Genomic DNA, 72,089 nt, shown 5'->3' with positions numbered 1-72,089 from the left:
GAATCAAACCACTTTGAGAAGAGGATGACTCTTTCAACAATATGTCGTTGATATGGCAGCTGAGATTGATAGGCTCAATTATATTCGCATGAATCAAGCATCGTTGAGATCAACAAATTACAGAGGCCTCACGGTAGCATTCAACTACAAAGATGATTTGGAAAACATCGGAAAGCGCATCCTCCTCTCGTCAACATTTGTCCGTGGATTGAGATACATGACGGAACTATGCCAGGACGCCATGATGTTCGTTCGGAAGTATGGCATTGCTTCATTCTTCATTACGATGATTTGCAAACTGAATTGGAACGAGATGTGACAGTGCCTCTATCGCAATCAGCAGCCATATGATAGAACAGACTTGATTGCAAGAGTATTCTATCTGAAAAGAAAGCTATTCATTAAGTACCTCACTGGACCACATGGCCTCTTTGGCAACCATAGAGCTTTTGTCTCCACTGTGGAATATCAGAAGAGAGGTCTGCCTCATTTGCACAGTCTGTTGTAACTTGACGAAGTGAGTAAGCCAAGACCAAAACATTTTGACAGATTTGTGCAAGCTGAAATACAAGAACCACAAGTACATCCTGAGCTGCATGAATTGGTACTCAAGCAGATGATTCATAGACCATTCTGCAACCACACCTTTCCATGTTGGAAGGATGGAAGATACAGTAAGAGATTCCCAAGGTCATTTTTCGAGAGCACAAGGTGTGGACATGATTCATATGCGCTGTACAGGAGAAGAACTCCAGACATGGGAGGATTTCAGGGACATCAAGAGGGACCTATTACTTCTGATTGGGTGGTGTCCTATAATGCTCAGCCATTTAAGTTGTTCAAATGTCACATCAACATTCAGATATGCTCCTCCGTAAAGTCGGTCTAATACGTGATAAAGTACATGTTGAATGGAAGTGATCAAGCAGCGTTTGGAGTTAACAGGGATGACAGAATTACACAGTACTTGACTGGCAGAAACATTGGTCCATCAGAAGCAGTAGCATCAATCCTTGGATTTCCGACTCATGAGAGGCACCCCACTGTCTTTCGAATCCAGGTACATCTACCACAAGAACAACTAGTCGTTATCAGAGTCGATGCTACTCAGCGAGTGAGGAATGATGATATGGCGAGAACCATATTAACTGAAGTCACGGTATTGTATTCTCGAGAGCCAATTGCAAGAACACTCTACTCCGCTGATGTTCCCCAATTTTACACATGGAACAATAGGAGATGGCAAAGAAGGAAGGTTGGCAAGAGAGTGGAAGATCATCCAGTTATTTTTGAAGCCAACGTTCTGGGACAAGTGTAAACCGTGTCTCCGAGTGAATGCTCAGCAGAGAGCAGTGTATGACCAGGTGTCCGACTGTTGAAAAGGAAGCCTCCTTCAATGTTTTTCACTGATTCACCAGGAGGAACAGGAAAGACATTTCTTCCATGTGTCTCCTCCATGGCCAGAGCGAGCAACACCAGAAATTGGAGGAACAGCACCCTTGGGGAGTCTGCATCCTGCGGGCATGAACATTGAATTCTCCCAATTTTGTTAGCCCTTGCTGTCTCCTCCCCTTCCTCAGCCCTCGGGCTCCTCCTCCTCCTCCTTTTTCCTTTCTTCTGCCCGCCACCCCCCATCAGTCTGAAGAAGGGTTTCGGCCCGAAACGTTGCCTATTTCCTTCGCTCCATAGATGCTGCTGCACCCGCTGAGTTTCTCCAGCATTTTTGTGTACCTACTGAAACTAAGCATGCAGGTGCAGCAGGCAGTGAAGAAAGTGAATGGCAAGTTGAGTTGAGTATAGGAGCAAAGAGGTTATTCTACAGTTGTACAGGGCCCTAGTGAGCAGCTTTGGTGCTCTAAATTTGAGGAAGGGTATTCTTGCTATTGAGGGATTGCAGCGTAGGTTCATGAGGTTAATTTCCGGGATGGCGGGACTGTCAAATGTTGAAAGAATGGAGTGGCCTGACTTGTATACACTGTAATTTAGAAGGATGAGAGGATATCTTAATGAAACATATTAGATTATTAACGGATTGGATACGCTAGGGGCAGGAAACATGTTCCCGATGTTGGGGGAGTTCAGAACCAGGGGCCACAGTTTAAGAATATGGGTTAGGGCATTTAGAACGGAAATGAGGAAAAACTTTTTTACCCAGAGTATTCAGCATTCAGTATTTACTTTAATGTCATTTTAACTGAGTACTTACATACACTGAAGAAACGAAAAATTGTTTCTCAATCAGTTCCCGTCAGTGCAATTAATAAAACTGAAGAAAGCATCGGGATGTCAGTTGTGAATCTGTGGAATTCTCTGCCTCAGAAGGCAGTGGAGGCCAATTCTCTGGATGCTTTCAAGAGAGAGTTCGATAGAGCTCTGGAAGATAGCGTATTCAAGGGATATGGGGAGGAGGCAGGAACGGGGTACTGATTGTCGATGATCAGCCATGATCACAGTGAATGGCGCTGCTGGCTTGAAGGGCCGAATGGCCTACTCCTGCACCTATTGTCTATTGACACCTTCCCATCACCTGCCATTAACCCACACTGGGGCATTTTACAGCTGCTGATTAACATCTCAGCAAGTTTCAGCGATGTGGGAGAAACTGGAGCAACCGGGGAAACCCACACAGTCACGGGGAGAACATGCAAACTCCACACAGATAGCACTGGATATCAGTATTGTTACACCGAGAGTGGGAGCGTGCGGGAAACTGCGGCCCGGAAGATGAAATGGAGCATGAGAGCCGGGGTCCCAGCAACTGGGAGGGAGGGAGCACTTGGAAAGGAGGTCCAGGCAAAGTGCATGGAGCTCTGGAACGGGGTATCAGTGAGTGGGGGCTCCAGGAACGAGGGTAAAATAAAATAGAATTAGAAAAACAGATACACCAATTGGACAGGGATAATGCACTCTCTCCCTCCCCTGATTTACACAGGAAAATTGCAAATTTGACATATCAATATAATCAATTACTCTGCAAAAATAAGCTAAGCGCCGCCACAGCTCCAAGTCGGGTCCGCTGTCGGAACGTCGGAATGCCGCCACAGCCACAGCTCCAAGTCGGGTCCGCTGTCGGAACGCCGGAATGCCGCCACAGCCACAGCTCCAAGTCGGGCCGCCGCCGGAACGCCAGAAGGCCGCCAAACCCTCAGCTCCAAGTCGGGCCACCGCCGCAATGTCCCCACAGCCCCGAGGCCGCCAGCTCTGCCATTAGACCTCAGCGCAGACGGAGACGGGGAACACGACAAGAAAAGCCGCCTCCCCCGAAGGAAGAGACCAAACCTATGTTTCACCCCCCCGCCCCCCACACATACACAACCTAATAAACTAAATTTAACTCACTTTAACTAAAACAGACAACAGAAAAACAACAACAACAAAAGAAAAAACAGACAGACTACAGGCGAGCCGCAGCTGCCAGGCAGCGTCGCCACTTCTGGATCTTTCCCGGTTTGCAATAAATAAATAAATGCAATCTCCCTAAATTAAGTGAAGAAGAATGCAATGGTCTTAACTTTGATCTGCGTGTGAAAGATATTCAAAAAGCCATCTCGTCTCTTAAAACTAGTAAAGCACCAGGCCCAGATGGACTTCCAAGTGAATTATACAAGAAATTTAATACGCTGACACCATATATATATGAATGTATGGTTGGACAGGCTAGATACAACCATATAACCATATAACAATTACAGCACGGAAACAGGCCATCTCGGCTATACAAGTCCGTGCCGAACAACCTTTTTCCCTTAGTTCCACCTGCCTGCACTCATACCTTAACCCTCCATTTACTTCTCATCCATATGCCTATCCAATTTATTTTTAAATGAAACCAACGAACCTGCCCCCACCACTTCCACTGGAAGCTCATTCCACACCGCTACCACTCTCTGAGTAACGAAGTTCCCCCTCATGTTACCCCTAAACTTCTGTCCCTTAATTCTGGTCATGTCCTCTTGTTTGAATCTTCCCTATTCTCAAAGGGAAAAGCTTGTCCACATCAACTCTGTCTATCCCTCTCATCATTTTAAAGACCTCTATCAAGTCCCCCCTTAACATTCTGCGCTCCAGAGAATAAAGACCTAACTTATTCAACCTATCTCTGTAACTTAGTTGTTGAAACCCAGGCAACAATCTAGTAAATCTTCTCTGTACTCTCTCTATTTTGTTGACATCCTTCCTATAATTGGGCGACCAAAATTGTACACCATACTCCAGATTTGGTCTCACCAATGCCTTGTACAATTTTAACATTACATCCCAGCTTCTATACTCAATGCTCTGATTTATAAAGGCTAGCATACCAAAAGCTTTCTTTACCACCCTATCTATATGAGATTCCACCTTCAAGGAACTATGCACGGTTATTCCCAGATCCCACTGTTCAACTGTATTCTTCAATTCCCTACCATTTACCATGTACGTCCTATTTTGATTTGTCCTGCCAAGGTGTAACACCTCACATTTATCAGCATTAAACTCCATTGGAAGCAGGAAGATTGGAAGTATCCATTGGATGCAGGAAGATTGTTCCCGATGTTGGGGAAGTCCAGAACAAGGGGTCACAGTTTAAGGATAAGGGGGAATCTTTTAGGACCGAGATGAGAAAAGCATTTTTCACACAGAAAGTGGTGAATCTCTGGAATTCTCTGGAATTCTCTGGAATTCTCTGGAATTCTCTGCCACAGAAGGTAGTTGAGGCCAGTTCATTGGCTATATTTAACAGTGAGGTAGATGTGGGCCTTGTGGCTAAAGGTATCAAGGGGTATGGAGAGAAGGCAGGTACAGGATACTGAGTTGGATGATCAGCCATATTGAATGGCGGTGCAGGCTCGAAGGGCCGAATGGCCTACTCCTGCACCTATTTTCTATGTTTCTATGTTAGAGATTTAAAAAATCAAGTTTGCAATTTATCCCATCAGATAAAGCATAAAAATAAGTTTAATTTGACACGCAATTCACTTTCATATCTTCAGTATTATAAACGTCATGGCCATTTTCATACTCGGAAATTAGCATCTTGTTCCCTGTTGCTTTTCCATTGACTTAACACAAGAGCTGTGATCGAGGACAGTCAAAAGCTCATAACTTTCTTAAAAATTAAGAAAACTGAATTAAATTTTACTTCGGAGTCACGTGAGTGATTCCGTGAAGAACCCCGCCAGTCTGCATGCGCGTCAATACGTCTGAAGCATTGCGCAGTGACTCACATACTGAGTCGCTAGCGGTACGACCAGAGACTGCAGACTTGGTGTCTGAGAGCACCGTGGCTGCACCTTTGGGGCGCAAAGCCACTAGAAAGTCTGCACGGCCAGTGGACTCAGACGAGTTGTGCCGGGAGGGTTCCCCTCCGGTAATGGATAACATATTTGGATGGTTATCCAGGATGGAGCTCCTGATGGAGAGGATGCTCCACCAAGATACACTCCAACAGGAGCAGTTGTGTCAGCGCCGGCCTCTTAGAGAGCCTGCGCCAGCGGCACCTGCTACAGGGCTGTTAATGTCTCCCTCTTGGAGGAGGAGAGCATACCGGGTCAGTATGATTCTGACGCTGAGTCTGTGGGTTTAGCGATGGAGGCTACCCCAAGTGATGAAGGGCACGAGTCAGAGGTACCATTCCTGGCAGCAAGATTTGCCATCCCAACAGACTCAGGAGAGCCGCTGGGTGAAGAGTAGCCTACAAGTATTAATTACTTGGCCTCACACCAGCTTCAAGAACTGACCATAGATGAAACGGCCAAAACATACGACACCCTGGCTAATTGTATCCTGCTCAAAGTGCTGGCACTAAACCACGCTATCTGGGATCATATGGGCATAGGCATCAGGGCTCAGGAAATGAGGCTTCAGAGGGTGCTGAAGCTGCTTGCTTCGGGCATTATGGCGTTCGCCAGGTCGGTGGATGGAGAGCACCTGTCTGATGTACAGCAGGATGCCCTGGCTCTCATGTACATTGCCTGAGAAAGAGCACCATCCGCCCTACCATCAACTGAAGTTCGCCGCTCTGTGTAAGCCCAGCAATATCCAGCCACCAAATCTGTTGTTTGGTGAAGACCTCGCAAAAAGAGTTAAAGAGCTGGACGACGAGGCAAGAACGGTCGGGCGCATCAAAGCGCCAATGACCAGCAGAACGCTTCAGCAGCAGTATCCATACAAGCGGTTTGCTGAAACCGGGTCCGGTCAAGGACCAAGCCGGCCATTCAATATGCGCAGCTGGCACACTCCAGCAGGAGCACGGGCAAACATGCCTTTTCCCACCAGAACCAGGGGACAGAGAATTCCACTGGTAACCATGGAGGTAGGTGGGTATGGTTCTTGTCGTAACATATTAAGTGAGAGTCACCTACCAGTTGGGGGGGGAGGTTGCACTTGTTTCTGAAGGAATGGTATGGGATAACATCAGATCTGTTTATACTGCACAGTATACAAGGATTTCGAATTGAATTCCTTCCCAATTTGCGTCCATCCACACAGCGTACACCAAGTCGGGCACTCATTTTCTCACAAAAAGAGAATTTGGAGGTTCAAGCTGAAATTGAAGTTATATAAAAAAAGGGGTAATTGAGAAGGCGGGTTATCAACCTCACCAATTCATGTCAAACATTTTTCCTAGGCCAAAGAAGGATGGTGGGAGTCAAATCATCCTTGACCTGATGAGCCTTAATCCTTTTGTGCAGTATAAACATTTCAAAATGGAAACATTTGTTACTGCCAAGCAATTGGTTTCCAGAGGATGTTATATGGCATGTATAGATCTAAAGGGTGCATATTACATAGGGAAGTTAGTGTAGAAATAGCAGGGGCTATGACAGAAATATTTCAAATGTCATTAGAAACGGGAATAGTGCCGGAGGATTGGCGTACTGCGCATGTTGTTCCATTGTTTAAAAAGGGGTCTAAGAGTAAACCTAGCAATTATAGACCTGTTAGTTTGACGTCAGTGGTGGGCAAATTAATGGAAAGGATACTTAGAGATAATATATATAAGCATCTGGATAAACAGGGTCTGATTATGAACAGTCAACATGGATTTGTGCCTGGAAGGTCATGTTTGACTAATCTTCTTGAATTTTTTGAAGAGGTTACTCGGGAAATTGATGAGGGTAAAGCAGTGGATGTTGTATATATGGACTTCAGTAAGGCCTTTGACAAGTTTCCTCATGGAAGGTTGGTTAAGAAGGTTCAATGGTTGGGTATTAATGGTGGAGTAGCAAGATGGATTCAACAGTGGCTGAATGGGAGATGCCAGAGAGTAATGGTGGATGGTTGTTTGTCAGGTTGGAGGCCAGTGACTAGTGGGGTGCCACAGGGATCTGTGTTGGGTCCACTGTTGTTTGTCATGTACATCAATGATCTGGATGATGGTGTGGTAAATTGGATTAGTAAGTATGCAGATGATACTAAGATAGGTGGAGTTGTGGATAATGAAGTAGATTTTCAAAGTCTACAGAGAGATTTATGCCAGTTGGAAGAGTGGACTGAAAGATGGCAGATGGAGTTTAATGCTGATAAGTGTGAGGTGCTACATCTTGGCAGGACAAATCAAAATAGGACGTACATGGTAAATGGTAGGGAATTGAAGAATGCAGGTGAACAGAGGGATCTGGGAATAACTGTGCACAGTTCCCTGAAAGTGGAATCTCATGTAGATAGGGTGGTAAAGAAAGCTTTTGGTGTGCTGGCCTTTATAAATCAGAGCATTGAGTATAGAAGTTGGGATGTAATGTTAAAATTGTACAAGGCATTGGTGAGGCCAATTCTGGAGTATGGGGTACAATTTTGGTCGCCTAATTATAGGAAGGAGGAGATTTAGGGCAAGTTAGGGCTTTATTCTTTGGAGCGCAGAAGGTTAAGGGGGGACTTGATAGAGGTCTTTAAAATGATGAGAGGGATAGACAGAGTTGACGTGGATAAGCTTTTCCCACTGAGAGTAGGGAAGATTCAAACAAGGGGACATGACTTGAGAATTAAGGGACTGAAGTTTAGGGGTAACATGAGGGGGAACTTCTTTACTCAGAGAGTGGTGGCTGTGTTGAATGAGCTTCCAGTGAAGGTGGTGGAGGCAGGTTCGTTTTTATCATTTAAAAATAAATTGGATAGTTATATGGACGGGAAAGGAATGGAGGGTTATGGTCTGAGCGCAGGTATATGGGACTAGGGGAGAATACGTGTTCGGCAGGGACTAGAAGGGTCGAGATGGCCTGTTTCCGTGCTGTAATTGTTATATGGTTATTACTCAGTGCCTGTTCATAAGGATCCTCGGAGATATTTGAAATTTAGCTGGATGAGGCAGTAATGGCAATGTAAAACACTGCCTAATGGCTTAACCTCGGCCCCTAAATTATTTACTAGCTAAAGCCAGTACTGGGGCTACTCCGGAAACAAGGTCATATTGTAATGGCTTATTTAGATGATATCTTAATTATAGGGAAGACTCGGGAAGCAGCTGAATTATCTGTTTCAGTTGTTAAACTCATGTTTGAGAGATTGGGGTTTCTCATTCATCCAGTTAAATCCAAATTGATACCAGTTAGAGTATTGATTATTTGGGTTCACTATTAATTCAACTCACATGTCAGTGACTCTGCCCAAGGGCAAGAGATTAGATTAAATTGAAGGCTGTAACAAGCTCATGGGGGAGCAACAACCTTCAATTAGACATGTGGCCAGCTTGATTAGCAAATTAGTGGCTGCCTTTCCAGCTGCACAGTATGGACCTTTGCATTACCAAAATTTACAACGTGCAAAGGTACAGGCACTCATGATACATGCAGGTCATTTCGACAGGCCCATGCAATTACCAGCTGAAGCTATTGCTGAAGTGCAATGGTGGATAAGGAACATCTCAAGTTGCTTCAGCAAAATTCTGGTTGAGTAACCTTCAGTTGTTTTACAGACTGATGTTAGTGCCCTAGGCTGGGGTGCTACTGATACCATGTCTAGCTGTGGAGGCAGATGGAATATGCATGGCATTTATTCTTCAATCACATGGGATTAACTATTTAGAGCTATTGGGAGCATTTTATGGGTTTAAGGCTTATTGTACTACTAAGCATCAATTACATGTTCAGCTTCAGATTGACAACACCACAGCAGTGGCGTATGTTAATCACATGGGTGGAATCAAGTCGGAATCTTGTGATAGATTGGTTAATCTTATTTGGCACTGGTGCATTACAAGAAACATTTGGGTTTCAGCTATCTTCCTGCCAGGTAGATTCAACATGGTGGCAGACACCAGGTCATGCAAATTCAATGAAAACACAGAATGGATGTTGAATCATGATGCATTTAATGTTATTGTTGTTCAGTATGTGATGCCAGATATCGATTGGTTTGCATCCAGACTCAATCACCAGTTACCGAAGAATGTTTCTTAGGAACCAGACCCAGGGGGAGTAGCGGTAGATGCATTCTCGCTACACTGGGGCGGAGTGTTTTTTATGCATTTCCCCCATTCTGCCTCATCAGCCGGTGCTTGCTCAAGATCAAGCAGGACTCCGCCTCAGGCGTTTTGGTGGTACCCGACTGGCCTACACAGCCATGGTTCCCTCTTGTTTTGGAGATAATAACACAGCCAATTCTGGTGGTCCCGAAACGTAGCAACCTATTGGGGCACCTTGTCTTTGTCCAAAATTACCCTTAAGGTGGTCATGCTCATGGCGCTGGTTTCAGCGCAACGGGTCCAGAAACTGCGACCGGACAGGATGGTAACATCTGGGAATGACATTACATTTTAGATTTATGATTTAATTAAGCAGAGCAGACCAGGGTTGTCAGGGTTCAAGCTTATATTTCTGCATATCCCACGGATTTATGACTGTATGTAGTGTCCCACTTGCAATATTATATCAAGGTCACCAAGAGTCTCAGACGATCGGAAGTAGCATTATTTATTAGCCACAAAAAGCCGCATATGAAAGTGTCGGTTCAGACTATTTCAAGATGGCTGAAACAAGTTCTGGTTTGTGCAGGAGTAAACACTGACAATTTAAAATCTCACTCCACCAGGGCGGCATCAACGTCAGCAGCGAAGGCAATGGACATCCCTCTAGACCATATCCTCGCGGCCGCAGGATGGTCAAATGAACTGACCTTTCAGAGGTTTTATAACAAACCACTTAACGAACCCGGGGTATTCACCCATTCCATTTTAGGTTCTGTTTCATAGCTTCCCCCTGGGAGAGAGGGGTCGCTATTGTGTTTTTCTTTTTGTGATTTAAACCATCAACATGTTAATCTGTACCATGTTTCAATGCATTGCTCATTATTCACTCATCCTGGGTCAACTGATGCAGTGTGAGATGCCTGGATTCGTATCTACGGCATGAAATCACAGAGCTTTGAAATCTTCACGGAATCACTCACGTGACTCCGAAGTAAAATAGTAAGATTAAACGAGAACTTACCAGTTTGAAGTTTGATCTTGATTTTAAGAGGAGTTACGATGAGCGATTACGTGCCCACCGCTCCCAGCCCTCATATCATAAAGGTCATCTGGTATGTCTAGTTTATAATCTTACTATGTTACTTCAATTACTGCTATCTGTGATTTCACACCGCTGCTTTGAAGATTGACGCGCATGCGGACTGTTGTGGTTCTTTACGTAATCGCTCATCGTAACTCCTCATAAAACAAAGATCAAACTTCAAACTGGTAAGTTCTCGTTTAATCTTACTATTATCAGTTATTATAGATCGAAGCATTCTAAAACAAATATAAAACATCTTACTTGGATGACCTGAAATTAAAGCATATAATAGTAAGATTAAACGAGAACTTACCAGTTTGAAGTTTGATCTTGATTTTATGAGGAGTTACGATGAGCGATTACGTGAAGAAGGGCCGTCTGTCTGCGTGCGCGTCAATCTTCAAAGCAGCGGTGTTAAATCACAGATAAAAAGACCTGAGAATAGTAAGATTGTGAAGAAACTAGAACTTCCATATGACCTTGATAGTATGAGGGTGGGAGCGGTGGGAACGTAATCGCTCATCGTAACTCCTCATAAAATCAAGATCAAACTTCAAACTGATGTGTTTGTTATAAAACCGGTGGACCGTTCGTTCATTCGTCCATCCTGTAGCCACTAGGATGTCGTCAAGGGGCACGTCCATAGCTCTTGCTGCCGACGCAGATGCAGCCCTGGTGGAGTGAGATTTAACGAAATAAATGTTCACTCCTGCTACCGCCATTACCTCCTTAGACCAACTGGAGATGGTTTGAGTTGACACCTTCTGGTGTGTTTTTTTATGGCTGATGAGGACCGATTGTTCTGAGCCTCTGAGGTTCTCCGTAACTCTCAGATAGTGGTGTTAGTATGTTACCACACACACAACCATTGGCCCTCTGGATATGCCAAGAACTGGATCTTCATCCCTGGCTTCCTGGCCTGCTCTGTTTTATCAGGTTCCTGATTATGAATGTTATGTTGTTCATATTGATGGTCATGTAGTCCAACCGTAGCTTTTGCAGTGTCTGGACTGTTTGTGCTGTTAGCAGTGCCATCAGCATACCACCTTCAGGGTTAGTTATAGGCGGTCCCCACTGTCAAAGTAGGGTTAGTACCACGCTCACATCCCATGTGTCCGTGTACCTTGGCCTTGGAGGTATTAAATTGTAAATTCCCTTCATTAATTTTGTTGTAAAGGGGTGCGTTCTTATTGGCCCATGCCCTGCTTCCAGCATCAGATAGGAGGAGAGTGCGCCTCTGGCACTATAGATTGCACTATAACTTTGTTTATAGTTATAGTACAGAGTTGATAGGAACTCCAAGACATCCGTTATCCGAACTGTGTCAAGTCAAGTCAAGTCAAGTCAAGTTTATTTGTCACATACACATACGAGATGTGCAGTGAAATGAAAGTGGCAATGCTCGCGGACTTTTGTGCAAAAGACAAACAACCAAACAACCAAACAAATTATAAACACAATCATAACACACATATTCTTTTACATAATAAATAATGGAAGGAAAAACGTTCAGTAGAGTTTTTTGTATTTGTTCGGACAGTCCTATGCCTTGAAATGGCCTCCTCAGAAACTGCAGATCAACAAGTTAATACGTTCAACAAGTGGATGATTGCTCCCTGTAACTGGGTTCACCAGGAGGTCCCTGCTCTTGGGTACAGCCATAACCGGCTGGACTATAATTCCCAACAGTTTTTGGGAACCAGGCTTGAGTAGGCCAATCTGGCACTACCAATATGCCTGTGGCTTAGTCTTGCTTGATTTTGGTCAAGCATCAGTTTGTGAGACAAATTGGGGGAAAGCATACATAAACATTCCTCCCCAATTGAGGGAGAAAGCATCCACTGCCTTTGCTCCTGGATCCAGCTCGCAGGACACATATCTGGGTAACTGATGGTTTAATCTAGATGCAAACAGATCAATATCTGGTATGCCAAATCGTGTAGTTATTTTGTTAAATACTGCCCGATTCAACATCCATTCTGTGTTAATATTAAACATTCGTGATCCAGCATCTGTCACTGTGTTATATCTGTTATAGCATTGAGTATAGAAGTTGGGATGTAATGTTAAAATTGTACAAGGCATTGGTGAGGCCAATTCTGGAGTATGGTGTACAATTTTGGTCGCCTAATTATAGGAAGGATGTCAACAAAATAGAGAGAGTACAGAGGAGATTTACTAGAATGTTGCCTGGATTTCAGCAACTAAGTTACAGAGAAAGGTTGAACAAGGTAGGGCTTTATTCTTTGGAGCGCAGAAGGTTAAGGGGGGACTTGATAGAGGTTTTTTAAATGATGAGAGGGATAGACAGAGTTGACGTGGAAAAGCTTTTCCCACTGAGAGTAGGGAAGATTCAAACAAGGGGACATGACTTGAGAATTAAGGGACTGAAGTTTAGGGGTAACATGAGGGGGAACTTCTTTACTCAGAGAGTGGTAGCTGTGTGGAATGAGCTTCCATTGAAGGTGGTGGAGGCAGGTTCGTTTTTATCATTTAAAAATAAATTGGATAGTTATATGGATGGGAAAGGAATGGAGGGTTATGGTCTGAGCGCAGGTATATGGGACTAGGGGAGATTATGTGTTCGGCACGGACTAGAAGGGTCGAGATGGCCTGTTTCCGTGCTGTAATTGTTATATGGTTATATATGGTTATATGGTTACCTGGTAGATAGACCGCTGTAACCCAAATATTCCTCTCGATACACCAGTGCCAAATGAGGTTGAACAATCTGTCGCAAGATACAGATTTTACACCACCCTTGTGATTGATATATGCCACCGCTGTGGTGTTATCAATCTGAATTTGAACAAGCACAGGTTGCATGTTGCTACAGAAAACCTTGAGTCCATATTGTGCCCCCAACAATTCTAGGTAATTGATTCCATGTGTTGGGGAATTACAGACTCCTGCTCATTCCATCAGCCCCCACAGCTCTAGACTGTGTTTGTGGCTCCCCATCCTTAGCCGCTTGCATTGGTCTGAGGAACCACCGTTGGCTTTCGAGCAAGATTTCCCTTGAGCTGTCTCACGTTCGTTATCCACCATAGTTATTCAACAATGGCCTCTGCTGTCAATCCATAGGTTTGCCAATTTGGCCTGCATGGAATCTGAGTGTCGTTCTTTGCTCGCTGTAAATTCTGGTAATGCAAAGGCTCGTGACGTACCACTGGAAATTCAGCTACTATTTGCCAATTACACTCGTTGTTTGCCTGATAGATGGCTACTATTTGACTATCAGGTCATAGCAGGCTTACTCAAATCGTGTTGTTTGCCCCTAGGCAAAGTCACCAACATATTTACTGTGTTTGATAGTAAATGAGTTGCTGTTCCAATATTGTCCATTTTAAAATGTTTATATTGCACATATGTTTTTTGAGTTCCGTAAGGTCCAGAATGATGCGGACACTCCATCTTTTCTCTCTTTTGAGAAATATATTGGATATAAATTGGTGAGGTTCTGTGTGACCTCTCAGTGACATTTTTGTCAGATAAAGTTCCAATTTCCTCCTGTATCCATAGTTTCTTGTTGAGAGAACGCCGATGTGCGAAATTTTGTGGGTGGTGATGAATTCAAAATGAACTCAATTTTGAACCCTTCTATACTGTGCAGTACAAACGGATCCATTGTGACCCCACACCATTCTTTCAAAATATATTTTAACCTTCCTCCCACGAGTATGTGAGGCTTGTCTGGGGTGTTCCCACAGGAACTGGTTTGGCTTACCTCTGACGTTACTGGCGGTATGGCGCTGGTTTTCATTCGTGAGGTTTTGGAGGTTGAACTGGTGGTTGTTCACTCCTTATCCTCGCTGTGGGCCGGCTGAGCCCTGTCCCTAAAAGACCTTGACTCCGGTGTGGGTCTTCCTCCAGTGCCTGGCCCTCTAGGCATAAAACGCCGATAGCTGTAAGGATGCATCCTTGCGATGGACCCTTTTTGGGTAACCTGGCCTCTGGTTATTGAGGCGGATTGTTTTTGCCTCGTCATCCAGATCCCGTACCTGTCTCGGCAGGTCTTCCTCGAACAAGTAGATTGCGGGCTGGACAGTGCTGGCTTTACACAGGACAGCGAACTTCGAGTTAATTGATGGTTTGATTGCATTCTCTCAAAGTGGGCATATGCCAAAGTGGGCATAATGCAATAGTGCCATAGTGTCCTGTTCTCTGTCAGTGAGGAGTCCATCTTCCACTCCTCCTGCAAATGTGTGATCCCAGACCCCAGTAGGTTTAATACCTTCTGGATTTTTACTTTATGGAAGCACAGTAGCTGGTGGGGGGGTACCTGTTCATGGTTCCTTTCATGGCCAGGTCTTAAAGTTGATGGGATGCTAATTGACATTATTAACTAGATCTCCATCCAGGGAAGCACCCAGTGGAACCTGGATGATTGCAGAAGTACTTATTTTATTTTGTTTGTATGGAAGCTTATTATTCATTTTATGTAAAGCACTTTGGTGTCAATGCGAGTTGACTTAAACAGTGCTATATAACTAAAATTACTTACTTACTTGCTTTCTTCTGCTTGTCCCATGGAAGGTTCCCCCCCCCCCCCCTGTTCTTTTGTACTCTGATTCAGAGTGGTTTCTTCCATCTGTACTTCCCCCTCCAATGGGGAAGACATTGGACTGCCCCGTGTGCGAGGCTGTTGGCACGGCCTGCTGTAGGGCCCGTGCTGATACCGCTTCCTCCTTCGGAGCAGATCATTGTTGGAGCAACTTCTCCATATGTTGCTCCATGTGGGAGAGTCGTCCTCAGACGCTCTCCGTTGAGGGAGGGTATCCCTCTTCTTCGGACTCATCTGAGTCAACGGGTTTGTCAGACTTGTGGGTGGTTTTTACGTCCCGCAGGACCACCACAGAGCTCCTCCTCCTGCACTAAGTCTCCTGCCGATTCTGCTGCCGGTGCTAATGTCGGTAACAAGACCGTCGCCCCCTACTGGGAATGCTGCGGTCTTCGGCAGCCGACTTCCCCGCGGACTGTCTCCTCGACATCTGGGCTCTGAAACTACAAAAAGCTTCAAGCCCGAAAGAACGCAGGTAAGTAGTTCAACTTTGTTTACCTGCCCATCCCGACGGCTGGGAGGACGCAGTGCCTCTGCCAGTCCGTCGTGCGCGTTGCGTTCAGACGTAATGACGCGCACGCAGATGGACGGCCCATATTCACGTAGTCACTCACGTGACTCCGAAGTAAAATGAGTTAATTACCTAATTGTGGCTAATTACAAAATTGACCGTTGCGATGAAAATAGTAATAAACACCCAGACTGCCTTGAAAATTAAAAAATGTGATATTCTCAAGATCAGAACTTTAATATTATTGTATTATATGCTGTAACTCTGTAACAGATATGAAAATAAATTACATTTTCTAGCAAAAGACCAGGTCTTTATGGAGAAGATCAGTTGCTAGCTGGTACATTGGCATGCCATAATCAGTAGCATCATCATACTCCTCAGATTGTATCCAATAAGCAACTCTGTACACCTTGTTTTTCCTCAACTTGTCAATGTTGGCATTGTAAACTACAAGTTTTTGCTCTTCAAACCATGCATGACATGCATATCTGCCCACTACTTTCCCATTAAGAATGTCCTGTAGATTCCATTTCTTAAGAAAAGGATAATTTTAAAAAATAGCCTAAATATCTATATATTTAAGAGGGAGTTAGATGTGCCCCTTGTAGCTAAAGGGATCAGTGGGTATGGAGAGAAGGCAGGTACAGGATACTGAGTTGTAAGATCAGCCATGATCATATTGAATGGCGTTGCAGGCTCGAAGGGCCGAATGGCCTACTTCTGCACCTATTTTCTATGAATCTATCCAGATAACAAGCTAATCCCATTCACACAAGAATATGACATGATTTTTAAATCTGTCATGAATTTATATGCCACATCAGTGATGGAAATGGGTTTTAGGAACTAGGAGTATGCTAAGGTCTGTGAGGCTGAGGTTGGGAAAGGAAGGGGGGGAGGAGCGGGGGGGGGGGGGTAGACGCTATAAGCCCCCCATGAGAAATTTTATCTAACTCTGAAATTGAAGATAGACAAAAGCTGGAGTAGCTCAGCAGGACAGGCAGCGCAGCGACTCTGGAGAGAAGACCCTTCTTCAGACTGAACTGAACTCTCATCGGTGAGAGTACTTGTGATTGTCTGAAGAAGGGTCTCGACCAGAAACGCAACCCTCTCCCCAGAGCCCTACCCGTCCCACTGAGCCACCACAGACAGGGAGTTGAAGGTAGACACAGGGGGGTCCACCTTCAACTTCAGAGCCAAACAATAAACACAGAGTGCTGGAGGAACTCAGCGGGCAAGGCAGCACCCGCGGAGGGAACATATCACTTATTTACACAAAGCACCACGTCTGAGGCAGGTGAGGCAGCTGCTGTGGCAGCTTTTGGCCTCGTGAGCGTTATTAATATTGACCTGGGTCAAAAAAGCTGAAACAGGGCAGGTGACATTTTTTAACTAACTTTAAAATCTCCAGTATTACACTGCACCACATATGGACATGGTTCCGTGTATCACAGAGAGACAAGACCATTGGAGATTTGTTTTAATTTATTATTGGTCGTGCTAATATTTCTAATAACATAACGCAAGAAATGTTTGCCAAGGCAAGCCCATTACGGTAATCCATTGTTCGAACACATACGGCAGCTGTCAAATGCACCACTCTCCTTCCACCAGCACCCTGCCTCCACAGTCTACCTTCGATTTTCCAGCACCTGCAGTTACTTCTTAAACACTATATCACTTATCAGGAGCCACCACGAGCCAGGACTACAACCCCCACCCCACCCACCAACAGATGCAGCCGTCACCACAAAACGTCGAAGAAGGAACTACAGATGCTGGAAAATCGAAGGTAGACAAAAATGCTGGAGTAACTCAGCGGGTGAGGCAGCATTTATGGAGCGAAGGAAACAGGCAACATTTCGGGCCGTGTCTGAAGAAGGGTCTAGACCCGAAACGTTGCCCATTTACTTCGCTCCATAGAAGCGAATTATAGGCCTCACCCGCTGAGTTTCTCCAGCATTTTGTTTACCGCAAAACGTCAATGGTTCTGGGAATGCCGAGGCAACAGGGTGAGAGAGAGGGAGTGAGAGAGCTAGAGAGAGAAGAGATGGGGAGTGGGTGAGAGAGAGCACGAGAGACGGAGAGAGGGAGGGAGAGAGCGAAAGACAGAGAGACACAATGTGGGTCGGTAGGAAAATTGATTGACTAACCTGCTGCACACCAAGAAGCTCAATCATGATGGTGAGTTTTAAGAAATTCTCTATGTGTCATCAATGCATCGATCTATATTCCTCGGTAAATGTAATTGTGTTTTGGAAAAGTATTAATGACGCCGCGTGAATTGATTTCCAAAGAACGACTTCATTAATACGTTCAAAACTCAATTACATATACTGAGGAATGTGGATCTATGCATTGATGACACATTGTATAACTACTTGTTGACTACTATCTGTTAATTAGTGCTAACAGTAGTAGCTAACAAATCGTTTGTGTCTGATGGCCGTGCAGCGGTTGTTATCCATATTCGTTTTTGTAAAAAAAATCCGTATGGCGAATGCTTTTGTTTTAAATCTTTATTTAACAGAGCAAATTTGTATTTCCATATGAAATACCGAAAATTAACGCGGGTCCCCCCTTAGGCGCGGGGCCCAATTGGGAGAAAATCGGTCCAGTCGGCTTAAGGCCGACCCTGGGTTTGCGAGTGTGTCTTTGTATATGTGCGTGTGCGGTTCTGTGTGTATGCTTGTCTGTGCGTGCAGGTCTGTGTGGGGCAGGGGTGTCAAATGGGATTGTCGAGGATGGAGTTAAAGGGAAAGGGTTGCTTAAATGTGTGAGCGGAGAGACAGAGGGGTGTAGATTGAGGGTAGAAGCAATAGGTAGCAATGTGAAAAGTAAAAGTGGCAGGCAGACAAATCCAGGGCAAAAATCAAAAAGGGCAACTTTTCAACATAATTGTATAAGGGGTAAGAGTGTTGTAAAAACAAGCCTGAAGGCTTTGTGTCTCAATGCAAGGAGCATTCGTAATAAGGTGGATGAGTTAAATGTGCAGATAGCTATTAATGACTATGATATAGTTGGGATCACGGAGACATGGCTCCAGGTTGACCAAGGCTGGGAGCTGAACATCCAGGGATATTCAATATTCTGGAGGGATAGACAGAAAGGAAAAGGGAGTGGGGTAGCGATGCTGGTTAGAGAGGAGATTAATGCAATAAAAAGGAAAGACATTAGCTTGGAGGATGTGGACTCGATATGGGTAGAGCTGCGAAACACTAAGGGGCAGAAAACGCTAGTGGGAGTTGTGTACAGGCCACCTAACAGTAGTATTGGAGTTGGGGATGGCATCAAACAGGAAATTAGAAATGCGTGCAACAAAGGTAAAACAGTTATAATGGGTGACTTCAATCTACATATAGATTGGGTGAATCAAATTGGCAAGGGTGCTGAGGAAGAGGATTTCTTAGAATGTATGCGGGATAGTTTTCTAAACCAACATGTAGAGGAACCAACGAGAGAACAGGCTATTCAAGATTGGGTATTGAGTAATGAAGAAGGGTTAGTTAGCAGTCTTGTTGTGCGTGGCCCCTTGGGAAACAGTGACCATAATATGGTTGAGTTCTTCATTAGGATGAAGAGTGACATTGTTAATTCAGAAACAAGGATCCTGAACTTAAAGAAAGGTAACTTTAAGGGTATGAGACATGAATTGGCCAAGATAGACTGGCAATTGATTCTTGAAGGGTTGACGGTGGATATGCAATGGAAGGCATTCAAAGACTGCATCGATGAATTACAACAATTGTTGATTCCAGTTTGGCAAAAGATTAAATCAGGGAAGGCAGTGCATCCGTGGATAACATGGAAATCAGGGATAGTATAAAAACAAAAGATGAAGCATACAAATTAGCCAGAAAAAGCAGCCTACCAGAGGATTGTGAGAAATTCAGAGTCCAGTAGAGGAGGACAAAGGGCTTAATTAGGAGAGGGAAAATAGATTATGAAAGAAAACTGGCAGGGAACATAAAAACTGACTGCAAAAGTTTTTATAAATATGTGAAGTGAAAAAGATAAGTTAAAACAAATGTAGCTCCCTTGCAGTCAGAAACAGGTGAATTGCTCATGGGGAACAAAGACATGGCAGACCAATTGAATAACTACTTTGGTTCTGTCCTCACTAATAAAGACATAAATAATCTGCCGGAAATAGCAGAGGACCGGGGGTCAAATGAGATGGAGGAACTGAGTGAAATCCAGGTTAGCCGGGAAGTGGTATTAAGTAAATTGAATGGATTAAAGGCCGAAAAATCCCCAGGGCCAGATAGGCTGCATCCCAGAGTACTTAAGGAAGTAGCCGCAGAAATAGTGGATGCATTAATGATAATTTTTCAAAACTCATTAGATTCTGGAGTAGTTCCTGAGGATTGGAGGGTAGCTAATGTAACCCCACTTTTTAAAAGGGGAGGGAGAGAGAACACGGGGAATTACAGACCAGTTAGTCTAACATCGGTGGTGGGGAAACTGCTAGAGTCAGTTATTAAAGATGGGATAGCAGCACATTTGGAAAGTGGAGAAATCATTGGGCAAAGTCAGCATGGTTTTATGAAAGGTAAATCATGTCTGACGAATCTTATAGAATTTTTCGAGGATGTAACCAGTAGAGTGGATAAGGGAGAACCAGTGGATGTGTTATATCTGGACTTTCAGAAGGCTTTCGACAAGGTCCTATATAAGAGATTAGTATACAAACTTAAAGCACACGGTATTGGGGGTTCAGTATTGATGTGGATAGAGAACTGGCTGGCAGACAGGAAGAAAAGAGTAGGAGTAAACGGGTCCTTTTCACAATGACAGGCAGTGACTATTGGGGTACCGCAAGGCTCAGTGCTGGGACCCCAGCTATTTACAATATATATTAATGAATTGGACGAGGGAATTGAATGCAACATCTCCAAGTTTGCGGATGACACGAAGCTGGGGGGCAGTGTTAGCTGTGAGGAGGATGCTAGGATGCTGCAAGGTGACTTGGATAGGCTGGGTGAGTGGGAAAATGCATGGCAGATGCAGTATAATGTGGATAAATGTGAGGTTATCCACTTTGGTGGCAAAAACAGGAAAGTAGCCTATTACCTGAATGGTGGCTAATTATGAAAAGGGGAGATGCAACGAGACCTGGGTGTCATGGTACACCAGTCATTGAAAGTAGGCATGCAGGTGCAGCAGGCAGTGAAGAAAGCAAATGGTATGTTAGCATTCATAGCAAAAGGATTCGAGTATAGGAACAGGGAGGTTCTACTGCAGTTGTACAGGGTCTTGGTGAGACCACACCTGGAGTATTGCGTACAGTTTTGGTCTCCTAATCTGAGAAAATACATTCTTGCCATAGAGGGAGTACAGAGAAGGTTCACCAGACTGATTCCTGGGATGTCAGGACTTTCATATGAAGAAAGACTGGATAGACTCGGTTTGTACTCGCTAGAATTTAGAAGATTGAGGGGGGATCTTATATAAACTTACAAAATTCTTAAGGGGTTGGCCTGGCTAGATGCAGGAAGATTGTTCCCGATTTGGGGAAGTCCAGAACAAGGGGTCACAGTTTAAGGATAAGGGGGAAATCTTTTAGGAACGAGATGAGAAAAAAAATGTTCACACAGAGAGTGGTGAATCTCTGGAATTCTCTGCCACAGAAGGTAGTTGAGGCCAGTTCATTGGCTATATTTAAGAGGGAGTTAGATGTGGCCCTTGTGGCTAAAGGTATCAGGGTGTATGGAGAGAAGGCAGGTACAGGATACTGAGTTGGATGATCAGCCATGATCATATTGAATGGCGGTGCAGGCTCGAAGGGCCGAATGGCCTACTCCTGCACTTAATTTCTATGTTTCTATGTCTGTGTGTATTGTGTGCGCATGTCTGTGTGTGTACATCTGTGTGTATGTCTGCGAGTGCGTCTGAGTATGTGCACATCTGTAAGTGTATGTGCCATATGTACATGCATGTATGTGCATGTCTGTGTTTGTGTGTACCTGTGTCTGTGTACTCTATGAATCGTGTACATGTCCACGTTCTGTCCTGATCTGTTTTGCAGGTGTGTTGGATCTGTCTGTATGTGGTGTACACGTGTGTACATGATCTGTGTGTATCTGGACCGTGCATGTGCACCAGTCCATACTTGTGTATGCAACGGATAAGGTCATGACCAAATCTGGGCAGACGTTGACTTCAGTGATGTCCGAGTGTTGTCTGCACTGTCGAGTATCTCAGGGGGAATAATGCTGAATAATGCGGGATGGTTGGGCAAAACATGGAAAATGAGGAAAAATACAGAAATATATTTGTGGTCACATGCACAAAAGCCAATGTTCATCCGCACATTCCCTGATCAGCTCACTTGCAGACACTGCTTTACATTCTACAGTGTATTTTCACAAGCCCAGGATGAGCCAAATAACTCTGGAGGAGCGAGCAGTCCTGAAACGTAAATCTCCCACCACTGGAGTGTGACTTCAATCCATAATCTTCGGGGTGGAAAGCAGAGCAAGATGGGGAACGACTGAGAGAGCATGAAAGGAGGAAAATCCACTGAGATAAATCTTGTCCTTGAGTCTTGAACTTTCCACTTATGACGTTTTATGAGTCTGGATAAAACAAAATGAGATTGCAATGACTTGTCTCCTTCTTAGCAACACACAGTTGAGACCAACCTCGTGGACCTCATGAAACCTGATGCATTTCCCTTTCCCCCGGCCCTCCGTCTGAGGAAGGATCTCGACCCGAAACACCACCTATTCCTTCTCTCCAGATATGCTGCCTGTCCCGCTGAGTTACTCGAACTTTTTGTGTCTATCATGGACCTAAGGATCCTCTGTTCACTCTGCTTGTTGATCGACCAGAGTTTCCAGCCAATGGTGACCCCCAGGACGTGATGGAGAGGGATTCGACAATGATAATGTGATTGAATGTCAGGGCTCAGTGGATGAATGTGGATTTGTTGGAGCTGGCCACTATAGGCCATCTTCTACTGGGAATCAACAATGGGACAAAGAGATGTAATGCTGAGGCTTAATAAGGATGGATGTAATGCCGAGGCTTTATAAGCCACTGGTCAGACTGCATCTGGAGTATTGCGATCTGTTTTGGGCCCCATATCTGAGGAAGGATGCGCTGGCATTGGAGAAGGTCCAGAGGAGGTTAACGAGAGTGCTCCCAGGAATGATTGGGCTAACATATGATGAGCGTTTAACGGCACTGGGCCATAGCCTCAGAATAAAAGGACATACCTTTAGAAAGGAGATAAAGAATTTCTTTAGTCAAAGGGTGGTGAATCTGGGGAATTCATTACCATGGGCGGCTTTGGAGGCCAAGTTAATGCATATTTTTAAGCTGGAGATTGACCAATTCTTGATTACTTTGATGTGAGATCATCGACCGGAGTCGTTCACTTGGTTTCTCTCTCCACGGACGCTGCCTGACCTGCTGAGGATTTCTGTGTTTCCTGATAAAGCTCTGGAATTCTCTGCCACAGAAGATAGTTGAGCCCAGTTCATTGGCTATATTTAAGAGGGAGTTAGATGTGGCCCTTTTGGCTAAAGGTATCAGGAGGTATGGAGAGAAGGCAGGTACAGGAAACTGAGTTGGATGATCAGCCATGATCATATTGAATGGCGGTGCAGGCTCGAAGGGCCGAATGGCCTACTCTTGCACCTATTTTCTATGTTTCTTTGTTTCTATGTTTCTTACCTCAGTCGGGTTCATCTCAATCTGTGAGGATTCGGTGGTGAAATTCTTGTGCTTTCTGGTCAACCATTTCCGACATTCAGTCACCACCTTCAACAAAATGGGAATATTTCAACCCATGGAAAAAACTTCCAACCGTTCAACATGCTTTGTCCCAAAGTCAAGTGAGAGTTCACACTTATCCAGTGGCTTCTGCCATTAGCATCTCCATGGGATCACTCACTCAGGAGCGACTCTCCAAGATGCTTCCTCTTCTTACCAGCTCCATTGGGTTTGGCCTGTCCACCAATTTCTCTCACAGGGTCATGATTCTCTGGATCTCTCTTCAGTCACAGAGTTGTTCAGCAGAGAAACAGGCTCTTTGGCCCATCCTCTCCGTGCTGACAATCAAGCAACCATCAATACTGATCCCATTTACCCACACATGACCTGTAGCCTTCTATGCCTTGGCAATTCAAGTGTTTGTCTAAATGTTGTGAGAGTCCATGTCTCCAACCCACTCTGAGTCAAATCATTCTTCCTTATATCCATTCTAAACCATATCTTTAAACCTCTGCCCTCCGATAACGGACATCTCTGCTGTGAGGGAGATTTAATACTATCCATGCCCCTGATAATTTTGTACACCTCTCTCAGTCCCCCCTCAGTCCCCCCCTCAGCCCCAAGGACACAAACCAAGTCTCGGTCCATAACTGAGACTCTCCACTCTGGGGAACGTGCTGGTGAAACTCCTCCACTCCATCTCCAGAGCAATCATGTCATTTCTAGACTGAGGTGACCACAACTGCAGACAATATAACCATATAACCATATAACAATTACAGCACGGAAACAGGCAATCTCGGCCCTACAGGTCAATGCTGAACAATTATTTTCCCTTAGTCCCACCTGCCTGCACTCATACCATAACCCTCCATTCCCTTCTCATCCATATGCCTATCCAATTTATTTTTAAATGATACCAACGAACCAGCCTCCACCACTTCCACTGGAAGCTCATTCCACACCGCTACCACTCTCTGAGTAAAGAAGTTCCCCCTCATGTTACCCCTAAACTTCTGTCCCTTAATTCTGAAGTCATATCCCTCTTGTTTGAATCTTCCCTATTCTCAAAGGGAAAAGCTTGTCCACATCAACTCTGTCTATCCCTCTCATCATTTTAAAGACCTCTATCAAGTCCCCCCAATGGCCCAGACGTGGCCTCACCAATGCTTTATAAAGCTGCCCCATACCATCATTGCTCTTATATTTCTTATCACAGCCTGTGTTGTGGCCCTCAGTGAACTAAGGACTCATAGAAACATAGAAACATAGAAAATAGGTGCAGGAGTAGGCCATTCGGCCCTTCGAGCCTGCACCGCCATTCAATATGATCATGGTTGATCATCCAACTCAGTATCCTGCACCTGCTTTCTCTCCATACCCCCTGATCCCTTTAGCCACAAGGGTGACATCTAACTCCCTCTTAAATATAGCCAATGAACTGGCCTCAACTACATTCTGTGGCAGAGAATTCCAGAGATTCACCACTCTCTGTGTAAAAAATGTTTTTCTCATCTCAGTCCTAAAAGATTTCCCCTTTATCCTTAAACTGTGACCTCTTGTTCTGGACTTCCCCAACATCGGGAACAATCTTCCTGCATCTACCCTGTCCAACCCCTTAAGAATTTTGTACGTTTCTATAAGATTCCCCCTCAATCTTCTAAGTTGACTCGTACATCAAGGTCTCTCTGTCCCTGAATACCCTATCATTCATGTGTATCCTGCCATTAAGGGTCGTAAAGAGTCATACAGTGTGGACACAGGCCCTTCGGCTCCACTTGTCCACGGCGACCAACTGGTCCCACCTGCCTGTGTTTGGCCCATATCCCTATAATGTCCTATCCATGTACCGGTCGATTTCTTTCTTAAACCCTGCAATAGTCCCTGCCTTAACTACTTCCTCTGGCATCTTGATATATACACCCACCACCCTTTGTGTGAAAATGTTACCTCTCAGATTTGTATTAAATCTTTCCCCCTTCACCTTAAACCTATATGGTCTGGTTCTTGAATCCCCTACTCTGGTCAAGAGACTCTGTGCATCTACCCAATCAACTTCTCTCATGATTTTGTACACCTCTATCAGATCACCCCCCATCCTCCGGCACTCCAAATATATATAATCAAAGTCTCCTCAACCTCTCCCTATACCACAGACACCCCAAGTCCTGGTAACATCCTCTCCCAAAACACATCACACTTATCGTGGATTAAATTCCATCTGCCTTTGGTCTGCCCACCTCAGAAGCTGATCAATATCTGTCCGTAGCCCGAGACTACCCTCCTCACCATCCAAAACACTACCAATCTGCTTCAAAAGGCAGTGGGAGCAGGCCCTTGAAAAACCATCCCAGATAGATGGAGAGCTTCTGGACCAGGATGGGGTGAAGGGTGATCGAGGTGATCGAAGGGGAACGAAGGTGGGAGATCACAATCAGATCAGCCTGGTCTTATTAAATGGCGGAGGGAATGTGAAGGAGCTAGTGGGCGATTCTTGCTCCCAGTCCGTGGGTCATTGAAAGACGGCATGAACATTGACCACAGCCGTGTCAAAGTGCAAAGAGCAGCATCAGAGAAGGGAAGGTTTCTCTGCAGAGGTTCTCCTCACCTGGCGGTTGAAGACGCAGTAAATGAGGAAAACAAACAGCCCCTGCAGACTGTTGATGATGGTGAACAAGTGGGACAACACCATGGTGCTCTCATTCACCTGGAATATTCCCAAAATCCAGGTGCTTCCCAAAACAAGCATCCGTGCAGCAGCCTTGAGGGTCAGGGTTCTGTGCACAAGGAGGGAAGAGAGCAGGTCAATGGGAACATTGTCATGAAGAAACTCCTTCCATGTGGGAGCTTTCACACTCTTGGGGCATTCTGAGCACCCAACAGCAAGTTGTAAAATCAGTGCATCTTTCATATAATCACCTGATTGGCGCAGATATTGTGGGCCAAAGGGCCTGTTCCTGTGCAGGTCAATGGGAAAGTCATCATGAAGAAATTGATCCTGACTTAAGGGGGGGCACAGTTAGTGCAGCGGGTAGAGCTGCTGCCTCCCAGCGCCAGAAACTCGGGTTTGATCCTGACGTTGGGTGCTGCCTGTGTGGAGTTTGAACGTTCTCCCTGCGACCACGTGGGTTTCCTTCGGGTGCTCCAGTATCCTCCCACACCCCAAAGACATGTGGGTTTATAGGTTAATTGCAGATTGCCCAAAGTGTGCAGGGAGTGATGATAAAGTGGGATGACATAGAACTAGTGTGAACGGGTGATCAATGGTCAGCATGGAGTCGGTGGGCTAAAGGGCCTGGTTCTAAGCTGTATCTGTAAACTAATCTAGCTTCCCTCCCCACTTCCATGGTCACCATGATCAGAGATCAGCACCATGGCCAGACCCACCCTGGGACCCTGCCGTCCCTCAGCCCACAGTCACCAGGGATCACATTTGGACCAATGCCTGCATTTCTGGTCACCAGAGGAAGGTTGTGGTGGAACTTGGAGAGGGGGCAGAAAAGGTTCATCAGAACACTGCCAGGATTAAAGAGTTTGAGCTATAAGGAGAGTTTGGAACAACTTGGAATGCCTTCTCCAGAATGTCAGAGGCTAAGGGGTGACCTGATGAGAAATATATAAATTTATGAGGGGCGTCAATAAGGAAGATGTATACTTTCTCAGGGTGCAAATGTCACATATCAAAGGGCATGACTTCACGCACAGAGGGTGAAAGTTAAAGGAGATTTGAGAGGTTCATCAGGATGCTGGCTGGATCAGAGAGATTTAGAAATAAGGTGAGGTTGGACAAACTTGGATTGTGTTCTCCTGAATGACTGAGGCTGAGGGATGAGCCTCAGATTTTAGAAAAACGTAAAATGATGAGAGACAAAGATAAGGTGGGTAGATAGACAGAAAATGCTGGAGTAGCTCAGCTGGACAGGCAGCATCTGTGGAGAGGAGGAATGGGTGACGTCACACATTTCTTCTCTCCACAGATGCTGCCTGTCCCGCTGAGTTACTCAGGCATTTTGTGTCTATCTTCAATTTAAACCAGCATCTGCAGTTCTTTCCTACACGTAAGGTGGGTAGAGTTTTATTCTCAATGGGGGAGAAGGTCAAATGCTAGAGGGCATAGGTTTGAAGTGTAAGGGGGAAAGTTTAAAGGAGATATGAGAGGCAAGTTGGTTTTATACAGTGATGGGTGCCTGCACTGCGCTGCCCGGACAGGAGGTGGAAGCAGATACCATGGTTATATTTAAGAGACATTCAGACAGGCTCTTGAACAGGCTGAGGATGGAGAGATATGGCCCACATGCAGGCAGATGGGATGAGTTGCAACGTTGATAGTGGTCAGCACAGACATGGTGGGCTGAAGGGCCTGTTGCTGTGCTGTACTGTTCTATGTTCTCTGCTCCACGTACCTGGTTTCTTTGAGCTTCGACACTTCCTTGTTGCGCGAGGCAAAATGTTTCCTCAGTAGGCAGAGCGTCCAAACTAGCAGCACGGTGTTGACCTGGAGAGGGAGAGAAACAGAGTCTCCTGAGGCCGGCATCCGTCACATCCCACACGCAATTCCCTTTGGTGCCTTCCCTTCTCTCCTGCTGCCACTCACACTCTCTTCCCACTGCTCCACAGCACTACCCGTGACCCTCTCACCCTCTGTCCGAGACTCTGCCGGCCCTCACCTCTCCCCAGCAACCTTCTCCTCGTATCCCAAATATCCATGTGCCTATCTAAAACCACTCTTAAACATCACTACCTTATCTGCCTCCACCATCACCCCTGGAAGTGCGTACCAGGCACCCACCACTCTCCGTGCAAAATAAAAACTCACTCATCTCTACAACTAAAAGTCTCATCTTGACCACTTCCTGTCTGCGCTGTTTATTGATTTTAGAAAAAAACGGTACCCTATATCGTGATGATTTTTGGCCATCTTACTCACAGCCCTCCTCCTCTGCTGAGGCAGCCTCGACGATTTTTCCGATCGATGAAAAATAAAAAAGTTATGAGTGTTTAAAAAATCTTGAGATCAGCTGATTGGTCCTCTCGCATGTCAATCACCATGATGAAGGTAACGCCCCTTCCAGGAGGTGGGGGGCAGGACTATAAAACCCCGGATGCCTGGACGGGAGTCAGTCACTCTGGAAGATTGCGAGGGAGAGGCCACGATTGTGATTCTAAGCAGTGAATCAACTGAACTGTGAGTGCAATGTACTTGCAATAAATGTTTTGACAGCCCTTAATTAAAATGCCAAAAGCTTTTTGCCTGCCCTGTGCTTGAAACTGCAATGGAAATGGAAATGGAAATGCAATGAGCTGTTTGGCCTGCCCTGTGCTTGAAACTGCAATGGAAATGAAAATGGAAATTAAATGAAAATGAAATTAGTTATTTGCCCTGCCCTGTGCTTGAAACTGCAATGGAAATGGAATTGAAATGAGTTGTTTGGCCTCCCTGGAACCACTAATTTCAGCCAATAAACCAGTCCCTTTTGCCCAAAATGCCTGTATTAGCCCGGGAGGGGGTGAGGGGGGGGGGGGGCTAATACAGGCCAGAAAAAGTGCCTTTCACTCAGATTTCACTCAGATTTTTTTTTAAGACCCACTTTGGCCCATCAGGCCAGTACTAGCCAAGGAGGAGTCCCTTTGGCCCATCAGTAAGTATTCCCCCCTGCAAGTATTAAACCTCATCCCAGTATATTTCTCCCTCCCTTCATTGGCTCTCTGTGAGATCCAGGCCAGGATAGACTTTCCTCCTTCATTGTTGTGATCTGCAGAAAAATATGAAAAATATCTAAAATTGATTATCTACCCTTCACCTTTCTCTCTCACAGTCTCTCACCTGTGTTGGGCAGAATTTCTGGCAGTTTCTGAGCTTCCAGCCCACCAGGCCTGAGTGACTGAGCTGCCAGTCCACCAGACCTGAGTGACTGAGCTGCCAGCCCACCAGGCCTGGGTGACTGAGCTGCCAGCCCACCAGGCCTGGGTGACTGAGCTGCCAGCCCACCAGGCCTGAGTGACTGACCTGCCAGCCCACCAGGCCTGAGTGACTGAGCTGCCAGCTCACCAGGCCTGAGTGACTGAGCAGCCAGCCCACCAGGCCTGAGTGACTGAGCTGCCAGCCCACCAGGCCTGAGTGACCAAGCTGCCAGCCCAACAATGCATTCGGCCAACAATGTCCATACCAGCCCTCTGGAAACCAGCCCCCCCCCCACTGGCCTCCAATATTGGAATTGGTGGAGAGGTGGAATATTGCGTTGGGGGTCCAGCCCTCCCGTGCGAGCATGGGATCCTAGTCTAGTCTCCTTTAAATTTAGCCCCTTACACCATATAACCATATATAACCATATAACAATTACAGCACGGAAACAGGCCATCTCGACCCTTCTAGTCCGTGCCGAACACATAATCTCCCCTAGTCCCATATACCTGCGCTCAGACCATAACCCTCCATTCCTTTCCCGTGCATATAACTATCCAATTTATTTTTAAATGATAAAAACAAACCTGCCTCCACCACCTTCACTGGAAGCTCATTCCACACAGCTACCACTCTCTGAGTAAAGAAGTTCCCCCTCATGTTACCCCTAAACTTCAGTCCCTTAATTCTCAAGTCATGTCCCCTTGTTTGAATCTTCCCTACTCTCAGTGGGAAAAGCTTTTCCACGTCAACTCTGTCTATCCCTCTCATCATTTTAAAAACCTCTATCAAGTCCCCCCTTAACCTTCTGCGCTCCAAAGAATAAAGCCCTAACTTGTTCAACCTTTCTCTGTAACTTAGTTGCTGAAACCCAGGAAACATTCTAGTAAATCTCCTCTGTACTCTCTCTATTTTGTTGACATCCTTCCTATAATTAGGCGACCAAAATTGTACACCATACTCCAGAATTGGCCTCACCAATGCCTTGTACAATTTTAACATTACATCCCAACTTCTATACTCAATGCTCTGATTTATAAAGGCCAGCACACCAAAAGCTTTCTTTACCACCCTATCTACATGAGATTCCACTTTCAGGGAACTGTGCACAGTTATTCCCAGATCCCTCTGTTCACCTACATTCTTCAATTCCCTACCATTTACCATGTACGTCCATTTTGATTTGTCCTGCCAAGATGTAGCACCTCACACTTATCAGCATTAAACTCCATCTGCCATCTTTCAGCCCACTCTTCCAACTGGCATAAATCTCTCTGTAGACTTTGAAACTCTACTTCATTACCCGCAACCCCACCTATCTTAGTATCATCTGCATACTTACTAATCCAATTTACCACACCATCATCCAGATCATTGATGTACATGACAAACAACAGTGGACCCAACACAGATCCCTGTGGCACCCCACTCGTCACTGGCCTCCAACCTGACAAACAACCATCCACCATTACTCTCTGGCATCTCCCATTCAGCCACTGTTGAATCCATCTTGCTACTCCACCATTAATACCCAACCATTGAACCTTCTTAACCAACCTTCCATGAGGAACCTTGTCAAAGGCCTTACTGAAGTCCATATACACAACATCCACTGCTTTACCCTCATCAATTTCCCGAGTAACATCTTCAAAAAATTCAAGAAGATAAGTTAAACATTACCTTCCAGGCACAAATCCATGTTGACTGTTCCTAATCAGACCCTGTTTATCCAGATGCTTATATATATTATCTCAAAGTATTCTTTCCATTAATTTGCCCACCACTGACGTCAAACTAACAGGTCTATAATTGCTAGGTTTACTCTTAGACCCCTTTTTAAACAATGGAACAACATGCGCAGTACGCCAATCCTCTGGCACTATTCCCGTTTCTAATGACATTTGAAATATTTCTGCCATAGCCCCTGCTATTTCTACACTAACTTCCCTCAATGTCCTAGGGAATATCCTGTCCGGACCTGCAGACTTATCCACTTTTATATTTCTCAAAAGTGTCAGTACTTCCTCTTCTTTGATCCTCATAGTTTCCATAGCTACTCTACTTGTTTCCCTTACCTCACATAATCCAATATCCTTCCCCTTGGTGAATACCGAAGAAAAGAAACTGTTCAATATCTCCCCCATCTCTTTTGGCTCTGCAGATAGTTGGCCACTCTGACTATCTAATGGACCAATTTTATCCCTCGGTATCCTTTTGCTATTAATATAGCGGTAGAAACCCTTCGGATTTACACCTTAAGCTATGTCCTCTAGTCTTTGACATTTCCACCTTGGGAAAGATTCTGACTGTCTATCCTATCTATGTCTCTCATAATTTCATATACTTCTATCAGTTCTCCCCTCAATCTCTGGCATTCCAGGGATAACCATCCAAGTCCATCCAACCTCTCCTTGTAGCTAATCCCCTCTAATGCAGGCAGCATTCTGGTGAACAATTGTCAAGCTTGAAAGAGTTCAGAAATGATTTACGAGGATGTTGCCAGGACTAAAGGGTGTGAGCTATTGGGAGAGGTTGAGTAAACTGGGTCTCTATTCCATGGAGTGTAGGAGGATGAGGGGAAATCTTATTGAGGAGGTTGAAACAGAGGTGCACTTCCTCCTAAAATCCAAAAAATTTGACAAAACACGGAAAACATACTTTGACAAACTATGTACCTTTGATTTTCCAGCATCTGCAGTTCATTCTTAAACACTTTGACAAACTCAGTCTGGCAACCCCTGATTTTAAAGAACTAGATGATATATCAAAACTAAGAATAATCCTTGGTGAAGGAAATACGGCACATCTTGGTGCACAATACGTAACAGCATGCCATAACCTGAGAGAGGGTGAATGACCAACATGCACATATGTACGCACACACTAATTGACATTAACTGACACTAAGAAATTAATATTGAATTGCTAAACTTACTATTCTGTTGTATTGCTTACAGCTGCAAGAACGTGTAGCAATCAATAAAGGGCTATAGGCCTATTGTGAGTTTATGTACAGGGACATATCTATCCATGCACTGTATACTTGTATTTATATTTATGCATTTTAAATATGTATGTTATGTTTCATACTTTGTCAATATAACGATGTATATGGCAATAAAGTTTTTTAAATTGAATTGAAAATTGAAATTGAATCTTATAAAGGTATACAAAATCATGAGAGGAATAGATCAGGCAGATGCACAGAGTCCTTTACATAGAGTAGGGGAATCAAGGACCAGAGGACATAGGTTCAAGGTGAAGGGGAAAAGATCAAATAGAAATCCAACAGGTATCTTTTTCACACAGATGGTGGTGGGTGTATGGAACAAGCTGCCAGAGGAGGTAGTTGAGGCTGGGACTATCCCATTGTTTAAGAAACAGTTGGACAGGTGCATGGATAGGACAGGTTTGGAGGGTTATGGACCAAGCGCAGGCAAGTGAGACTGGTAGCTGGGACATTGTTGGCTGGTGTGGGCGAGTTGTGCCGAAGGGCCTGTTTCCACACTGTATATTTCTATGACTCAATGACTCCAAGGGGTCGCCACCAGCTGCAAGCAGCGAAGCATTTATTGAAGTGTTGTTGGGTTGGGGGGAGTCACCGGGGAGAAGCTTACCACGATCACCATGCAGACTGGCCCCAGGAAACTCCAACGGAATCCCGACTCCAGGCTCAGCCAACAGCTGTAAGGAGGAAAGAGTTTTGTTACCGACTCCCACTCGGCTCATGAAGTACTTGTGGAAGGCCCAGTGCTGTGAGCTGGCACTGACACACACAGGGTCACTGTTTTGTATAGTTTAGTATAGTTTAGAGATACAGTGCAGAAACAGGCCCTTCGGCCTACCTAGTCCGCACCGACCCGTAGTCCCCGTACAATAACACTATCCTGCACATGTCAGGGATAATTTTACATTTAAAACCAAGCCATTTAACCTACACACCTGTACGTCTTTGGAGTTGTTAAAGATGAGGGGGAGATGACGATCTGCAGTGAATTCCAGCTCAGTGTAGGTGGGTGGGAAAAGAGTCAGAGTTACTGAGAGAATAAGATGCATGGGGACAAGGAGAGGGGCAATGGGACTGCTGGGATCAATCTTCTGGGAGCTTGCATGGATCCAATGGACCAAATGGCGTCTCACTGTTTAGGAATAAATCAGCTGCTGTGACATTTCCCTATCAGAGGCATAGAGTTACACAGCATGTAAACAGGCCGTTCGGCCCCGCTTGCTCATGCTGACCAAGCTGCCCCATTAACCCTAGTCCCACGTGCCAGCGTTTGGCCCGTATCCCACTGAAACATTCCTGTCCATAAGTTGTTACTCACTCATTTTCCGATCCATAGCCTTTGGAGTTTACTGCTGCTGAGATAGCGACTATCACAGCAGGCACGGCGTAGCTGGAAATGTAGAGGTATATTCGTTTGATGACGTGCGTGCGACTGTAGTTTGTGACGGTGATGTGTCTGGACATGATGAAAAGCTGCAAACTCTCCAGGAACATCCAGATGAAGACGGCGAGGAAGAGGTAATGCAAACAGCCTGCAATCAGGCCACACACCGCCTAAAGACAATAGCAACAGCCGGGTTAGTGGGCAGCACTGGGTGGTAGCAGAGTGTGTCATAGACAGGCAGCAATGGTTAGATACGGTGGGCAGAGACACACACACGCAGATACCCAGAGAAACTATCGTCGCAATACATGTTGCTGGATATTAGGGTGGCACAATGGTGCAGCGGTAGAGTTGCTGCCTGCCTAGAGATCCTGTCTGTACTGAGTTTGTACATTCTCCCTGTGACCGCGTGGGTTTTCTCCGGGAGCTCCAGTTTCCTCCCGCACTCCAAAGGTTTGTAGGTTAATTGGTGAGGGTAAGAAAAGATTATAAATTGGCCCGAGTGTGTAGGATAGTGTGTGGGGGTCGCTAGTCGGCCTAGATTTGGTGGGCCAAAGGGCTTATTTCCTAGCTGTATCTCTAAACTAAACTAAACCCAGTTTGGAATGATGAATTTGGAGTTCTGCAGGAGTTCCGGAACTCAATATCTCCAGCAAGGTCTACTGTTGTAAATAAATTGCACATTTCTGTTGACCCATGACTTCAAGCAGAATGGATCAATTGCTGGACTTGGACCAAGGACGTGAACTTCAATCCCACCAATAATTATATAAATCTGTAAATCCACCAAGTCTATGATGAGAAGGTTGTGGAGGCTTTGGAGAGGGTGCAGAAGAGGTTCACCAGGAAGCTGCCTGGATTAGAGGATTTTGCCATAACGTGAAGTTGAGCAAACATATTACTTTCTCTGCAACAATACTTGGAAGTTGAGGGGAGATCTGAGAGGAGTATGTGAAATGATGAGAGGCATAGATAAGGTCTATGTTAAAACTAGAACTAGGGGACATAGTTGCAGAATAAGGGGGGGCTCTTTTAAAACGGAGATGAGGAAGAACTTCTTCACCCAGAGGGTGGTTAATTTATGGAATTCACTGCCCCAGGGAGCAGTGGAAGCAGAAACTTTAAATATATTTAAGACTAAAATAGATGGTTTTTTAGCTGCCAAGGGGATAAGGGGCTACGGGGAGAGGGCAGGGATATGGACCTAGGTATGGTTAGTATAGTAAGACCTGAGTGATCTCCTGGACAAGTGTCGATCGCCTGGATTGGGGTCGGAGAGGAATTTCCCGGATTTTTTTCCCGAATTGGACCTGGGTTTTTATCCGTTTTTTTGCCTCTCCCAGGAGATCACGAGGTTTTTGGGGTGGAGAGGGGTGATAGCGGTATAAAGGGGAGGGTAGTGTCTTGTGTTCTGTGTCTTGTGTCTACTGTTTGTGGGTAAGTGTGTCTGTTTAGTGTTCAGCCATGAGCGAATGGCGGTGCGGGCTCGACGGACCTGGTGGTCTACTCTCGCACCTACTTTCTATGTTTCTATGTTTCTAGGTCAAGATCCAGGAGAGAGCTGAGAATTTGAAGCTGCAGCTTAGATTTCTTACCTTGTGTTTAATCCGCATTCCTATCAGGAAGACGAACTGTGCCAGGAAGAGGGTGAAGCTCAGGTGCTTGTGGACGGTGGTGTTGGCGTTCTGGATGGAGCTGCAGTTGACAAAGATGGCGATGGAGGCGGCGAGGCACAGCAGAGAGATGATGAGGCAGATGTAGGTGATCACCTCCAAGTGCCGGTCACCCTGCTGCGGGCACAATGTGGGACACAACGTTCATACCACAGCAGCGGCAAGGTCTCCAGGGACAACACGATGGAGTCTGGGCCTGGTCCCCTCGAGCGCTCGATCACCAGGCCTCAACTCATCATGTTCTAGAATGCCAACTATCAATTCCCTCGTGAACACCAACCCTGATGCCTAGGGCTCTGATACCCCCAGAATGTCCATTGACAACAGGCTGGAGCTCTGAGCCAGGCCCCTTCTAGGTTTACAGGGCACCAACTCATCATGTTCTAGAACATTGATCATCAATTCCTTTTTGATCGAGAACCCTTGTCTCCCTGATGTCCTGAGGCTCTGATACTTGCAGTATCTCCAGGGACAACGGGCTGGAGTTTTGGGCCAGGCCCAGTCAACCTCTAGAACACAATTAATGGTTCCCATTCAACCCCTCATTCAAGAACCCTTGAGTCCCATTTGCCCGTATTTGGACCACATTCCACTGTACCTGTCCAAATGTCTTTTAAATGTTGCCATTGGACGTGTCTCAACTACTTTCACATACCTGCCACCCACTGTGTGGAAAAGCTGCCCCTCAGGTTCCCATTATTTTTTTCCCCTCTCATCTTCAACCCATGTCCTTCAGTTCATGATTCCTCTCCCGTAAGGTTGATTGTACTGGATTAAGGTACACAAATTATGAATGGGATGGGTATAGATGAAGTGGATTATGAGAAACGTTATACCACAGCACAGGCGTGAAAAATCAGAGGGTATAGGTGTAGGGTAAAGGGTGTGAGGTTTGGGGAGGATTTGAGGACGAATGATTTCACCCAGAGGGTACCTGTGATCTGGGACACCCAGATTGTGTGGGTGGAAGCGGCAGCTACCTCACAGCGCTCTAAGGTATGACTTAAATCACCAAGGTGTAGAAGGCAACAGACCAAGCAGTAGCATTGTGTAGAAAGGAACTGCAGATTTAATAGGCACAAAAAGCTGGAGTAACTCAGCGGGACAGGCAGCATCTCTGGAGAGAAGGAATGGGTGACGTTTAGGGTCGAGACCCTTTTTCAGACCAATAGATGCTTGCGGGTCAGCATGGACATGGTGGGCTGAAGGGTCTGTTTCAATGCTGTGTGTCTCCTTCCCTCTGACTCTCTGACTTGTTCCCTCTTTAGTTTTTCTGTTGAACGACCTCGTACCTTAAGATCAACAGGAGCCATTAAAATAGCAAAGCTTGTGAGGTGGTCACACTGGCAGTCCACGTATGTCTGATTGAAACCATACGTTACACAACCCTCACGGGACCAGACACTTTCACCTTCCGTCGTCTTCCAAAACACACACGTTGGCTTCTCGTTGTCTTTCTGTTCCTGCGACTGAGAAGAGCAAAGACTTTTAACCATCGATTGAATCTTTCTGATAACAGGTTGAGCATTCACACTTCCCCAAGTTGTGTTAGCACAGAAAACATCAGATCTGTCCTATCCCTTTGGTGACACCAATTCACAGTGACTTCTGCAGGTGGGAAACCGGCCACAGGATCACATTTAACCCAACAGAGGGAACACCATTGCTACCAATCTCACCGTATTGTCCCATCAAACTGCCCCAGGGTGGGGCATGGATACATACAGTGAAGCTCCCTCCACATTGAAACTGGCCTGGGGAAGGGCAGTCAGACTAATATCGAGAATGAATCCCCTTCTACAATATCCCAGCTGACACCCCACATACACAGTGCAGTGATAGCGATTGTCTTTCATTGATATGGCGGCTATACACTGAAACTACAGCTTCACCACCACCTGAGAAATGGTGGCACATGGTCTCCTCCTGTGACCCGTCTCTTTACCAATCTCTAACCCTTCACCCCTCTCCCTCAGATGTGGCATTTCCACTTCCTGCATCAGGTCTCCTTGTACTGACCCTGAGTAACGGTGAATGGAGTGGTGACCATAAACTGACCTGAACCAGCTCAGACCCGCTTATGTGGAGACATCAGGCCTGAAGCCAGGCTCAGTGTGTCTACTGCCCACCCAACCTTCACACTTCAGGGTGAGGTGGGTTAACCAGGGTCACATGTACACCATCCCTACATAGCGTACAGTGACTTCCCAGCAGTAAATCACCCAGAGCAAAGGTACTTCCTGATCTTCTCCTTCGTTCACTAAGTGTACAATCAGAGCCAATCCTCTCATCTGAGTCTAACGTAAACACAAGATGGTGCAAGTACTCAGCAGGTCAGGCAGGTACTGCAGACAATGAGAAGTTAGCTTTGTTCCTCTGTCCATTGATGCTGCCTGACCTGCTGAGTGTTCAGGCAATTTCTGTATTTCATTCCAGTCTCTGCACCTTTAGCTTTTCCCTCATCTACTTGGCCAGTTAGTCCTAGATAACACCTTGCAAATTCCTGCACTATGTGACACAGATTTGATGGGGACTTACCCAATGGAGGCAGAAGGAGTTTAATTCTGAGTTCAGGAACTATTTCCCATTTGTACCTTTGGGGGAGCCCATTATCCATCGGGACACACCCTGGGTGGTATTTACAAACCTGGTTGATTGCCAGAGTGAAATTGACCATTTCTTTCAGCTTGGAGCTGGCGACTTTGTTGCTGATCGTGGCTGAGACCACCTTGGAGATCAATGGGAACGTCCTCTGAGTTGAGATTCCTCCTTTAATCTCTCTGTTCAACAGGGATTCCATGTCGTTGAATACAAGAAAGGAAACAGCCACAAAGTCTGCTGGAGATAACAGTTCAACCATTGGTGAGTGTGGAGAAAGGTCAGGTGTCAGACTCCAGTAACTGGACATAAAGGCAGGTCTACAGCACCCACCACCCATTCCTGTGGTGCCCTGTACAGGGGCTCTGAGCATTAAAACCAGCTTAAACAGTGGTGGATCGGGAGATCATCGAGCAGCCTGCTTTGTCCAGGACAGTTTCAGGTTAGTTTGAGTGCTGTTACAACTACACACAATCAGGCAAGTGAAGGGTGATCTATCACGGTCCTGACTTGTGCCTTGTGGGTGGTTACACATGGCCATTCACACAAGATAGTCATTGTGTCACAGAGCTCAGATTCAGGTCTTCAGCCCAACTTGTCCATGCCGACCAAAATGCCCCATCTAAGCTTGTCCCATTTCCTGCGTTTGGCCCATATCTGTCCAAATGTTTTATATTCATGTATCTGTCCGAGTGTCTTTTAAAGAACCGGCTGTTATAGAACTGGCCTCAACAACCTCATCTGGAAGCTTCTTCCACATACCCACCTCTCCATGAGTGAAAAAGTTGCCCCTGGGGTTCCCCTCTCACCTTTAAACTATGTCCTCTGTTCTTGATTCCCCTACTCTGGATAAAAGATTCTATGACATTCATCCATCATTATCTAGATGATGCCTTTCTGTGGAATGACATGATGAATGTAGCAAATATCTAGACTAGAGGCACAGCTTTAACGTGAAAGGGAAAAGTTTCAAGGAGACGTGCGGGGCAAGTTTATAATACAGATGGTGGTGGGTGCCTGGAACATGTTGCCAGGGGTGGCGGTGTAAGCTGATGCAATAATGGCGTGTAAGAGGCTTTTAGATAGGCACATGGCTATGGAGGGGTATTATGGATCATGGTCAGGCTGAATAGTTTATCTTGGCTTCATGTTCCGCACTGAGGTTGTGGCCAAAGGACCTGTTCCTCTGCTGTATCGTTTTCTATGTTCCATCAGTTCCTGTGATATTTACACACCAGGTATGGAAGGATGGGAAAGAGACAGAACATTTACCAGGGTTAGTGCCTTCAGTGATTGAACTCCAGAATATCTTCATGACATTGCTCGCAACATGCATCTCCACCAAATGGTCCGCATTGCTATTCTTCTTTTCAATCACCTGGAACTTCAGAACTATGAGAAAAGATCAGATGTTGTGAAGCATGCAATGGCAACAGAACTGATCTCTCTCTTTCTCTCTCTCTCTCTCTCTCTCTCTCTCTCTCTCTCTCTCTCTCTCTCTCTCTCTCTCTCCAAGGTCTAACAACCTGTCCGGCAGACGTTACAAGGCATTCTACGCCTTCACCTCCAGACTTAGGAACAGCTTCATCCCCAGAGCTATAGTTGCTCCCTGCTGAGTGCTGGTGGTGCCCCCCCCCCCCCCATGATGGTCACGTCACACATCGAGCCGGCACAGACCTATTTGTACTTTATACTGTTTTAACTGATTTTTGTTTTTAATCATGTTTCTCTGGGTGTCTAAATTTTTAGCTAATAAAGTTATTACATCGGATGGAAACGGCACACCAAATCTTGTTGTACCTCTGTGCAATGATAGTAAAATATATTATTATTATTATTGCCAACACTTGTTAGCCGTGGCTCAGGTGGTGCTCTTGTCCCACTTCCACACCCTGAGCACAGAGTCTGGGCTGACTGGTCCTCAAACCTGTGTCTCAACTTCAGAACATCCTGATGGATGTCACTGTTGAAGCGTCATTGAATTGCTATGAAGATGGTTCAGTCATATTGCACCTGGGTACCGTGCATGAGGGAAGATGTGGCCTTAGAGAGAGAGCAGGCAAGGTTTAGTGGTAATATCCAGTCACTGAGGAACACCAGTCCCATGGACAGGCCAAAGAAGGATGCATTGTTTTCTTTAGAGAAGGTTGTGAGTTGAGTGTGCAGCTAAACGGCTACAACACCTACAGTTAGAGTTTGTGGGTATAAGTATAGCACAGGCGAGCTCCAGTCACCACTGCACAGCACAGGGAGATCGTTTAGCTCAACACCTTTGTGCAGTCCACCTGAACCTACCTGATCTCCCGGTTGCCAAACACTTTAATTCTCATTGACATTTAATGACATTGACGACTGCTTTGGTGCCACCTCCTGCACCCACACACAACTGACTGACTTCATCCACTTCACCACCAACTTCCATCCGGCACTCCAATACACCTGGACGATTTCCGACACTTCCCTACCATTCCTTGACCTCACCATCTCCATCGCAGGGGACAGACTCCTGACCGACATACATTACAAACCCACTGACTCACATGGCTATCTGGACTACACGTCTTCCCACCCTGCCCCCTGTAAAGACTCCATCCCCTACTCCCAATTCCTCCGCCTACGCCGCATCTGTTCCCAGGATGAGATATTTCATACCAGGGCATCGGAAATGTCCTCGTTCTTCAGGGAACGGGGATTCCCCTCCGCCACCATAGATGAGGCTCACACCAGGGTCTCATCCATACCCCGTAACACTGCTCTCTCTCCCCATCCCCGCACATGCAACAAGGGCAGAGTCCCTCTGGTCCTCACCTTTCACCCCACCAGCCGGCAAATACAACACATAATCCTCCGCCATTTCCGCCACCTCCAACATGACCCCACCACTCGCCACATCTTCCCATCTCCCCCCATGTCTGCCTTCCGCAAAGACCGCTCCCTCCGCAACTCCCTCGTCAATTCTTCCCTTCCCTCCCGCACCACCCCCTCCCCGGGCACTTTCCGTTGCAACCGCAAGAAATGCAACACCTGTCCCTTCACCTCCCCCCTCGACTCCATTCAAGGTCCCAAGCAGTCGTTCCAGGTGCGACAAAGGTTCACCTGTATCTCCTCCAACCTCATCTACTGCATCCGCTGCTCTAGATGTCAGCTGATTTACATCGGTGAGACCAAGCGTAGGTTGGGCGACCGTTTCGCCGAACACCTCCGCTCAGTCCGCAATAACCTACCTGACCTCCCGGTGGCTCAGCACTTCAACTCCCCCTCCCATTCCCAATCCGACCTCTCTGTCCTGGGTCTCCTCCATTGCCAGAGTGAGCAACAGCGGAAATTGGAGGAACAGCACCTCATATTCCGTCTGGGGTCCTTGCGTCCTTATGGCATCAACATTGAATTCTCCCAATTTGGCTAGCCCGTGCTGTCTCCTCCCCTTCCTTCACCCTCTAGCTGTCTCCTCCCACCCTCCCATCCGCCCGCCCTCGGGCTCCTCCTCCTCCTCCCTTTTTCCTTCTTTCTTTCCCCACCCCCCATCAGTCTGAAGAAGGGTTTCGGCCCGAAACGTCGCCCATTTCCTTCGCTCCATAGATGCTGCTGCACCCGCTGAGTTTCCCCAGCAATTTTGTGTACCTTCGATATTCCAGCATCTGCAGTTCCCTTTTGAACACTTTAATTCTCCTTCCCATTCCCACACAGACCTTTCTGTGGCAAATTTCTGTGTCGAGTTTCTCCAGCACTTTTGTCGCCTATTTCCTTCGCTCCATAGATGCTACTGCACCCGCTGAGTTTCTCCAGCACTTTTGTCTACCTTCGATTTTCCAGCATCTGCAGTTCCTTCTTAAACACAGACCTTTCTGTCCTAGGTCTCCTCCATTGTCAGAGTGAGGTTAAATGCAAATTGGAGGAACAGCACCTCATATTTTGTTTGGGCAGCTTCCAGCCCAGTGGTATGAATATTGATTTCACTCACTTTAGGTAGCCCCGGCATTCCCTCTCTCTCTATCGCTCCTCCTCCCAAGTCACACTAGCTTCTCGTTTTCACCCTACAAACAGCTAACAATGGCCTGTTTCCTTCATCATCGTTACTTGTTTGCATATATTTCATTCATTGTTCTTTATCTCTCTACTTCATTGTATATATCTCTTGTTTCCCTTATCTCTAACTAGTCTGAAGTAGGTTCTCGACCAGTCACCCATTCCTTCTCTCCAGAGATGCTGCTTGTCCCGCTGAGTTACTCCAGCTTTTTGTGTCTATCTTTGGTTTAAACCAACATCTGCAGTTCATTCCTACATGAAACAGGAACCCCAGCTGACAGTGACCCCTGAGTGACCTTCCAACGGAGCTGTGGCAACAGGTACAACACTGGAGACAGGACACCTCACTATTCCAGGTGTGTTGTGTTACACCAAACCCTTCCCACGCAGTCTCAGCAACTCTGACATCAAAACACAGCAGGCGGTGGATTCAGCAGCTCAGGCAGAACGATTGGAAAGAGAAAGGGTTCTGAAACATCGGCCGTTTCTCTTGCCTCAGATGCTGCCTGAGCTGCCGAGTGTTTCCAGCATTTTCTGGGACTTTTCCCCCCAAATTCCCTTCGATCTGCAGTTCTGTCAAATTTTCTCCTCAGGAAATATGGCAGTAACATTGATATCAAGACCCAACATCTTAATCAATCCATCTTAATCAATCAATCCGCCAGGTTGGTGATCGGGCTGATCACCAACGGTGATGAAACAAAACTACAGAGCGGAGGTGCAGAACCTGACGGACTGGTGCTCACGTATCAACTTGTCATTAAACACCTCCAAGACTAAGGAGCTGATTATCGACTTCAGGAGGTCACAGAAGGGGGAATACGCCCCAATCTCCATCTACGGGGACAGTGTGGAGAGAGTGTCCAGTGTTAAGTTTCTGGGCACACACATCGCAGAGGACCTCACATGGTCCACCAACACCGCTGCACTGGTCAAAAAGGCACAGCAACGACTGTTCTTCCTGAGAACATTGAAAAGAACTGGTCTGCCCCAACAGCTGCTGACAACCTTCTACCGCTGCACGACAGAGAGCATACTATTGTATGGCATCTCTGTATTGTATCTCAACAGGGCAGAGGCGGAGAGGAGAGCTCTTCAGCGCGTCATCCACAGAGCGCAGAAGATCATTGGGACACTGCTACCAGCCTTGGAGGGCATCTACCAAACACGGTGCCTCAGGAAGGCCGTCAGCATTCACAAAGACTCCTCACACCCTTGTAATGGACTGTTCGAACTACTTCCTTCCGGCAGACGTTACAAGGCCTTCTACGCCCGCACCTCCAGACTCAGGAACAGCTTCTTTCCCAGAGCTATAGCTGCTCTGAACCGGCCCTGCTGAGTGCCCCCCACCCCCACGGACTGTCTTCCTCGGATGGTCACGTCGCACAGACACATCTGCACTTTAGTCGGATTTTACTATTTTACTGTTGTAAAGTTCTTTTTACAAACCATGTTCTCGGGGTATCTAAATCTAAATGTTAGTAGTTACTTAAGTTATGATGTCGGATGGAAGCTACATACCCAAATCTCGTTGCACTTATGTGTAATGACAATAAAATATATTATTATTATTATTATATTTTATTCATCTATTCAACACCAAGTGATGAACACGCACTTCAGGCTCAAAGCTGATTATTTGAAAGTAAACTGCACATTGCCTCCCCTTCATTTAAATCCAGTTCCACACACTCGGTAACTAGCAATGAGAACCTTTGTTGCGATGGTGAATGTTTCCCAAGGAGAGTACTTTACCAAATGAATCTGTTGTGATGGTCTTCACTTGTGAACTGGGCAGAGTAAGAGCTATCGCCATGGCCATATTGTCCACAAGGTCCAATATGGTTGTTACTACCTTCTGCCTTTCATTTGTGTTCATGGTTTCCAGCAGTGAGTGATTGAGAACCGTGTTTGTAAAGGCTTCCATGTCCTGCGGGTGAATAGAACACTCAATATAATGAAAAGTAAAACATTGTGATTACATGGTTCAGAAATGTTGAGAGAATATGGGCAAAACATGGGGAAATGGGACGAGCTTAGATGGGGCATTTTGGTCAACATGGACGAGTTGGGCCAAAGTGCTTGTTTCCTTTCTCAATGTCCGTCATATTGAATGCTGGAATCCGGAAAAAGCACAGAAACAGGCCCTTCGGCCCACCGAGTCCGCACCGATCATTGATCACCCGTTCACACTAGTTCCATGTCAACCCAGTTACTCATCTACCCTCGCTACACTAGGGGCAACTTACAGAAGCCAATTAACCTACAAACCCGCACCTCTTTCAGATGCGGGAGGAAAGTAAACCCATACAGTCACAGAGAGAACGTGCAAACTCCACACAGAGAGCACCCAAAGTCAGGATCAAATCTCGGTGTCTGGCGCTGTGAGGCAGCAGCTCTTCCCGCTGCGCCATTGTGCTGCCCACAGAATCTTTGTAAATATCCTCGTGACTCTCTATATCTCAAACGCTCACCACTTTTACCCGAAGATAAAATCGTAAGGTTTGAAAACCCTTACCTTGGTATCACTTTCCACGCTGAAATTCTGACACATTTTATATTGGAAGCAAGCAGCTATGTTCAGCACGTCTTCTGCAGAGGTTAACTGGACAATGGAACAAGACAACAGTTAGATGTATTAGACTGGCCGTGCTGGGGAATTAGTCAAACGTTACAAGCAATCGGAAAAAGAGTCTGATGATAAAGGCTGTAAAACTGCTTGTGTACAGGGGTGGTGTGAGTGTCATGTACCAAGGCAACTCTGAATGGACCTCACAGCTTAAATGGTGGCAATGACACCAAGGAGTTGCTTATAACGAAGGGTTGCCTTTAAAAACACAGAACACTGAAGAGTACAGCACAGGAACAGGCCCTTCGGCCCACAATGTCTGTGCCGAACACGATGATTCTGTGTGCGGTGAGACCGACGTTGCAGCGGCCCCTGCAGCCTGGCTGTCTTTTTTTATTTTTTTGTCCAGTTGAATATAGTTTGTTGTGTTCTTTTTATATTGCTTTTGGCTGTGTATATGTGGGGCGCGGGGGGGGTGAGAAGGGGAAACTTTTAAATCTCTTACCTGCACGGGAGACCCGACCTTTTTCATGTCGGGCCTCCGTTGTCGTTGGGGCCTAGTACCGTGGAGCGGCCTCCAGCCGGAACAACCTGGGGCCTCCAGTTGCGGAGCCTGTGGACCACTCACTATTGTGGGGCTGGCCGGCCTCGGTGCGTGGAGAGCTGTGGTGGCTCGCTGCTGCGACCGGACTCCGGAGTTCGGAGGCTCCAGCCACAGGTCCGGTGGACGGTGACATCAGGAGCTCGCGGGTCCCTGGTGGGAGACTGCTTTTCGTAGCTCCCACAACGCAACTTCGCCCGCCCGTGTCGCGGGGTTGGAATTACCTGGAGCGGGTCCTTACATCGCCCGGCACAGCTTTAACGGCTGCGGGACATGCCAACACTTGCCGGGGGCTCCCACATTGAGACATTAAGACTTGGAGTGGGGCCTTACATCGCCCCGAGCGGCCTTACATCGCCCAGCGCGGCCTTAATGGCTGTGGGACTTACCATCGCCTGCCGGGGGCTTTAACATTAGGGGGAGAAATATGAAACACAGGGGAGAGAAAATACTTAGCCTTTCATCACAGTGAGGAGGAGATTCACTGTGATGGATGTTTGTGTGAATGGAATTGTTAGTGTTTCTTGTAAAAATTGTTTCTTTTTGTATGGCTGTAGAAACAGAGTATCGTTTTAAGCCTCATTTGAGGTTCAAATGACAATGAATAAAATATTGATAAGACCAACTCTTAACTGCCTGTACATAACCCATATCCCTCCATACACTGCATATCCGTGCACAAATGCAAAAGTATCTTAAACACCATGGTCATATCTGCTCCACCCCCAACAGTGTGTTCCAGGCACCCACTACAACGTGTGTAAAATACTTGCCCCCCGATTAACTCCTTGAAACTTTGCCCCTCTCGCCCTAAAGCTGACAGTCTATTTCATCCATGTCTCTCATCATTTTATATACTTCTATCAGGTCTCCCCTCAACCTCTGGCATTCCAGAAAACAATCCAAGTCTGTCCAATCTCTCCTGTGGCTAACACCACCTAATCCAGATATCATTGTGCAACATCTCCAAATCCTCCACATCCTTCCTGTAACATGGCGACCAGAACAGTATGCAATGGTCCAAATTTAGAAACACAGAAGATAGGTGCAGGAGGATGCCATTCGGCCCTTCGAGTCAGCACCGCCATTCATTGTGATCATGGCTGATCGTCGCCAATCAATAACCCGTGCCTGCCTTCTCCGCACATCCCTTGATTCCACAAGCCCCTAGAGCTCTATCTAACTCTCTCTTAAATTCATCCAGTGATTTGGCCTCCACTCCACTCTGTGGCAGGGAATTCCACAAATTCACAACTCTCTGGGTGAAAAAGTTTTTTCTCACCTCAGTCTTAAATGACCTCCCCTTTATTCTACGACTGTGGCCCCTGGTTCTGGACCTGCCCAGCATTGGGATCATTTTTCCTGCATCTAACTTGTCCAGCCCTTTTATAATTTTACATGTTTCTATAAGATACCCCTTCATCCTTCTAAATTCCAGTGAATTTAGCCGAACAAAAGTCCTATAGAGCGACATGTACTTTACAGGGTATGGTGTATAGTGTAAAACACAAAGTGCTGGAGGAACTCAGCGGGTCAGGCAGCATCTCTGGAGAACATGGATAGGCGATGTTTCGAGGTCGTGAAGCTTCTTCAGTCTGATTGTAGTGGACACTACAATGTGAAATCTTCAAGGATGGTCCCGACACTCAACGTGGTCTGTCCATTCCCTCCACAGGTGCTGCCTGACCCGCTGAGTCGCTCCAGCAGTGTGGATCTAATCACTGTGCCTCTGTGGAAGTCAGAGGTCGTTCACGTACCTGCTTGCGACTGCACCGCTGCACTGTGGAACTCCGCTTTCCCGAGTCGGAACAAACGAGTGGATCGACTGGTGTAAGAATCACATGAAAGAGATGTCAGTGTCACCTGCAGACTTCACCTGTCACCCTCCTGATGTTCACCCATCGGGCAGAGTAGATCTCACCTCTGCCCCTCACCCAGAGCTCCACTATGGTGCTCCCACCATGTGCAACGTTAGATTGGGCGACCTGAAGTGTTCTCAATATTCCAAGTGTGGCCTCATCGACATTTACACAATTGTAACACAACATCTCAGCTGTTGTACTGAATGCCCCGACCAATGAAGGCAAACATGGCAAGTGCCTTCTTTGTCACCTTTTCAAAGCACCCAATCAAAGTTGTAATCCACAATTTCCCACCCAGAGAACCATGTTAACCATCACTAATCAGTCCCTGCCGTCCCTTCCACAGCTTCTGCCTGACTTGGTGAGTGTTTCCGTCATCTCCAGTTTTGATTCCCTGAACATCAGCTCTCATCCTAAGTCTGAGCTTACCTTGACAGGTCTGGTGTGTCTGTCCTGGCCCTGGGTGATATCCCGCTCCACAGACACAGAGGTGACTCCCAAAGGTGTTGCGACAGGTCATGTTGGCGCTGCACTGGTGCCCATGCTCGCATTCGTCCACATCTGTTGCAGAAAGGGACAGAGATACAAACATCGACAGCATGGATGGTGAGGAGAGAGAGACTGCGAGTGACGAGGGAGTGATGCACAGAGTGTGACAGGAGCTCACTCTCACATCCTTGTCACTCTTCACCCACTCTCCGCCCGGCATGGTCTTACCCCACACTGAGGTCAGATCTTATAGAGGTGTATGAAATCATGAGATGAGAAGGGAATGGAGGGTTATGGCATGAGTGCAGGCAGGTGGGACTAAGGGAAAAAAAGTTGTTCGGCACGGACTTGTAGGGCCGAGATGGCCTGTTTCCGTGCTGTAATTGTTATATGGTTATATGAGGGGAATAGATAGGGTGAGTGCACAGTTTTTATCCAGAGCAGGGGAATCAAAAACCAGACGACACAGGTTTAAGAGAGGGGCAAATTTAATAGGACGTTGAGGGGCAACTGTTTCACACAGAGGGGGGCAGATATATGGAATGAGGTGACAGAGGAGATAATTGCGGCAGATGCTATAATAACATTTAACAGACACTTGGACAGGTACATGGGTAAGACGTGCTCAGTGGGATATGGACCAAATGTTTGTAAATGGGACTAACTTAGATGGAGCATGGATGAGTTGGGTCGAAGGGCCTGTTTCCGTGCTGTATGACTCTGACTGCAAGCCTCATCAACACAGGAATCATTGGAAACACTCCTGATTCTCTGCTTTTGTCCAACATGTACCCTGACAAGTGGCCCTGTTCCCCCCTGCAGATAAATTGAACTGAACGTCTTCCAGGCAGAAAATACAGACACTACAAGAGAAGGGATACGGCTGGGAGAACATATAGAACATAGAACAGTTCAGCCCCCCCCGGCCCACAATGTCCAAGCCAAACATGACAACAAGGTCAAACTGCAGATGCTGGTTTAAACCGAAGATAGACACAAAAAGCTGGAGTCAGACAGTATCTCTAGAGAAGGTGACGTTTCGGGTTGCGATCTGAAGAAGGGTCTCAGCCCGATACGTCCCCTATTTCTTTTCTCCAGAGATGTTGTCTGACCCGGTGAGTTACTCCAACATTTTGTGTCTCCCAAGATAAACGAATGTCCTCTGCCTGTATATGATCCATATCCCTCCTGTTTATCTACATGCCCATCAAAAAGCCTCTTATACTATAATATCGCATCTGCCTCCACAACCAACCCTGGCAGCACATTCCAGCACCTACCGTTCTCTGTGTAAATAAACTTGCCCAGCATATCTCCTTTAAACTTTGCATCTTTCACTTTTAAGCTACGCCCTCTAGTCTTTGACATTTCCACCCTTGGGAAGAACATTCTGACTGAATTGGTTGATATCTATAAATGGGCCAATATTATTGTGGAGGTTACTGAGAAAATTAGAGACACTTTTTATTGACACATAGGGTGCCTGGATCACACTATCAGGGGTGATCATGGAGGTGATAGACTTTCAAGAGTCAAGAGTGTTTTATTGTCATATGGGTTGAGGGAGAGCTGGAAAAGGGCTGAGGGAGAGCTGGGGAGGAGAAAGCAGGGACACGCGACTCAATTATAATTATTATATTCTACGAATTCCCAATTGGGCCCCGCACCTCCTAAGGCCGGCCCTGCTCCACAAGAACCTCACTTACTCCATGCTGCCTATAATTATTGTAGCTCTTTCTCTTTTTCCGAACCGTGTCCAATTTCCCTTGAAAACCATGGCTCTTTCCAATTATTACTCTCTCCTTTCAACCGAACAGGGACATAAAGATTCTGTACTTAAAATTTCACCTTTAAATGTCTTCCATTTCTCTAGTACATACTTCCCATAAAACAAAATGTCCCAATTCACTCCCTTTAAATCCTTTCACATCTCCTCAAAGTTAGCCTTTGTCCATTCAAAAATCTCAACCCTAGGTTCAGTTCTGACCTTCTCCATAATTATATTGAAACTAATGGTATTGTGATCACTGGACCCGAGTGCTCCCCAATACATACCTCCGCCACCTGACCTGTCTCATCTCACAGCCCCTTCTCACCTCTATGTATTGCTGCAAAAAACTATCCTGCGCACATTTTACAAACTCCAAACCATCCAGCCCATTTACAGAATGTGTTTCCCAGTCTATGTGTGGAAAATCGAAATCTCCCACAATCACTACCTTGTGCTTACTACTAATATCTGCTATCTCGTTACATATTTGCTCTTCCAATTATCGCTCCCCATTAGGCGTGCTATAATACACCCCTATAAGTGTTGCTACACCTTTTCCATTTCTCAGTTCCACCCAAATAGCCTCCCTAGACGAGCCCTCTAATCTATTCTGCCAAAGCACTGCTGTAATATCATCCCTGACAAGCAATGCAACACCTCCACCTCTTGCCCCACCAATTCTATCACACCTGAAGCAACGAAATCCTGGAATATTTAGTTTCAAATCACAGCCATCCTGCAACCATGTTTCACTAATCGCCACAACATCATACTTCCAGGTGTCAATCCAGGCTCTAAGCTCATCCACCTTACTTCCAATGCTCCTAGCTTTAAAATATACACATTTAAGAAACCCACCACCTCTTATTCACTCAGTCTGAAGAAGGGTTTCGGCCCGAAACGTCGCCTATTTCCTTCGCTCCATAGATGCTGCTGCACCCGCTGAGTTTCTCCCGCATTTTTGTGTACCTCTTATTCACTGTTTATTATCTTTTTCTTCTTTCTTCCCTACATGTTGGGTCTGGGTGCTTCCCTTCGCTGACTCATGCCTCACCCACTGTCTACTAGCTTTCTCTATTTGACTCCCTCCCCCCAACCATTCTAGTTTAAAGTCTCCCCAGTAGCCTTTGCATATCTCCCCGCCAGGATATTGGTTCCCCTCGGGTTCTAGTGCTCGAGTCCCTTCCCCAAAAGAGGTCCCAGGGATCAATCTTGTGAACCAGCGAGACCTTTCTTCAGACTGATGCTGCCTGTCCCGCTGAGTTACTCCGGCATGTTGAGTCTGTCTTCAATTTAAACCAGCATCTGCAGTTCTTTTCTACACATAGACAGATGTTGTACAGGTCAATCAATGGACAGATGTTGTACAGATAAGTCAATGGACAGATGTTGTGCAGGTGAACCCGGGTCTCCGGCGCTGCAAGGCAGCAACTCTACCGCTGCGCCACTGTGGCCCTTACCGATGGTGGGCGACGAATAGCGCTTCTTGTTGTTGAGGAGTAGGTTGAGGGCAGCGTCGGCGATGGCAACCTCCATGGCCTGCAGCAGGTGGCCAAGTGCTGCCTGCTGCTGCTGCTTCTTCAGGCGGCTCCATTCCTCCGGGCTGGCCAACACCGACTGGGAGAAATTACTGAGCGCCTTGCGAGAGGAGAGGCCGTGTTGTTACATAAACATAAAACATTTTAAAATCCATCACACATTGTCTTTGCGGAATGATTCATATCACAAGAACAGATATTTTAGTGGAAACAATGATCAGATTAGATTAACCCTAATCTGAGGAAAGACATTCTTGCCATAGAGGGAGTACAGAGAAGGTTCACCAGACTGATTCCTGGGGTGTCAGGACTTTCATATGAAGAAAGACTGGATAGACTCGGCTTGTGCTCGCAAGAATTTAGAAGATTGAGGGGGGGATCTTATAGAAACTTACAACATTCTTAAGGGGTTGGACAGGCTAGATGCAGGAAGATTGTTCCCGATGTTGGGGAAGTCCAGAATAAGGGGTCACAGTTTAAGGATAAGGGGGAAATCTTTTAGGACCGAGATGAGAAAAACATTTTTCACACAGAGAGTGGTGAATCTGTGGAATTCTCTGCCACAGAAGGTAGTTGAGGCCAGTTCATTGGCTATATTTAAGAGGGAGTTAGATGTGGCCCTTGTGGCTGAAGGGATCAGGGGGTATGGAGAGATGGCAGGTACAGGATATTGAGTTGGATGATCAGCCGTGATCATATTGAATGGCGGTGCAGGCTCGAAGGGTTGAATGGCCTACTCCTGCACCTATTTTCTATGTTTCTATGAGTGTATTGTGTGAGTTATTATTGCAATGAAATTCATCAGAATGCTCGTAGGCCGCCCTCCGTCATGACTGACTGACCATGGGTCATCAGAATGCTACAACTCATAGAAACACAGACAATAGGTGCAGGAATAGGCCATTCGGCCCTTCGAACCAATACCGCCATTCAATATGATCATGGCTGATCTTCCAGAATCAGTACCCCGTTCCTGTTAATTCCCCATATTGCTTGATTCTGTTAGCCCGAAGAGCTAAATCTAACTCTCTCTTGAAAATATTGGCTACACTTCACTTTCAAATTGTGCCGAGCGCTGAAATTCTTGGTGTCACAGAGTCACGTGGCACAGAAAGTGGCCCTTCGGCCCATCTCGTCCATGCCAACTAAAATGACCCAGCCAGAGAGCACTCCTGAACTCTGGTTCAGTCTGAGGGAGGGCCTCGACCCGGAACATCACCCATTCCTTCTCTCCAGTGATGCTGCCTGTCCCGCTGAGTTACTCTAGCTTTTTGTATGAGCCTACTATCTACCTCATTGGTGACCCTCGGATTAAATGTCCAAGACTACGGGCGGTCACGGTGGCGCAGCGGTAGAGTTGCTGCCTTACAGCGAGTGCAGCGCCGGAGACCCGGGTTCGATCCCGACCACGGGCGCTGTCTGTACAGGGTTTGTACGTTCTCCACGTGACCTGCATGTTTTTTTCTCCTAGATCTTCGGTTTCCTCCCACACTCCAAAGACGTACAGGTTTGTAGGTTAATTGGCTTGGTAAATGTAAAAATTGTCCCGAGTGTGTGTAGGATAGTGTTAATGTATGGGGATCGCTGGTCGGCACAGACTCGGTGGGCTGAAGGGCCTGTTTCCACACTGTATCTCTAAACTAAACTAAACTAAACTAGAGGGCATAGGTTTAAAGTGAGAGGGTCAAAGTTTAAAGGGGGTATAAAGGAGATGATGGTCAGCATGGACTCAATGGGCCGAAGGGCCTGTTTGAATGCTGCATCTCTCAAACTAAATGAATGAAATGGTGCCTGGCCTAAAACTGCTGCAGGATAGTGCGTGCAGAGAGAGCTCACCTCCATTACAATTCCAGCATCAGTACTGTTGCATGCTTTGTCCTTGAAGCTTTGAATCTTCTTTACAATGTCTGGAAGCGCAGCCTGCGTGTCCTTCTTCCGTGTTAGAGGAAAGAAAACATGGAACAATTGTAAGATTTGTTCAAAACTTTGAAAATGATAAGGAAGATGGGTGGCACGGTGGCGCAGCGGTAGAGTTGCTGCCTCACAGCGCCAGAGACCCGGGTTCAATCCTGACTGCGGGTGCTGTCTGTACGGAGTTTGTACGTTCCCCCCGTGACTTGCGTGGGTTTTCTACGAAATCTTCGATTTCCACCCACACTCCATAGACGTACAGGTTTGCAGGTTAATTGGCTTGGTATAAATGTAAATTGTCTCTAGTGTGTGTAGGACAGTGCTGGGGATCGCTGGTTGGCGAGGACTCGGTGGGCTGAAGGGCCTGTTTCCACACTGTATCTCCAAATTAAACACTGTATCTAAAATTAAAGGTCTGATGAAAATTGACAGCCGTGGAGAGAACACTGATGTTGTGTGTGTGTGTGGGAAGGAACTGCAGGGCCTTACACCATCGCCCCGCGCGGCTTGGAATGGCCGCGGGACTTTGCGAGCGCACGCCGGGTGCTCTAACACCAAGACCCGGTGCGCGACCTTGCATCACCCGGCGTGGCTTTAATGGCCGCGGGACAATCGCCATCGCCAGCCGGGGGCTTTGACTTTGACTCTGACTCTGACATCGGGGGGGAGAGTGCAGTGGAGAGATACGTTTTTTTTGCCTTCCATCACAGCGATGTGATGGATGTTTGTGTAAACTGTGTTGTGTCTCGGGTCTTTTTTGTTTTGTAATGTATGGCTGCAGAAACGACATTTCGTTTGGACCTCAAGGGGTCCAAATGACAAATAAATTGAATTGAATTGAATTGAATTGAATTGAAAAAAAATGCTGGAGTAACTCAGCGGGACAGGCAGCATCTCTGGAGAGAAAGAATGGGTGACGATTCGGGCCTCGACCCATCACCTATTCCTTCTCTCCAGAGATGCTGCCTGTCCCGCTGAGTTACTCCAGCATTTTGTGTCGAACACTGAAGTTGGTTCACTTCTCCTTCCCGTGAAGTTGAAGGATGTTATGGACACTTGGCCGATTAAATGTGGTAGAGAATGAAATGTTGCCTCTGTGTAAAGATCCTGCAGGATAGGGTGTCACCTCACCTTGTCCGGTCCTCCTGCGACAAATCTGTTGCATGCTTTCTCCTTGAAGCTTCGGATCTCGTTTACGATGTCTTGGATCACAGCCGCGTCTATCTGATGTTTTAAGGGAAAGGATACATGTAAGAGTTTTAGACAGAGGATTAGCAGCGAGTCCATGGATAGGTAGAAGGAGGTGTCTGAGAGTTGTCACGTAGCCCGACCAGAAATGTCAGGAGGAAGGGTCTCAACCCGAGTTACTCCAGCTGGTTGTGCCTATAGACCGAGGATTTTCAATTCATTCCCTTTTGCCGGCTCTGGCATCGGTTTTGCCCGTGCCCACCTTTATCGGCCAGATACATTTGGGCAGTGTGGTGGCGTGGTGGTAGACTCATGGAAACAGGCCCTTCGGCCCAACTTGCCCACCGGCCAACATGTCCCAGCTACACTAGTCTCACCTGCCCGTGTTTGGTCCATATTCCTCCAAACCTGTCCTATCCATGTACCTGTCCAACTGTTTCTTAAACGTTGGGATAGTCCCAGCCTCAACTACCTCCTCTGGTAGCTTGTTCCATACACCCACCACCCTCTGTGTAAAAAAGTTACCCCTCAGATTCCCATTAAATCGTTTCCCCTTCACCTTGAACTATGTCCTCTGGTCCTCGATTCCCCTACTCTGGGCAACAGTGTCTGTGCATCCACCCGATCTATTCCTCTCATGACTTTGTACACAAACTAGTCACCGTGGAGTTGCTGCCTCACAGCGACAGAGATCCAGGTTCGATCCTGACTACGGTTGCTTTCCGTGCAGAGATTGTGCCTTCTCCCCGTGACCGAGTGGGTTTTCTCCGGGCGCTCCGGTTTCTTCCCACACTCCAAAGACGTGCAGGTTTGAAGGTTAATTGGTTTCTGTAACTTATCCCTAGTGTGTAGGATGGATCGAGTGCATGGGTGATTGTTGGTCAGCCTGGACTCAGTGGGCCGAAGGACCTGTTTCCACAATATATCTCTAAAGTAAACTATGCTAAACAAGGCAAACACTGAGTGTTAATCACCTCCCCGTGACCGGCACCCATGCTGCAGAAGGTTGTATTGGTGGTGTTTGCATTACAGCACAGGTCAGACGCTACTCCTAAAGGTTCAGTACAGCAGTGAGCTGGTGGACCCCTGCCTCACAGCACTAGAGATCCAAGTTCGATCCTGACCTTGGGCGCTGTCAGTGCGGAGTTTGTAAGTTTTCCCGGTGACCGCGTGGATTTACTCCGGTCTCCTCCCACATCCCAAAGACGTGCGGTTTTGTAGGTTAATTGGCCCCCAGTGTGTAGGGAGTGGATGAGAAAGTGGGATAACATAGAACTAGTGTGTGAACGAGTGATCGATGGTCGGCACGGACTCGCTGGGCCGAAGGGCCAGTTTCCAGGCTGTATCTCTGAACTAAACTAAACTAAACTAAAAGGAAGATGAGGGTAGATGCACAAAGTTGGGGAAGCTCTTGAGAATCAGATACTCAAAGCACAATGTGCTGGAACTACTCAGTAGGTCAGGCAGCATCTGTGGAAAGAATGGATAGATGACGTTTCAGGCCAGGCCCCTTCTTCAGACTGCGAGCAGAGAAGATGCTTCAGTCTGAAGAAGCGTCCCGGCCTGAAACGTCACCTGTCCATTCCCTCCACAGATGCTGCCTGACCTGCTGAGTTCCTCCAGCACTTTGTTTTTTTTCTCCAAATTCCAGCAAATGCAATTCCTTGGCTGCTGCTCAATTGGACTGAGAATCAGTGAATTGGTCAGTTGGCATGACAAGAAGCATGTGTATGTATTCAGGAGAGAATTGGTGTTAGCTCTTAGAGCTAACTGAATCAGGGGATAAGGGTGAAAAAGCAGGAACTGGGTACTGATTCTGGATGATCAGCAATGATCATATTGAATGGCAGTGCTGGCTCGAAGGGCCGAATGGCCTACTCCCGTGCCTATTGTCTATGTTTCTATGCGTATCGGCGGAGTGAGCCTTGAGACCGTGAGGAGTGAGTACTGACGGGAGGGAGATCAAATGTTGAGGCCGACTGCAACAGGATTCCTTGCACAGCCTCCACTCTAATGGTGGGGACAGATGCCGGGGCTGAGGGAGGGAAGGATGGGAGCTGGAGAGGTGGTGGGAGAATCGTGGCCATGTTCTCACCTGATCGGGAGCTTTGGTAGATTGTTCTGTGGTGGCATTAATGGTTCCATAGCTGACAGTCGTTTCATCTGGAGAACAAAGAAAGCATTTTGGATTTAGACTGGGGATGGGATCATTCACCAGGGCACAGACAGAGTGGTGAGGGTGGCAGTGGTAGGGGTGGCACAGTGGTAGGGGTGGCACAATGGTAGGGGTGGCACAGTGGTAGGGGTGGCACAGTGACAGAGTGACAGGGGGCACAGTGGCATGGTGGTAAGAGTGGCACAGTGGCTGGGATGGCACAGTGGCTGGGGGCACAGTGACAGGGGGCACAGTGGCTGGGGTGACACAGTGGCTGGGGTGGCATAGTGACGGGGGGCACAGTGGCTGGGGGCATAGTGACAGGGGGCATAGTGACAGGGGGCACAGTGGCTGGGGTGGCACACTGACACAGTGGCATGGTGGGCATGACTGCCAGTGGTCGGAACCAGCTGTGCCACAGTGCTGCCCCTAAAGTTTGAAATTCCGATGTTAGACCAACCTCCCCTTGGATATCATGAACGATGGTGGCACGGTGGCGCAACGGTAGAGTTGCTGCCTCACAGCGCCAGAGACCCGTATTCCATCCTGACTACATATGCTGTCTGTACGGAGTTTGCACGTTCTCCATGTGACCTGCGTGGGTTTTCTCCGGGAGCTCCGGTTTCCTCCCACACTCCAATGACGTGCAGGTTTGTGGGTTAATTGGCTTCAGTAAAATAGTAAATTGTCCCTAGTGTGTGTAGGATAGTGTTAGTGTGCGGGGATCGCTGGTCGGCACAATGTAGCTGTGGTAAAGTTGGTGTAGGATTGCGCTAGTGTATGAGTGACCGCTGGTCGGTGGGGACTCGATGGGCCGAAGGGCCCGTTTCCATGCTGTATCTCCACACCCTGTTGTAAAGGGTGGTTGGGGGGGGGGGGGGGGAGCATGGTAGAAGCCGGGGCACATTTGTCCCGGAGGTCACGCATCATACTTACCAGGAGGGGAGCCGGCTATGAGGTTTAGTTCTGTTTTATTGTCGTTCCAAAGGCCAGATACCATGATGCGGCAACAGTATACTCCCTCATCCTTCTTCTCCAGGTCCTTTATGGTCAGGGACACATTGCCCTTCCGTAAATCTCCATGCAGTTCATATTTGGAGCTTAATTCAGGACGGATCGTGCTTGTCGCCTCAAATTGGAAAAGCTTGTTGGAGCAGCCCAACCAAGGGCATTCCCCTCGACCCCAGCAGGTTGTGTACAGTACACGACTGCTGTACGTGCAGGGGAGAGTGACTGTAGACCCCAGTACTCCCCTTATCTGTGACTCCCCTGTAAAACAGAAGCGACAGACATTCCCTTCAGTTCAGTTAGAATCACAGAGTCATTACATTACATTGACTTCTCCAATTTCAGGTAGTCCTTGCTTTCTCCCTCCTTCCCCTCCCCTTCCTAGCTCTCCCACAGCCCACTGTCTCTGCCTCCTCCTTTCTTCACATAGGGTGCCTGGATCACACTATCAGGGGTGATCATGGAGGTGATAGACTTTCAAGAGTCAAGAGTGTTTTATTGTCATATGGGTTGAGGGAGAGCTGGAAAAGGGCTGAGGGAGAGCTGGGGAGGAGAAAGCAGGGACACGCGACTCAATTATAATTATTTATTTATATTTCTACGAATTCCCAATTGGGCCCCGCACCTCCTAAGGCCGGCCCTGCTCCACAAGAACCTCACTTACTCCATGCTGCCTATAATTATTGTAGCTCTTTCTCTTTTTCCGAACCGTGTCCAATTTCCCTTGAAAACCATGGCTCTTTCCAATTATTACTCTCTCCTTTCAACCGAACAGGGATATAAAGATTCTGTACTTAAAATTTCACCTTTAAATGTCTTCCATTTCTCTAGTACATACTTCCCATAAAACAAAATGTCCCAATTCACTCCCTTTAAATCCTTTCACATCTCCTCAAAGTTAGCCTTTGTCCATTCAAAAATCTCAACCCTAGGTTCAGTTCTGACCTTCTCCATAATTATATTGAAACTAATGGTATTGTGATCACTGGACCCGGTGCTCCCCAATACATACCTCCGCCACCTGACCTGTCTCATCTCACAGCCCCTTCTCACCTCTATGTATTGCTGCAAAAAACTATCCTGCGCACATTTTACAAACTCCAAACCATCCAGCCCATTTACAGAATGTGTTTCCCAGTCTATGTGTGGATAATCGAAATCTCCCACAATCACTACCTTGTGCTTACTACTAATATCTGCTATCTCGTTACATATTTGCTCTTCCAATTATCGCTCCCCATTAGGCGTGCTATAATACACCCCTATAAGTGTTGCTACACCTTTTCCATTTCTCAGTTCCACCCAAATAGCCTCCCTAGACGAGCCCTCTAATCTATTCTGCCAAAGCACTGCTGTAATATCATCCCTGACAAGCAATGCAACACCTCCACCTCTTGCCCCACCAATTCTATCACACCTGAAGCAATGAAATCCTGGAATATTTAGTTTCAAATCACAGTCATCCTGCAACCATGTTTCACTAATCGCCACAACATCATACTTCCAGGTGTCAATCCAGGCTCTAAGCTCATCCACCTTACTTCCAATGCTCCTAGCATTAAAATATACACATTTAAGAAACCCACCACCTCTTATTCACTCAGTCTGAAGAAGGGTTTCGGCCCGAAACGTCGCCTATTTCCTTCGCTCCATAGATGCTGCTGCACCCGCTGAGTTTCTCCCGCATTTTTGTGTACCTCTTATTCACTGTTTATTATCTTTTTCTTCTTTCTTCCCTACATGTTGGGTCTGGGTGCTTCCCTTCGCTGACTCATGCCTCACCCACTGTCTACTAGCTTTCTCTATTTGACTCCCTCCCCCCAACCATTCTAGTTTAAAGTCTCCCCAGTAGCCTTTGCATATCTCCCCGCCAGGATATTGGTTCCCCTCGGGTTCTAGTGCTCGAGTCCCTTCCCCAAAAGAGGTCCCAGGGATCAATCTTGTGAACCAGCGAGACCTTTCTTCAGACTGATGCTGCCTGTCCCGCTGAGTTACTCCGGCATGTTGAGTCTGTCTTCAATTTAAACCAGCATCTGCAGTTCTTTTCTACACATAGACAGATGTTGTACAGGTCAATCAATGGACAGATGTTGTACAGATAAGTCAATGGACAGATGTTGTGCAGGTGAACCCGGGTCTCCGGCGCTGCAAGGCAGCAACTCTACCGCTGCGCCACTGTGGCCCTTACCGATGGTGGGCGACAAATAGCGCGTCTTGTTGTTGAGGAGTAGGTTGAGGGCAGCGTCGGCGATGGCAACCTCCATGGCCTGCAGCAGGTGGCCAAGTGCTGCCTGCTGCTGCTGCTTCTTCAGGCGGCTCCATTCCTCCGGGCTGGCCAACACCGACTGGGAGAAATTACTGAGCGCCTTGCGAGAGGAGAGGCCGTGTTGTTACATAAACATAAAACATTTTAAAATCCATCACACATTGTCTTTGCGGAATGATTCATATCACAAGAACAGATATTTTAGTGGAAACAATGATCAGATTAGATTAACCCTAATCTGAGGAAAGACATTCTTGCCATAGAGGGAGTACAGAGAAGGTTCACCAGACTGATTCCTGGGGTGTCAGGACTTTCATATGAAGAAAGACTGGATAGACTCGGCTTGTGCTCGCAAGAATTTAGAAGATTGAGGGGGGGATCTTATAGAAACTTACAAAATTCTTAAGGGGTTGGACAGGCTAGATGCAGGAAGATTGTTCCCGATGTTGGGGAAGTCCAGAACAAGGGGTCACAGTTTAAGGATAAGGGGGAAATCTTTTAGGACCGAGATGAGAAAAACATTTTTCACACAGAGAGTGGAGAATCTGTGGAATTCTCTGCCACAGAAGGTAGTTGAGGCCAGTTCATTGGCTATATTTAAGAGGGAGTTAGATGTGGCCCTTGTGGCTGAAGGGATCAGGGGGTATGGAGAGATGGCAGGTACAGGATATTGAGTTGGATGATCAGCCATGATCATATTGTATGGCGGTGCAGGCTCGAAGGGTTGAATGGCCTACTCCTGCACCTATTTTCTATGTTTCTATGAGTGTATTGTGTGAGTTATTATTGCAATGAAATTCATCAGAATGCTCGTAGGCCGCCCTCAGTCATGACTGACTGACCATGGGTCATCAGAATGCTACAACTCATAGAAACACAGACAATAGGTGCAGGAATAGGCCATTCGGCCCTTCGAACCAATACCGCCATTCAATATGATCATGGCTGATCTTCCAGAATCAGTACCCCGTTCCTGTTAATTCCCCATATTGCTTGATTCTGTTAGCCCGAAGAGCTAAATCTAACTCTCTCTTGAAAATATTGGCTACACTTCACTTTCAAATTGTGCCGAGCGCTGAAATTCTTGGTGTCACAGAGTCACGTGGCACAGAAAGTGGCCCTTCGGCCCATCTCGTCCATGCCGACTAAAATGACCCAGCCAGAGAGCACTCCTGAACTCTGGTTCAGTCTGAGGGAGGGCCTCGACCCGGAACATCACCCATTCCTTCTCTCCAGTGATGCTGCCTGTCCCGCTGAGTTACTCTAGCTTTTTGTATGAGCCTACTATCTACCTCATTGGTGACCCTCGGATTAAATGTCCAACACTATGGGTGGTCACGGTGGCTCAGCGGTAGAGTTGCTGCCTTACAGCGAGTGCAGCACCGGAGACCCGGGTTCGAACCCGACCACGGGCGCTGTCTGTACAGGGTTTGTACGTTCTCCCCATGACCTGCGTGGTTTTTTCTCCTAGATCTTCGGTTTCCTCCCACACTCCAAAGACGTACAGGTTTGTAGGTTAATTGGCTTGGTAAATGTAAAAATTGTCCCGAGTGTGTGTAGGATAGTGTTAATGTATGGGGATCGCTGGTCGGCACAGACTCGGTGGGCTGAAGGGCCTGTTTCCACACTGTATCTCTAAACTAAACTAAACTAAACTAGAGGGCATAGGTTTAAAGTGAGAGGGTCAAAGTTTAAAGGGGGTATAAAGGAGATGATGGTCAGCATGGACTCAATGGGCCGAAGGGCCTGTTTGAATGCTGCATCTCTCAAACTAAATGAATGAAATGGTGCCTGGCCTAAAACTGCTGCAGGATAGTGCGTGCAGAGAGAGCTCACCTCCATTGCAATTCCAGCATCAGTACTGTTGCATGCTTTGTCCTTGAAGCTTTGAAACTTCTTTACAATGTCTGGGAGCGCAGCCTGCGTGTCCTTCTTCCGTGTTAGAGGAAAGAAAACATGGAACAATTGTAAGATTTGTTCAAAACTTTGAAAATGATAAGGAAGATGGGTGGCACGGTGGCGCAGCGGTAGAGTTGCTGCCTCACAGCGCCAGAGACCCGGGTTCAATCCTGACAGCGGGTGCTGTCTGTACGGCGTTTGTACGTTTCCCCCGTGACTTGCGTGGGTTTTCTCCGAAATCTTTGATTTCCACCCACACTCCATAGACGTACAGGTTTGCAGGTTAATTGGCTTGGTATAAATGTAAATTGTCTCTAGTGTGTGTAGGATAGTGCTGGGGATCGCTGGTTGGCGAGGACTCGGTGGGCTGAAGGGCCTGTTTCCACACTGTATCTCCAAATTAAACACTGTATCTAAAATTAAAGGTCTGATGTAAATTGACAGCCGTGGGGAGAACACTGATGTTGTGTGTGTGTGGGAAGGAACTGCAGGGCCTTACACCATCGCCCCGCGCGGCTTGGAATGGCCGCGGGACTTTGCGAGCGCACGCCGGGTGCTCTAACACCAAGACCTTGCATCACCCGGCGCGGCTTTAATGGCCGCGGGACAATCGCCATCGCCAGCCGGGGGCTTTGACTTTGACTCTGACTCTGACATCGGGGGGGAGAGTGCAGTGGAGAGATACGTTTTTTTTGCCTTCCATCACAGCGATGTGATGGATGTTTGTGTAAACTGTGTTGTGTCTCAGGTCTTTTTTGTTTTGTAATGTATGGCTGCAGAAACGACATTTCGTTTGGACCTCAAGGGGTCCAAATGACAAATAAATTGAATTGAATTGAATTGAATTGAATTGAAAAAAAATGCTGGAGTAACTCAGCGGGACAGGCAGCATCTCTGGAGAGAAAGAATGGGTGACGATTCGGGCCTCGACCCATCACCTATTCCTTCTCTCCAGAGATGCTGCCTGTCCCGCTGAGTTACTCCAGCATTTTGTGTCGAACACTGAAGTTGGTTCACTTCTCCTTCCCGTGAAGTTGAAGGATGTTATGGACACTTGGCCGATTAAATGTGGTAGAGAATGAAATGTTGCCTCTGTGTAAAGATCCTGCAGGATAGGGTGTCACCTCACCTTGTCTGGTCCTCCTGCGGCAGATCTGTTGCATGCTTTCTCCTTGAAGCTTCGGGTCTCGATTACGATGTCTTGGATCACAGCCGCGTCTATCTGATGTTTTAAGGGAAAGGATACATGTAAGAGTTTTAGACAGAGGATTAGCAGCGAGTCCATGGATAGGTAGAAGGAGGTGTCTGAGAGTTGTCACGTAGCCCGACCAGAAATGTCAGGAGGAAGGGTCTCAACCCGAGTTACTCCAGCTGGTTGTGCCTATAGACCGAGGATTTTCAATTCATTCCCTTTTGCCGGCTCTGGCATCGGTTTTGCCCGTGCCCACCTTTATCGGCCAGATACATTTGGGCAGTGTGGTGGCGTGGTGGTAGACTCATGGAAACAGGCCCTTCGGCCCAACTTGCCCACCGGCCAACATGTCCCAGCTACACTAGTCTCACCTGCCCGTGTTTGGTCCATATTCCTCCAAACCTGTCCTATCCATGTACCTGTCCAACTGTTTCTTAAACGTTGGGATAGTCCCAGCCTCAACTACCTCCTCTGGTAGCTTGTTCCATACACCCACCACCCTCTGTGTGAAAAAGTTACCCCTCAGATTCCCATTAAATCGTTTCCCCTTCACCTTGAACTATGTCCTCTGGTCCTCGATTCCCCTACTCTGGGCAACAGTGTCTGTGCATCCACCCGATCTATTCCTCTCATGACTTTGTACACAAACTAGTCACAGTGGAGTTGCTGCCTCACAGCGACAGAGATCCAGGTTCGATCCTGACTACAGTTGCTTTCCGTGCAGAGATTGTGCCTTCTCCCCGTGACCGAGTGGGTTTTCTCCGGGCGCTCCGGTTTCTTCCCACACTCCAAAGACGTGCAGGTTTGAAGGTTAATTGGTTTCTGTAACTTATCCCTAGTGTGTAGGATGGATCGAGTGCATGGGTGATTGTTGGTCAGCCTGGACTCAGTGGGCCGAAGGACCTGTTTCCACAATATATCTCTAAAGTAAACTATGCTAAACAAGGCAAACACTGAGTGTTAATCACCTCCCCGTGACCGGCACCCATGCTGCAGAAGGTTGTATTGGTGGTGTTTGCATTACAGCACAGGTCAGACGCTACTCCTAAAGGTTCAGTACAGCAGTGAGCTGGTGGACCCCTGCCTCACAGCACCAGAGATCCAAGTTCGATCCTGACCTTGGGCGCTGTCAGTGCGGAGTTTGTAAGTTTTCCCGGTGACCGCGTGGATTTACTCCGGTCTCCTCCCACATCCCAAAGACGTGCGGTTTTGTAGGTTAATTGGCCCCCAGTGTGTAGGGAGTGGATGAGAAAGTGGGATAACATAGAACTAGTGTGTGAACGAGTGATCGATGGTCGGCACGGACTCGCTGGGCCGAAGGGCCAGTTTCCAGGCTGTATCTCTGAACTAAACTAAACTAAACTAAAAGGAAGATGAGGGTAGATGCACAAAGTTGGGGAAGCTCTTGAGAATCAGATACTCAAAGCACAATGTGCTGGAACTACTCAGTAGGTCAGGCAGCATCTGTGGAAGGAATGGATAGATGACGTTTCAGGCCGGGCCCCTTCTTCAGACTGGGAGCAGAGAAGATGCTTCAGTCTGAAGAAGCGTCCTGTCCCGAAACGTCACCTGTCCATTCCCTCCACAGATGCTGCCTGACCCGCTGAGTTCCTCCAGCACTTTGTTTTTTTTCTCCAAATTCCAGCAAATGCAATTCCTTGGCTGCTGCTCAATTGGACTGAGAATCAGTGAATTGGTCAGTTGGCATAACAAGAAGCATGTGTATGTATTCAGGAGAGAGTTGGGGTTAGCTCTTAGAGCAAACTGAATCAGGGGATAAGGGTGAAAAAGCAGGAACTGGGTACTGATTCTGGATGATCAGCAATGATCATATTGAATGGCAGTGCTGGCTCGAAGGGCCGAATGGCCTACTCCCGTACCTATTGTCTATGTTTCTATGCGTATCGGCGGAGTGAGCCTTGAGACCGTGAGGAGTGAGTACTGACGGGAGGGAGATCAAATGTTGAGGCCGACTGCAACAGGATTCCTTGCACAGCCTCCACTCTAATGGTGGGGACAGATGCCGGGGCTGAGGGAGGGAAGGATGGGAGCTGGAGAGGTGGTGGGAGAATCGTGGCCATGTTCTCACCTGATCGGGAGCTTTGGTAGGTTGTTCCGCGGTGGCATTAATGGTTCCATAGCTGACAGTCGTTTCATCTGGAGAACAAAGAAAGCATTTTGGATTTAGACTCGGGATGGGATCATTCCCCAGGGCACAGACAGAGTGGTGAGGGTGGCAGTGGTAGGGGTGGCACAGTGGTTGGGGTGGCACAATGGTAGGGGTGGCACAGTGGTAGGGGTGGCACAGTGGTAGGGGTGGCACAGTGACAGAGTGACAGGGGGCACAGTGGCATGGTGGTAAGAGTGGCACAGTGGCTGGGGTGGCACAGTGGCTGGGGGCACAGTGGCTGAGGTGGCATAGTGACAGGGGGCACAGTGGCTGGGGTGGCATAGTGACAGGGGGCACAGTGGCTGGGGTGGCATAGTGACAGGGGGCACAGTAACACAGTGGCTGGGGTGGCATAGTGACAGGGGGCACAGTGGCTGGGGTGGCATAGTGACAGGGGCACAGTGACACCGTGGCATAGTGACGGGGGGCACAGTGGCTGGGGTGGCATAGTGACAGGGGGCACAGTAACACAGTGGCTGGGGTGGCACAGTGGCTGGGGGCACAGTGGCTGGGGTGGCATAGTGACAGGGGGCACAGTAACACAGTGGCTGGGGTGGCATAGTGACAGGGGGCACAGTGGCTGGGGTGACACACTGACACAGTGGCAGGGTGGGCGTGACTGCCAGTGGTCGGAACCAGCTGTGCCACAGTGCTGCCCCTAAAGTTTGAAATTCCGATGTTAGACCAACCTCCCCTTGGATATCATGAACAATGGTGGCACGGTGGTGCAACGGTAGAGTTGCTGCCTCACAGCGCCAGAGACCCGTGTTCCATCCTGACTACATGTGCTGTCTGTACGGAGTTTGCACGTTCTCCATGTGATCTGCGTGGGTTTTCTCCGGGAGCTCCGGTTTCCTCCCACACTCCAATGACGTGCAGGTTTGTGGGTTAATTGGCTTCAGTAAAATTGTAAATTGTCCCTAGTGTGTGTAGGATAGTGTTAGTGTGCGGGGATCGCTGGTCGGCACAATGTAGCTGTGGTAAAGTTGGTGTAGGATTGCGCTAGTGTATGAGTGACCGCTGGTCGGTGGGGACTCGATGGGCCGAAGGGCCCGTTTCCATGCTGTATCTCCACACCCTGTTGTAAAGGGTGGTTGGGGGGGGGGGGGGCAGCACAGGAGAAGCCGAGGCACATTTGTCCCGGAGGTCACGCATCATACTCACCAGGAGGGGAGCCGGCTGTGAGGTTTAGTTCTGTTTTAAGGTCGTTCCAAGGGACAGATATCATGATGTGGCAACAGTATACTCCCTCATCCTTCTTCTCCAGGTCCTTTATGGTCAGGGACACATTGCCCTTCCGTAAATCTCCACGCAGTTCATATTTGAAGCTTAATTCAGGAGGGATCGTGCTTGTCGCCTCAAATTGGAAAAGCTCGTTGGAGCAGCCCAACAAAGAGCAATTCCCTCGACCCCAGCAGGTTGTGTACAGTACACTACCGCTGTACGTGCAGGGGAGAGTGACTGTAGACCCCAGTACTCCCCTGATCTGTGACTCCTCTGTAAAACAGAAGCGACAGACATTCCCTTCAGTTCAGTTAGAATCACAGAGTCATTACATTACATTGACTTCTCCAATTTCAGGTAGTCCTTGCTTTCTCCCTCCTTCCCCTCCCCTTCCTAGCTCTCCCACAGCCCACTGTCTCTGCCTCCTCCTTTCTTCTTCCTGCCCCCCACCAAATCAGTCTGAAGAAGGGTCTCGACCCGAAACGTCACCTATTCCTTCGCTCCACAGATGCTGCCTCACCCGCTGAGTTTCTCCAGCATTTTGTGTCTACATTACATTAAGTGGTTTTCACTGTAATCGAGGTTGAGTGGTGCCATCTGCATTGTGTAGTTTTACTCAAGGGCAAGCTGGGTGGATGAGCAGGTCCTCTCCCAGCAAGAAAGAAAGAACACAATACACAACCGAAATTAAACATAACACACAAAACATCCACCACAGTGGGACCAGCACTTCCTGCTGTGATGGAAGGCACAAGCATTCAGTCAGTCAGTCTTCCTTGTTCTGTGGACCCGTGGTCGGGGCCCTGAACCCACCGCAGTCACCACTACGCACGGCCCAATGTACAGGCCCTCTTGCCGGGACGATGGAAACTCCAACGTCGGGACGGATCGGGAACACCCCGCAGCTCGGAATTCCCGAATCGGCCGTATCCCACCGGAGACGGCGGCTTCGCGATGCCAAGTCCACAGGCCCAGCGGTCGGGGCACCTCTTCAGGTGATCCTCGGCGAAGGCCGCAGGCAGCTCCACGATGGTAAAGTCCGTGCCGAGATGGCTCAGGTATGATGGGAAGATAATTGAGATGTGTTTTGTCATCAATTTATCTAATGTACAGTAAACCCTTGTTATAATGAACCTTGGGGGGATGATTGAATGTCTGCTATTGCCGGTTGTCCGCTATAACAGAGTAAGGGATTACAGAGTGTAGGAAGGAACTGCAGACGCTGGTTTAAACCGAAGACAGACAAAAAAAGCTGGAGTAACTTAGCGGGTCAGGCAGAATCTGTGGAGAGAAGGAATGGGTGACGTTTCGGGTCGAGACCCTTCTTCAGATTATTATAAGTAGTAGCAACAAACAACTGCTATTGCTGGTTAATGCATTAAATGACACAATATGCTGGGGCAGCTCAGTGGTTGAGGCAGCATTACTGGAGAAGATGGATGTGTCATTTAGGGTCGAGATACTTCTCAGTTCAGTCCAGTTCAGTTTAGTTTATTGTCACGTGTACCGAGGTACAGGGAAAAGCTTTAGTTGCGTGCTAACCAGTCAGCGGAAAGACAATGCATGATTACAATTACATCAGGAGGAGGAGGAGCCATCTTGGTGAACGGCTGCTAGCCAGCAGCCGTCCGTTTTAATTCGTTTTTTTTATAGTTTTTAGTGAGTCCTGTTTTTCGTTTGTTGGGGATATGGACTTTTTAATGTGGGGGGGTAGGTCTCAACTTTATTTCTAGGTCCCTACCTGGTCGGTGAGGCAGCTTCTTCTCCGGGCTGCCCGTCGATCCGTCCTCGTGGCCTACCTGCGGGCTTGGAGCGCCGTTTCCTGGCGGGAACCGCCCAGCACCTCGGCCTCGGCGGCGGCACAGCATCGGAGCGCTGGAGCGGAGCGGAGCGGAGTGGAGTGGAGCGGGCGATCCCTTGCCTGGGGCGACGCGCTGGAGCTCTGGCGAGCTGGACCGCCGAGAGCAACAACTCCGGGCTGCGGGTTTGCGGAGCGTAGAGGCGGCGCCGACTTCAACAACGGGAGCCTGGGAGCTCCAAACCGGCGCGGCCTTGTCGGCTTCGGCAGCCGCGGGCTCCAACCAGGAAGCGGCCGTTCCAAGTGGCCCAGCCGCCGAGAGGACTCTCCCGACGCCGGGGCAAGACCACCCGGTGAGAACGGCCAGGGACATCGGGCCTCCGTAGAGGCAATTGCGGTGGCCTCAATAGGCCTGACTTTGGGGTGAACATGGGGTGGGGACTGGACATTGTGCCTTCCTCCACAGTGCTATCCACTGTGGGGGGATGATATTTTTTTGTCTATTTGTAGTCTTGTAGGTCTGTGTCCAAGATGGCTGACGTGAAGGGAGAGTGGACGCTGGCGCGATTTGGTTGCCGCTGCTCCCTCTTCACACTGTGTTTTTGATTTTCTGTTTTTGGATTGAATCCTGTTTTTAATTTGTGTCTCTGTGATGTCCTTATTGTTATATTCCGATTATATGTTTACTATGTAAGGTGTCCTTGAGATTTTGTATGAAAGGCGCCCATTAAATATAAAATTTATTATTATTTACAATCGAGCCATTTACAGTGTATAGATACATGATAAGGGAATAACGTTTAGTGCAAGGTAAAGCCAGTAAAGGCTCATCAGGACCAGGGGCCACAGATTAAGAAAAAGGGGTAGGCCATTTAAAACAGAGATGAGGAAAAACTTTTTCACCCAGAGAGTTGTGAATCTGTGGAATTCTCTGCCTCAGAAGGCAGTGGAGGCCAATTCTCTGGGTGCTTTCAGGAGTTAGATAGAGCTTTTAAAGATAGCGGAGTCAGGGATATGGGGAGAAGGCAGGAATGGGGTACTGATTGGGGATGATCAGCCATGATCACAGTGAATGGCGGTGCTGGCTCGAAGGGCCGCATGACCTACTCCTGCACCTATTGTCAAAGATACGTTGAGGGATACCAATGTGGTAGATAGTAGCTCAGGACTCTAGTTGGCAGTTGGATGGTTCAGTTGCCTGATAACAGCTGGGAAGAAACGGTCCCTGAATCTGGAGGTGTGCGTTTTGACACTTCTGTACCCAGACTCAATGGGGAACTGGTCCTGGAGTCTGGATGAGTTGATGGCACCGGCCTGTTGGTGGTGGTTGGGGGAGAGGCGAGGATCGGCGGAGTTGATGGTCGCGGCCCGTGGGCGGCCGTAGTGCGGGTTGGGGTCGGCGCTGGTGGCGGGCACGGTATGGAAGTGGCCGGGGAGGCAATGAGGGCCGGTGGCAGCGTCACGAACCAGGGGCGGTGTAGGTAGTCGGTAGATCAGTCTGCTGTAACCAAAACCCGTTATAAAGAAGGCCGTTACAATGAGGGCTTGCTGTATTTGTGAGGAAGGACTGTTATGTTAATTTAAAATGATTTAATTCAATCCCAGAATGTTCATCATAGTTTGGCGTCGAGGAAGGTTAGCACAGATGTTGGGACAAACATTCAACTCACCAGATTGAAGAATGTGTTCAATCCAAATGATCGAATAGAAAATAGCTGAAAAAATAAATTGATAGTTTAGATCCAACCTGAACAGTTCACAAACGATAGATTTAAAGTATTTTTATATTAAATTTAACAAAAGAAGATACCCAAGGGCGGCCCAGTGGTGCAGCGGTAGAGTTGCTGCCTCACAGAGCCAGAGACCCAGGTTCGATCCTGACTATGGGTGCTGCCTGTACGGAGTTTGTACGTTCTCCCCGTGACCGCGTGTTTTCTCCAAGATCTTCAGTTTCCTCCCACAGTCCAAAGATGTACGGGTTTGTAGGATAATTGGCATGGTATAAATGTAAAATTGTCCCCAGTGTGTGTAAGGTATTGCTGATGTACGGGGATCGCTGGTTGGTGTGGACTCGGTGGGCCGAAGAGCCTTTTTCCACGCTCTATCTCTAAACTAAACTAACAGCCTAACCAACAAGATCTAGGCCAAAGATTCAGTAATTTTAGACTTTGGAGGCACAGCACGGAAATAGGCCCTTCGGCCCACCGAGTCCGTGCCGACCAGTGATCCTCACATACTGGCTCTATCCGACATATACTAGGGACAATTATAATTTTTTACCAAAGTCAATTAACCTACAAACCCGCACGTCTTTGGAGTGTGGGAGGAAACCGGAGCACCCGGGGAAAACCCACATGGTCACAGGGAGGAAGGTACAAACTCCGTACAGACAGCACCCATAGTCAGGATGGAACCCAGGTCTCTGGCGCTGTGAGGCAGCAACTCTACCGCTGCGCCACCATGCTGCTCGTAGTTGGTGGGTTGGAGAGCAATAAGGTAGAGGTAGATAGAGAGATACAGCACTGAAACAGGCCCTTCGGTACACTGAGTCCATGCTGACTGACCTAAAGGAGCGTCCTTTAATTCTGAGGCTGTGACCTCAAAGTAGCTCTTTCTTCCCAATAACCCTTTCTGGCTTAAGTCCTCCCTCCACCACCTCCAGTTTAAATTCCATTTGGAATATTTTGGAGGACCAAGAAACCAAAACCAAGAACAAGACCTCTCGTCCCAGACTCTCCCACTAGTGGAAACATCCTCTCCACATCCACTCTATCCAAGCCTTTCACTGTTCCGTACGCTTCAATGAGGTCTCCCCTCACCCTTCGAAACTCCAGTGATCCTTCTAAACTACGTTCCTACCTATCCGTCCTATTGAGGTGCGTTAAAACGAGAGTTCACTGTATTTTCTCACGGAGGCTATTTCACAACGGTCATCATGTTTACATCTTACAACACTTCAAAGATTGCATCAAAGGAGGAAATCCACACAGCGCTTGTTGCAACATTATCGTGTGAACAAGACACTGAGCAAAATGAGCTGACCAGTCTCACGCTCGCTCGATGCAACACAAAGCCTATCCATCATGCCTTATCTTTGTAGAATGATTCTTATCATGAGAGAAAATATTATAGAGGAAACAATGCTCAAATTAGATTAGTGTATTGTGTAAGTTATTATTGCAATGAAATTCATCAGAGTGCTACAACTCATAGAAACATAGAAATTAGGTGCAGGAGTAGGCCATTCGGCCCTTCGAGCCAGCACCGCCATTCAATATCATCATAGCTGATCATCCAAATTCAGTGCCCCGTTCCGGCTTTTTCCCTCATACCCCTTGATTCTGTTAGCCCTAAGAGCTAAATCTAACTCTCTCTTGAAAACATCCAGTGAATTGGCCTCCACTGACTTCTGTGCCAGAGAATTCCACATATTCACAACTCACTGGGTGAAAAGGTTTGTGGTGGGGGTGTGGGGATGGGGGTGTGTGAGTGTGAGTTGTTGTGGGGGTGGGGGTGTGGGTGTGGGGATGGCGGTGTGTGAGTGTGAGTTGTTGTGGGGGTGGGGGTGTGGGTGTGGGAATGGCGGTGTGTGAGTGTGAGTTGTTGTGGGGGTGTGGGTGGGAGTGTGGGTGTGGGTGTTGTTGTGGTGGGGTGGGGTGGGGGGGGGGGGGGGGGGGGGTGGGGTTGGTCCCACCCCCCCAAGGGTGGTGATAACGTGCTTTGGGAAACCTGGAGGACTGTTTCTCCGGGACTATTTTTCGATGGGGCAGGGATATGTGGATGGTGCCGTGCATTGAGGGATGGGTGGGGAAGCAGCTGACTCACCGTGAAGCAGGCGTCCACTCTCCCTCCGCATCCTCCCCGGCGGCTCCGGCTCCGGCTCCGGCTCTGGATCACCGCGGACCTGCTGGTGGTTGAGAAGAATTTCAGCAAATCCCATCCCACGGCGATGCCCAGCGCCGACACAGCAAAGGTGACGGGGAGGGGGGCTGGCGTGGATACGGCCTTCAATGTGGCCCGGCTACACTGTGGTGGCTCTCCGTGACTACACAACACGGTGGCACAGTGGGTAGAGTCACCACCTCACAGCGCCACAGACCCAGGTTCAATCCCCACCTCAGGTGACCGCGTGGGTTTTCTCCGGGTGCTCCGGTTTCCTCCCACATCCCAAAGACGTACAAGTTTGTAAGTTAATTGGCCCCCTGTAAATTGTACCCTCATGGATGAGAAAATGGGATTTTATGGAATTAGTGTGAACGGGTGATCGATGGTCGGCGTGGACTCGGTGGGCCGAACGGCCTGTTTCTGTGCTGTATCTCTAAACTAAACTAAACAATCTTTCTATCTCAACTCCATTCTCCCGCCTTCTCCCCATAACCTTTGACACTCGTACCAATCAACAACCTATCAATCTCCACTTAAAAAATACCCAATGTCTTGGCCTCCACAGCCGTCTGTGGCAAAGAATTCCACAGATTCACCACCGTCTGACTCAAGAAATTCCTCCTCATCTCCTTCCAAAAGGAATGTCCTTTAATTCTGAGGTTGTGACCTCTAGTCCTAGACTCCCCCACTAGTGGAAACATCCACTCCTC

General features: G+C 47.3%; 1 protein-coding gene and 2 long non-coding RNA genes across 3 annotated transcripts; all 3 read right to left on the bottom strand.

Annotated features, from left to right (window-relative positions):
* Positions 1-21,719: 21,719 nt before the first annotated feature.
* On the bottom strand, positions 21,720-25,984 carry LOC116966054. Its single transcript, XR_004409884.1, has 3 exons — positions 25,872-25,984; positions 23,225-23,311; positions 21,720-22,122 (listed from the first exon to the last, which is right to left on the bottom strand). It is a non-coding gene; the product is annotated as an uncharacterized LOC116966054 (long non-coding RNA).
* On the bottom strand, positions 25,979-32,800 carry LOC116966056. Its single transcript, XR_004409887.1, has 3 exons — positions 32,783-32,800; positions 27,667-27,758; positions 25,979-26,040 (listed from the first exon to the last, which is right to left on the bottom strand). It is a non-coding gene; the product is annotated as an uncharacterized LOC116966056 (long non-coding RNA).
* Positions 32,801-35,094: 2,294 nt separating this feature from the next.
* Positions 35,095-60,427, bottom strand: LOC116991869 (adhesion G protein-coupled receptor E3-like). The gene is made up of 13 exons (XM_033050845.1): positions 60,419-60,427; positions 59,134-59,311; positions 55,878-55,945; positions 53,726-53,818; positions 50,606-50,783; positions 47,315-47,446; positions 46,781-46,848; positions 44,372-44,458; positions 43,609-43,783; positions 39,100-39,219; positions 37,877-38,064; positions 36,522-36,698; positions 35,095-35,343 (listed from the first exon to the last, which is right to left on the bottom strand). Exons 1-13 carry the CDS (start codon positions 60,425-60,427, stop codon positions 35,095-35,097), a joined length of 1,722 nt encoding a protein of 573 aa, XP_032906736.1.
* Positions 60,428-72,089: the final 11,662 nt, after the last annotated feature.

Source organism: Amblyraja radiata, chromosome 35 (assembly GCF_010909765.2).
Source record: "Amblyraja radiata isolate CabotCenter1 chromosome 35, sAmbRad1.1.pri, whole genome shotgun sequence".
Classification (NCBI taxonomy): Eukaryota; Metazoa; Chordata; class Chondrichthyes; order Rajiformes; family Rajidae; genus Amblyraja; species Amblyraja radiata.
The sequence above is the reverse complement of the archived record's forward strand: the minus strand, read 5'-3'. Positions and strand labels throughout refer to the sequence as shown.

What these genes read in the sequence shown, in the direction of transcription:
- LOC116991869 (XM_033050845.1), bottom strand. An exon ending in CTATTTGTCGCCCACCATCG is followed by an intron (nt 55,946 to 59,133) that starts GTAAGGGCCACA and finishes TTTGTTCTCCAG; the next exon opens with ATGAAACGACTGTCAGCTAT. An exon ending in CTACCAAAGCTCCCGATCAG is followed by an intron (nt 53,819 to 55,877) that starts GTGAGAACATGG and finishes TTAAAACATCAG; the next exon opens with ATAGACGCGGCTGTGATCCA.